The sequence below is a fragment of the Phyllobates terribilis genome, unplaced genomic scaffold (genome assembly GCF_046119375.1).
Source record: "Phyllobates terribilis strain yellow unplaced genomic scaffold, ASM4611937v1 Scaffold_11__3_contigs__length_659146591, whole genome shotgun sequence".
Classification (NCBI taxonomy): domain Eukaryota; kingdom Metazoa; phylum Chordata; class Amphibia; order Anura; family Dendrobatidae; genus Phyllobates; species Phyllobates terribilis.
In genome coordinates, this window is record NW_027362771.1 from 583211779 (window position 1) to 583283867 (window position 72089).

General features: G+C 46.6%; 1 protein-coding gene across 3 annotated transcripts; it reads right to left on the bottom strand.

The window, feature by feature from the left end:
• Positions 1–36533: 36533 nt before the first annotated feature.
• On the bottom strand, positions 36534–58496 carry LOC141166992 (TLC domain-containing protein 4-like). Of its 3 annotated transcripts, XM_073654262.1 has the most exons (8): positions 58333–58496; positions 55263–55348; positions 53243–53655; positions 52539–52628; positions 41772–41830; positions 40440–40534; positions 39957–40030; positions 36534–38069 (listed from the first exon to the last, which is right to left on the bottom strand). In XM_073654262.1, the coding sequence occupies exons 3-8, from the start codon at positions 53413–53415 to the stop codon at positions 37763–37765; spliced, it is 798 nt and encodes a 265-aa protein (XP_073510363.1). In that variant the 5' UTR covers positions 53416–53655; positions 55263–55348; positions 58333–58496; the 3' UTR covers positions 36534–37762. The 3 variants fall into 3 exon arrangements, with proteins under 3 accessions (XP_073510363.1, XP_073510362.1, XP_073510364.1); XM_073654261.1 differs by lacking the exon at positions 55263–55348 and having other exon boundaries at positions 58333–58493; XM_073654263.1 differs by lacking the exons at positions 55263–55348; positions 58333–58496 and adding an exon at positions 58182–58322.
• Positions 58497–72089: the final 13593 nt, after the last annotated feature.

Below are 72089 nucleotides of genomic sequence, written 5' to 3' on the forward strand. Positions count from 1 at the left end.
GCAGCCAGCTCCCGGGCCCGTCCTCAGGGTCACTCTTTAAAAGGGGGGTTTTGTTAACAGTTTGTCTCGTGATGCCACCTGTGGATTCTGGTAATGGTTACCAGCGCTGCTGCAGACCTCCGGGGGATGATGGGATGGCAGCTGGGATGTTTCTGCTCCCCACAGGCGGAGCGGAGCCCCAGGGCAGGGTTGATGGAAGGAATGCAGGGCATTGTGGCGTAGAAGGAATGATGGCGCAGTGGCAATAACCGACAGAGACAGTGGAGTGCAGTCATCCGATTTTACTCACAGTTCTTTTTAGGTTCCTCAGGTACACTGTACAGGTTACCACTTCCCGCGTCGCGCTGTGTTCACCAAGCAGGGGTTCAGAAGTCCCTCCGGCAATTCGAGAGTACTTATCGGGACCCCATTTCTATATGTTCCTTTCCTCAGCTGACTTTCCGCGCTGGGTCTCTCCCTCCTGCACTGCGCCTCACAAACAATGAGTCCCAAGATGGCGTCCTCGGATCCTTCAGAGTCACCTGGAGTTCCCTGCTCCTACACGGCTACCTTTCTTGGCTAGTCGGATGCGAGTATGGCAACTGCACCATAAAAGTCAGAAGCTTCTGATTTCCTAGCCGAGACTTGAAGTGACACGACTAGCCCAGGGACCGGTTCCCTTCTTGCGGCCTGGTCCCTCTGACACTTGACAGATTAGAGCGTACGGGTGGCTTCCTGCTTCTTCCGTACCCCTGGGACCCCTTCAGTTACCAGAGCCTTCCTCCTCTGCTCCCCTCCTCTTCTCTCATCTGCCGGGCCTCATTCACCAGGCCCACTCTGGAGCAGAACTCTTGCAGAGCACCTGCTCCTCTTACTCGACACAGACACTTCTCTCTCAGACTCACTACTTTTCACTCTCTCTAACTAAGATGGATCCCCTATTTATACTCCTAACAAATGCTCCCCTAAACTCCTTCCTCCACCCACACCCACTTCTTGGTTCCCCCTCACTCTGGTTCCCCCCACTCCAACCAGGGACAGGGCTCAGCAGAACACAGTGCATCTTGCCCTTCCAGCCTGGAGCAGTGTAGTGTTGGATGCAGGTGTTGGGGTCCCGGGCTGCACCCTTTCCTTACCAGAGAGTGAGGCACCACGGATGCAGTACCTCTGTGGCGACTGAACCCGCAGGGGCGCCACACTCCCCCTTGGCAAAACACAGCACGTCCGCGGGCTGGAACAGAGCAAAAACAGGGTGTTTTAGACATACAAACATTTTTGAATGCATTCTCATAGAAGACTATAAAACAAACTCGTCCCTTTAGGCTATGTGCCCACGATGCAGAAATGAAGCAGAAAATTTCTGCAGCATTTCTGCATCTCCCTGGCAGAAAAAACGCATGCAGATTGTGCATGCGTTTTTCCTGCAGAATACATGCGGAATACATGCGGATTCACATGCGTACCCACATGCGTTAACGCATGTGTTTCCGCATGCGGACTGACAAGCACTTTCCAGGCGATAGCATCACTTGGAAAGTGCTTGACAACTAGGTCACACTGTATAAATCCATGCAAAAGGCATGGATTTATACAGTGTGACCGTAAAAATAAAAAAATAAAGCTATACTTACCCCCGATCCCCCGCCGCATGTGCTGTCGCGCTCGTCCTGGCTTCTTCAGGGTTGCCGGCATCTCGCGAGACAGCCTGCGGTCACATGACCGCGACGTCATCTCAGGTCCTGGAAGGTAAGCGCTGCAGGGGCCGCCGGACAGGTGAATATAAACTTTATTTTTTATTTTATTCTTTTTTTCCACAGGTACAATGGTACCCAGGTCTGGATGAGAGTCTTCTCTCCTCCAGAACTGGGTACCATCCGCACATAGAGATGCATAGAATCCGCTTGTACAAATGTACAGACACGGATTCTATGCGTCTCAATGCAAGTCAATGGCGGCGCTTCCGCTGCGCTTCCGCAAAATTAATGAACATGCTGCGGATTTATGAGCGCTGCAGAAACGCTGCGGAAAAATCCGCAGCATGTGCATTGACATTGCGGAATGCCATTGGGGACCATGGGGTGCGGATTACCATGCGTTTTTGATGCGTTTCCGCTGCGGAAATTTCGCAGCATAAACGCATGAAAAACGCATCGTGTGCACGCAGCCTTATGGGAGGTACATTTTCTTAAACGTTACTGGTACTTTTATCAAACATTATAAAACTAAAACATTTCTTTTATAAAACATTTTCAGCCGGCTACAGCGTGATCTGTAACCAGGTGTCCATTCTTTTCCAACAAGGTGCAAAATCAGCAGCATGAGGGACCCGTCCGAAAACCCTCAACATAGGCCCTGGGCGTGGCTGCAGGGCATAGGCGATCCAGATCCTGGACCTCGGCTTCGGCCACGCCAAACGGGTTTTTGTTCTGAGGTCTGTGGTTGTATATATAAAACCGATAAAGAGCACTTTAAGAAGCGCAAACTATTTACAGATGTAAGTCTTTGGCTGTTCACAGTATCAAAAAGGAATAGTCGGCACTCCGTATTGCTAGAGTGGTGCACGTGGAAAACAATGTCTGTAGGAAAAGAAAATCCCGGCACTCACGTGTTGATAATCAGTTGATTTATTCCACAACTCACACAATCCACAACTCACACAAGACGTTTCAGCCTGTCCAAGGCTTTTTTCAATTGTGGTTAAATACATTCAGTCAAGATATTTATAAACAAATCCCCGGAAATGACATAATTCTCATTAACATAAAAAAAGAGTAGACCAATAAAAAAATTATATATAACAGAATTTACAACAACATACAAAAAATTAAGCAATAATAAATTCAAGTTGCATAATGAAAAAGAACAAGTGAATTCATATATTTAAATAATCCCCAATTACACATAAGACCATATACATCGCAGATTGTAAAATTTATTGCATGCATATACCACATTATATCTTTATTTCTCCATATTCTTTTAGCTAAAAATATGTAACATTTCATAGTTTTTCCAGAAAAAATCCTTAATGTTTTTAAGATTTTTTAATATTTCCCATGGAATCAAATATATCAATGACAAGTAAATTCATATATATAAATAATCTCCAACCAAATATGAGAATATAAATCCTAAAACATGGATTCCATTTCATAAATGTATCAAAGATATTCCTATCTAAATTTCTCAATGTTCTTTTTATTAAACACATTCAACATTATATCATTTTTCTGGGAAAAAAAAAAAAAAAAAAAAATTTCTTGATATGTTTAGATTTTTTCAAAAAGATTTTTTATTAGACCAATACTGTTTATTACATTTGTATATACAACTGATTCCTCATGAACAGCCTGCAACAAGTGACTAAATCTATCTTTTATTCTCTTGCCCTTTATAATTCTATTAGTAAATACCTTATAAAGAGATCAGTATACTGCCATATTCCCATAGATCCCAATTCACATAGTAGAAAAAATTCATCATATTATTTCTATATCACTTTATATCTCATTATACATTTACATTTACCTGTCCTAGGATGACTAAAATATTCCCCCTTAATTACATTACTACATTGAGCACAATTCAGACAGGGATACGTTCCTTTATTTTTTGTTGAAAGAAAAGTTTGTCTTGGAATTATTGCATCGCTCCCAACATCCGCCCGTATTAGTTTATCCTTCACATTGGGCAATCTCTTGTTACAGATAAGGGGAGGTATATTAAATTCCATCACACTCGGATATGCCTGTCCTAGAATATGCCAATATTTCTTTATAATCTGATCTACTTTTAAATTGACCGGATGATATTCCCTCACAAAGCATATACGTGATTCATCCCCTCTACATGTTTTTTCATCAGTAACCACCTCTCTTAATGCCCCATCTAGAATACGTTGGGGATAGTCTCTCAATCTAAAATTTTCACACATTTCCTCAATTCTTTTTGAACAGGTGGAGGGGTTGGTAACAATCCTAGTCACTCGCTGAAACTGTGATTTGGGGATAGCCTTTTTAACAGAATATGGGTGTGCACTCCTAAAATGTAAGATACTATTCCTGTCCGTATCTTTTTTATATAAATCTGTCTCAAAGTCCCCTTTCTCATTCCTAATTACCATAGTGTCCAAAAAATTTATCCTCTCAGTGCTATATGAAATGGTAAATTTTAGTTCACTCCATACACTATTCAAATCATCATAGAATGTCATTAGGGTTTCTTGTGGCCCCTCCCATACGCAAAAAATGTCATCTATGAACCTAAACCAGGCTCTTCCATGTATCTTGAATAGAGGATGTTCATAGACATAATGCTCCTCAAAAAATATTGTACTTGCCACATTTTGTCGGGTTAAATAAGATTGAATGCGGAGATAAGACATAATGTAAGCTGGACGGCTTCCCTATGTATTTCTAGGAATCACGGGTGGACAGTTAATTATACTGTCACCTTTAACGAAATAAATAAGGTCTAATTTAGGGAATAGAGGATTACAAAGGATAAATTTAAAAAGTCACTCTTATCTTAGACAACGATCTGGGGGAGGTGAGAATCACTTAGGACATAGATGTTCTCTATTCCCGTATGTCTGTGATTGTTCCTTCAGTAGTAGCTTTATATGTAGTTACAATTTATAATGAGATATAAAGTGATATAGAAATAATATGATGAATTTTTTCTACTATGTGAATTGGGATCTATGGGAATATGGCAGTATACTGATCTCTTTATAAGGTATTTACTAATAGAATTATAAAGGGCAAGAGAATAAAAGATAGATTTAGTCACTTGTTGCAGGCTGTTCATGAGGAATCAGTTATATATACAAATGTAATAAACAGTATTGTTCTAATAAAAAATCTTTTTGAAAAAATCTAAAAATATCAAGAATTTTTTTTATTTTTTTTTTTTTCCAGAAAAATGATATAATGTTGAATGTGTTTAATAAAAAGAACATTGAGAAATTTAGATGGGAATATCTTTGATACATTTATGAAATGGAATCCATGTTTTAGGATTTATATTCTCATATTTGGTTGGAGATTATTTATATATATGAATTTACTTGTCATTGATATATTTGATTCCATGGGAAATATTAAAAAATCTTAAAAACATTAAGGATTTTTTCTGGAAAAACTATGAAATGTTACATATTTTTAGCTAAAAGAATATGGAGAAATAAAGATATAATGTGGTATATGCATGCAATAAATTTTACAATCTGCGATGTATATGGTCTTATGTGTAATTGGGGATTATTTAAATATATGAATTCACTTGTTCTTTTTCATTATGCAACTTGAATTTATTATTGCTTAATTTTTTGTATGTTGTTGTAAATTCTGTTATATATAATTTTTTTATTGGTCTACTCTTTTTTTATGTTAATGAGAATTATGTCATTTCCGGGGATTTGTTTATAAATATCTTGACTGAATGTATTTAACCACAATTGAAAAAAGCCTTGGACAGGCTGAAACGTCTTGTGTGAGTTGTGGATTGTGTGAGTTGTGGAATAAATCAACTGATTATCAACACGTGAGTGCCGGGATTTTCTTTTGGCTGTTCACAGTCCTCAGCCTGTCAGTCTTTGTACCCTGACGGGTAACTAGGTAGCAAACATTAAGTCAACTGCACCCTTCCGGGCAACTTATGTACAGTCCAGTTCCATCTACTGCGCTCAGGAGTGGTGCTCCCTCCAGGGAAGTTCCTGTCCACCATAGGCTGGCCCAGCCGGTCGTCAGCACTATAGAGTGAAGGATTGCTCTGCTTCTCCACCCTGTGGACACCTAGGGGATACCAGCCCCTCTCTCCTCGATGCATGGTGTAGGATACGTAGTCACCAGGGTATAGGTCTTGATCCGGGTGTCCTTCTTTTAAGTGAGACTCCACGTCTCTCCTATTGACGAACAGGTCCGTCTCGGCCTGGGAATCCCGGATGAACCCCCATCCTGCATCCAGATTGAATTTTACCACAATACCTTCAACTCTGGGACCGTGGGTCTGTCTGTCCTTGCGGGCCCGGGACTTCTCCTCCATGTTCCGAGCCTTTAGCCGCTCCCAGCGCACCCGCCGGATGTGCCGCTCCTTCTCCAGCTGCGCCAGTTCTCTCCTGCAGTTGTGCCAGTTCTCTCCTGCAGTGTTCCACTCTGAATGCTTCTTCTGCTCTCGTCTCCTGAGAGAACCCCATGAGGTCTCCCCCAGGGTTTTTCCACACGATCTGGTCCTCATCACTTCGTGAGACGGCGGCGGGTTCAGGAACGGGTAATAGCGGGGGCCTTTGGTCCTCCACCTCTGCGGACCAGTCCCATGGCCGGCGACCGTACACCCACTCAGGTGTCGGGGGAGGCGGTTCCTTTATGGGGCCCAGGAGCGGGCCAGTGCTACTGACGCGCCCCTGGGCCTGAGTCGCGCAGCGTTGCGCACGCGGGAGCCTACCCGGAGCCGGATCTGATAGGGGTAGTAGTCTCACTTCTTCTCAGGTAGCTAAAAGAGATTAGCTATATAGATATCCTATAGGAATGACGCTTCAAATAAGACACTCACTACAGACTGTCTCAAGAGAAAATGATCTAGTTTATTTTAAGATGTAATGTAATTATATACCCCAATCAACGTGGGTTGTGCTTCGGTTCATGCGTATGAGATTATGTAAATAATATGTTGTCCTTGGCGTAAAATAATTAAATAACAGCTGCTTGTCAATACATCTGCAGGATATTCATGATGTATTATACTCCCAACATCCTTTCTCACTGATAATCCTGAATACAGTCCAGGTCATGGTGAACTTAGGGAGTTTCCTGGTGGTGATATATTGGGACTTTATTTTGTGTACAGACATAGGACAAGTATGATAATTATAAACCAATGAGCCAATTCTTATAAAGGTCATGAGGACACTACAAGAAAACAGAACAAACAAAAGTATTGCTACATAAGGATTATCTGAAAAACAAGTCTTCTTAAAGGCAATGATTTGAAGCTGAACCATTATTTTAACAGCGGTGACCCGGTCCGTGCCCAGGGAGTCAAGCTGAGTGGCAGAGTTTAGCAGAAGATGGTACAGTGTTCGACTACGCCACCCGTTGAATGCGGCTATGAGGCCGCCGCTGCAGGGCAGACCGCTGAGGCCGGTGGTACGATTGTGCAGCGTAGATGGTATAACCCCCAACGGGAGGGGTATGGCCTCAGGGCAGCCGACGTGTTTGAAGGGGGTAGCAGAATAGCATGCAGGTAGCAGGAACCACTCAGAGACGGTGCGGTGTAGTTCAGGGTCTTTACTGATGACAAAGGTAGACCCTCCCGGAGTACTGGCTAGCGATCGGGGCCTGGTCAGTCCGTGAGTAGATGGGATCTCCCCTGGCCAGGCGGAGTTGTAGGCCTCCCCAACTAATTGTACTCTTCTGGCTACCTTGCTAGAGGCGGGTAAAAGTAGCCCACGTCCCTGAGTGTACCGTGTGGTGCTCACCCGTATGGCCGGTGACTCGAGGCCTTCTGGTAGCTTCCGCTCCACGACGGCGGTGCTGGTCCCTTGCGTGTGACCGTGCCTTCGGGTTTCTTGGCCAGAGGACCTGAAATCCCCTGCCGGTCGGTTTCTGCTGCTGGGTAAGGATTAGTCCCCACAGCCTCGGACTCCGGGTCCGGTGAGAACTCTTCAATCAGGGCGAGCTCTACAGCTTCCAGCCCCTGACTTCTTTTAGCACTGCTCCCACTGAGCTCCTGATCTTTCTTTCCTATAGCTGCTCCTCTCCAGACCAGACTATGTCTCTGTCTGGGACCCTTCTTCTTCTCTTTTCTCTCCTCACCCTGCCTCAGCCCCAGTTTTATATAGGGGAAGTTCTTCCCCTCCCAGGACTGGGCAGGAGGTGTGGCATGCATAGGATTCCTGGCCAGGAGACCTCCCACCTGCTCTCAGACGTAATATTGCTATCACTGTGGAAACCAGATCCCTGGGGTGCCACATTCCCCCCTAGTGAAATTTAGTACTCCGGGACTAAACATACTTTTGTAAACATAACAAGTTATAAACAGAAACAGTATAATAAAGAAAAACACATTAGGATGGTCACGGCGTGTCCGCAACCGGGTGCAGTTTTTGAAGAAAACAAGGGTGTCCATTCCACCAAAGAACAGGGAGCCGTAACCAGGTAGGGGTCTGTCCTGCCCCGAGTCTTTAACAGTCTTTAGTCCGTTCCTGGGTTACGCTCCAAACATATGTACAAAGGATTCCGGATAATCCATAAACGACACCTATAAAATAACTAGAAATACACAATTATTCACAGGCAACAATAAACAAGTAAATACAAATAAAACAGTTTGAGCACTTTAAATCCTCCAACGTACGGGCAACTGGCCTCTAGTGACCCTAGTAGACCTACGGAGCTGACTGACTGGTCCTGAGTTACAGGGTGTAGGGGCTGTCAAAGGTAAACTGGGCAGCTGTCTACGAGCTCTTTGGCTCACTAGGGGCACGGCAGGCTCACTATAAGCAGAGGGTTGATCCTCCTGGTCTGCTTGTGTAGGGTCTTCAGCCTCCTGGACCGGCTGCTCTTCCAGCTCTACCTGTTTCTCCGTAGGTACTTGAGATGCTGGTTGGAGGAAGGTGAGGACGGGTACCACAACAGTGCCATTGACTTGAGTCCAAGACCGAGGGAAGTCTCCGAGCACAGTACTGACCATATCTTCCCTTTCCTCTGCGGGTCGAGGGTCTTCCTGTTCTTCTTCAGGGTTCCGTAGCTGTTCGGGACACTTCTTCAGGTGATCTCGGGATACAATGGCTGTGGTTTCTCCTCCATCCTTACTGATTGTGCAGACTTTCGGGTTCTCATGGCTTGAGGGCAGTACGGTGTACGGGTCCTTCTCCCACTGGTCGTCCAACTTGTGGAGCCGTCTCTTCCTCTTCAAGACCTGCTCTCCAGGTACCAGGGGAACAGCGGGAGCATACTGGTTGTAAGTCTTCTCCTGTCTTTCTCTTGCTTGACAGAGACTTCGCTCAACGCCCTCCTGTACTTTCCGGTACTGCTGCTGCCTCTCTGTGTCCCAGTCTGCTTCTGGTGAAGTGTCCTCGGGTGTCAGGACTCCCATATCCAGGTCAACAGGCAGCTTACCAGGTCTTGCTCTCATTAGGTAAGCCGGGGTACAGTTGGTAGAACCTACAGGGATGTGGTTGTATAGGTCCACCAGATCAGGCAGTTTCTCAGGCCACAGACTGCATTCTTCCAGGGGCAATGTTTTCAAAAGGTCTATCACCACCTGGTTCATTTTCTCACAGAGTCCATTGGTTTGTGGATGATAGGGTGTTGTTCTTATCTTCCGGCAGCCATACAGAGTGCAGAACTCCTGGAAGACCTCCGCTTCAAAGGCAGGTCCCTGGTCCGTCAGCACCTGCTCTGGGTATCCGTGTGGACGGCAGAAGTGCTGCTGAAAGGCTCTAGCTGCTGTTTGAGCCGTTAAGTCCTTGACGGGGACTACAACCAAGAACCGGGAGTAGTGATCCACGATGGTTAAAGCATAGACGTAGCCACTTCTGCTGGGGGTCAGTTTTACATGATCCAAGGCTACCAGTTCCAACGGCTGCCTGGTGACGATGGACTGCAGGGGAGTCTTCTGGCTAGCACGGTCCTTCCTTCTTAGGTTGCATGGGCCACAGTCTCTGCACCACCTCTCGATGGTTCCTCTCATGCCTACCCAATGGAACCGCCCGCGCAGCAGGAACTCCAGCTTCTTCCATCCGAAGTGCCCAGCTCCGTTGTGGTATGCCTCCAGTACCATAGCCGCGTCTCTTCTTGGCACCACTACTTGCCAGATCAGTTCATGCGTCCGGGAATTAACCATTCTGCGGCACAACTTCCCCTTGTAAAGGAACAGTCGACTCTTCTCAACCCACAGTTGCTTGGCCTCCTCCGGAGCGTCTGGGTCAAGGCGGGCATCTCCTTCACCAGTCGGACGGCGGGGTCACTGTCTTGCGTTTCCGCCCAGTTGTAATGAGGTAAGGGGTTGAACGTAGCAGATTGCTTACCCCTTACACGGTGGGAATACTGGATAGTCCCATGACGGTGGAACGCGGGGAGTTCAACTTCTTCCAGTTCCTCTGGATCTTCCCCTACGTCCGGTAGGTTTGGCATTCTGGACAAGGCATCCGCGTTGGTATTGGAGCGTCCTGCCCGGTATTTGATCGTGAACTCATAGTTGGACAGGCGGGCCATCCATCTCTGCTCCAGGGCACCGAGTCTTGCAGTGTCCAGATGTGTCAACGGGTTGTTATCCGTGTACACAGTGAACCGGGAAGAGGCGAGGTAGTGCCTAAAGCGTTCGGTGACTGCCCACACCACTGCCAGGAACTCTAGCTTGAATGAGCTGTAATTCTCAGGGTTTCTTTCGGTGGGTCGCAGTTTTCGGCTGGCGTAAGCAATTACCCGTTCTTTCCCCTGCTGGATCTGGGACAGTACGGCTCCTAGCCCACACGTTACTTGCGTCGGTGTAGAGGAGAAAGGGCTGGCTGTAATCAGGGTACGCCAGGATTTCATCCCCCGTGAGGGCCATCTTCAGCTGGCGGAAGGACTCTTCTTCCAGCTTCTCCCATCTGAAGGGTGGCTTCTGGTTCTTGGCCTTCCTGGACTGGCCTATCAGGAGGTCCTGCATAGGAGCTGCCTTTTTGGTGAAACCGGGAATGAATCTTCGGTAGTAGCCTACCAACCCGAGGAACTGCCGCACTTCCTTTACGCTGGAGGGGCTTGGCCATTCCTTAATTGCGGTGATCTTATCAGGGTCGGGAGCCACTCCGTCAGCACTCACCACGTGTCCCAGGTACTGCACCTTTGGTTTCAGGAGGTGACACTTGGAGGGTTTCACCTTTAGGCCGTAGTTTGCCAGGGCTTCGAACACTTCTGCCAGGTGTTTCAGGTGGTCCTCGTAGGTCTTGGAGTAGACGATGACATCGTCCAAGTATAACAGGACCGTCTCGAAGTTTCGGTGTCCCAGACAGCATTCCATCAATCGTTGGAAGGTTCCTGGTGCGTTGCAGAGTCCGAACGGCATGCAGGTAAACTCGCTAAGTCCCATCGGGGTGGTGAATGCGGTCTTCTCCCGGTCCGCCTCTGCTACAGGAACCTGCCAGTACCCGCTAGTGAGATCCAAAGTGGAGAAGAAGTTAGCAGATTTTAAAGCAGACAAAGAATCCTCTATCCTTGGTAAGGGGTACGCATCTTTGTGGGTGATACGGTTGATTTTCCGGTAATCTACACACATTCTCATGGTGTTGTCCTTCTTTTTAACTAAGACTAGTGGAGCTGCCCAGGGGCTACAGCTATCCCTGATTACTCCAGCCTCCTTCATGTCTCTAAGCACCCCTTGGCGTGTTGGTAGTGTGCAGGGGGTACGGGTCGGTATCTCTCCTTTATGGGAGGATGGTCTCCCGTGGGGATGTGGTGTTCTACCCCCTTTACTCGCCCGAAGTCTAACGGGTGTTTACTAAACACTCTCTCGTACTCTTGAACCACCCGATAGACTCCCTGTTTCTGGTGTGAGGGAGTGGAGTCAGTACCCAAATGTAGTTGCTGACACCAGTCCTCCATTGGTTTCTTAGAGCCGTTACCTTCCTCTAGGTGAGATGGAGGCAAGGGTTCCACTGACTGTACAGAATTTTGGTCGATGGTATACAATTTGGCCAGCGTGGCATACCGGGGCAGGTATACTTCCCTCTTCCCGATATTTATTATGCGAACGGGCACCCTCCCATGGCGTACATCAACCACCCCCCGTGCCGTCAAAATGGTGGGCCTACTGTCTGAGTAGACTGGTTCTACCATTGCCTGGTAATCTCTACCTCTCAGACCAATAGCTGCCCGGCACCAAATCATCATTTCACTTTTCGGGGGCATGGCAATAGGAAAAGGGTCACACATTCTCACGCTACCAATCTCACCACCGGAGAGTTCCACCTGTTGCCGCCGCATCAGTGCCCGGATCTCTTTTTGGAGCACTCGCTGCTGGCCGGAGCTGGCGTTCTTGGCAACCTGCTGTAAAATGAAAATCACCTCTGCAAGACAATTTTCAATCACATTAGTTCCTAGAGTTATCTTTGGGTGACTCTCGCGCTTGTCAATGTCTACAATGATCAGTCCCTGTGCTGCCAGTTCGACTCTACCGATTTTAATGGTCATCTCTTTAAATCCGATCTGTGGCACGGGCTGACCATTGCTGGCGATGATACTCAAGTCGTCGTCAGGGTAGCGGGTTATATCCGAGTCATTCCAGTACTGCTTGAAGAGCACGTACGGGATGGTGGTGACCTGTGACCCGGTGTCAAGTAGGGCACTCATAGGAATGCCATCCAGTACCACAGGCAAGACTGGACGTCCTCCCACATATTTGTCACGCCAGTTCGATGGGCCTGGTGATCTTATTCCTGGGGGTTGGCCCTCTACCCCAGATTGTGCCAGTTTAAAGGACAGTACCTTGCCATATGTCCGGGTTGATTGCAGCGGCGGCAGATGGGTTGTCCGTCCTCGTTGTATCGGTCGCTGGGTCTTCCTCTGGCCGGTGGGGTCCTCCTTGGTCGACGCCACGGGATGTCCTCCGGTCCGGATGCCAGCTGGATCTTCCCTGGAGCAGAAACCTGTAAAGACTGCACAGTTCGGGTTAGCGCAGCAACGCTTTTAGCTAGCTCTTGGACCTGATGGTGCAGGTCCGGAGCCGGGTCATTGTTCAAAGCCTGCGCGTCAGCTCCCACAGGCCCTGACGACAAGGGCGCCGCCTCCTGGTGGTAAGCGGTAGTAGGGCGCCTGTGGGTCACCACGCCACCCGGTGCCGGTTCTCGGAGCACCCGGATGGCTCTGTCCTTGAACTGTGCAAAGTCCAGATGAGGATCCTGTAAGGCCATTGCCCGCAACTGGGTTCGGTGGGCATTGCAATATAGTCCCTTTATAAATTGTTCGGTCAACAGCCTGTCCTCGTTTCCCACGCCGTCAGGGTCGGTCTGCTTAATGGCTCTCAGGGCCTCTTGTAGGTTTAGTGCATAGTCCCTTATATTCTCATGTGCTCGCTGTTTGCACCCGTAGAATCTAAGCTTAATCTCGGCTGAGGTGCGGGTATCAAAGGTGTCCTTCAGCCGGGTTAATATCCCTGCGACAGTCCTCCTCCCAGGTGGCCAGGACTTTACCTCCCTTTGGGCTGCCCCGGTTAGTTGGGCCACCAGGATGCTCACTTTTTGCTCTTCTGTGAGGGGGTACACCTGGAAGAGGCTATCCAGCTTTTCTCTAAAGTCATTCAGGGTATGTGACTCCCCTGAGTACTGGGGTAGCCAGGCTGCCCCCGGGATATAGGGCATGGTGAAAGGCATGACCGCAGCAGCGGCGGCGCTGGCGGTGGCTGTGGCAGTGAAGCTCTCCTCCGTATCCGACATCCTCCTCCCCCCTAGTGGACCGTGGCCTACCTTGCGATGATCCTCTTCCGTAGGCCGCGGCTCCGCAGTGGATCGTCAGGGTTGAGGACCTTCCGTCGCGCTCCTGTGACGTCGGCGTCTGCTGGGCTCCTTCCAGGACCTTACGCAACGTCCTGACGTGAGGCGGGGCTTCAGTTCTCGCGCGCTTTCAGAGTCCACGCCCCTCTTCTTCCCGCGCGGCGTCTTCAAGATGGCGTCCAACGGCGGGAAAACTCCACGGATGGCGGGAAGAAGGCAGAAGATGGCGCCGGATGGCGGGAAAACTTCACGGATGGCGGGAAGAAGGCAGAAGATGGCGCCGGATGGCGGGAATCTTCACCACAAGTAAGTTTAACAGTCTTCTTTCAGGCACGCAGTACCCGGTGGTTGCGGGCACGGAATCCTGCCGACTACGCCAAAGTTGACGCGCCCCTGGGCCTGAGTCGCGCAGCGTTGCGCACGCGGGAGCCTACCCGGAGCCGGATCTGATAGGGGTAGTAGTCTCGTGGCGGTGACCCGGTCCGTGCCCAGGGAGTCAAGCTGAGTGGCAGAGTTTAGCAGAAGATGGTACAGTGTTCGACTACGCCACCCGTTGAATGCGGCTATGAGGCCGCCGCTGCAGAGCAGACCGCTGAGGCCGGTGGTACGATTGTGCAGCGTAGATGGTATAACCCCCAACGGGAGGGGTATGGCCTCAGGGCAGCCGACGTGTTTGAAGGGGGTAGCAGAATAGCATGCAGGTAGCAGGAACCACTCAGAGACGGTGCGGTGTAGTTCAGGGTCTTTACTGATGACAAAGGTAGACCCTCCCGGAGTACTGGCTAGCGATCGGGGCCTGGTCAGTCCGTGAGCAGATGGGATCTCCCCTGGCCAGGCGGAGTTGTAGGCCTCCCCAACTAATTGTACTCTTCTGGCTACCTTGCTAGAGGCGGGTAAAAGTAGCCCACGTCCCTGAGTGTACCGTGTGGTGCTCACCCGTATGGCCGGTGACTCGGGGCCTTCTGGTAGCTTCCGCTCCACGACGGCGGTGCTGGTCCCTTGCGTGTGACCGTGCCTTCGGGTTTCTTGGCCAGAGGACCTGAAATCCCCTGCCGGTCGGTTTCTGCTGCTGGGTAAGGATTAGTCCCCACAGCCTCGGACTCCGGGTCCGGTGAGAACTCTTCAATCAGGGCGAGCTCTACAGCTTCCAGCCCCTGACTTCTTTTAGCACTGCTCCCACTGAGCTCCTGATCTTTCTTTCCTATAGCTGCTCCTCTCCAGACCAGACTATGTCTCTGTCTGGGACCCTTCTTCTTCTCTTTTCTCTCCTCACCCTGCCTCAGCCCCAGTTTTATATAGGGGAAGTTCTTCCCCTCCCAGGACTGGGCAGGAGGTGTGGCATGCATAGGATTCCTGGCCAGGAGACCTCCCACCTGCTCTCAGACGTAGTATTGCTATCACTGTGGAAACCAGACCCCTGGGGTGCCACACTACTGGCGCCCGGAGTTGACGGTTCGGGACTCTGAAGTACATCTAGGGCGTGCGCGCCCGGAGATGGGTAACTGGGAAGGAGGGCCCGGAACGGGTCCAGGTTTTCCACGCTCGTGGGCGGAGGGCCTTGCAGGGATGTCAGGAGCGGGCCTGCGTCAGTAGCGCCCGGGGTTGATGGTTCTGCCAGGGGGCCCAGGAGTAGGTCAGTGCTTTCAGTGCCCAGGACAGGGAGACTGCTCCTACCTGCTCCCGCGGCCGCTTCTGTGCTGCATCCTGCCTCCTGGCGCTGGTCCGGGTCCACCAAGGCTGGGGCGCTGCCTGACCCTTGCAGCGCTGGTTGCCACCTGACCGCTAGCCTCTCCATCATCTCCTTTTCCCAGGCAGCGATGGCGTCTTGCTGGGCTCTCTCCATTCTCCGGCTCAGGTCCTCCATCCCGGTGTAGAGGAACTCTGAATCCTCCCGGGACAGCTGGGAAACCATCTCCTCCAGGGTGAGGGATGCCTCATGTTGCAGCAGGCCACTGGCAGGGACTCCTGGTGCACTTCCCTCCATGTTGCCTGCCGGATGTGGTCTGTCTAGACTGGTTAAGACCACACCTTGTCTCCACTGTTTTTCTCCTCCTCCTCTCCCCTTTTTGGGGCGGTCCCATGTCTGCTTGCTGTCAGTCACACCTAGGGGCATCTTCCTCACCTTGATGGACACATCTATCTGTATGGCCACAGTTGCAGGGGGCGGGTTGCGCTTTTGGCGCCACTCTGGGACTCAGCCCACGATGGGAGGCTCTGTATTGTTGTCATTAATCACGCCCATAATGGCGCCCGTTCTTCTGGGGCGGGCGCCGCATTCAGTATTAAACACAGTTCAATTACGGCACACAGTACCCGGTGGCAACAGGCACGAAATCCTGTTTGTGACGCCAGGAAAGAGTGTGACTCGCCCAGGGGGATATATGGGGGAGACTCGGTACCCAGGCCTTTACCATCTTTGTAGGATATCATGGCTGTCGGCTCCCGGGCCCGTCCTCTGGGTCACTCTTTAAAAGGGGGGTTTTGTTAACAGTTTGTCTCGTGACGCCACTTGTGGATTCTGGTAATGGTTACCGGCGCTGCTGCAGACCTCCGAGGGATGATGGGATGGCAGCTGGGATGTTTCTGCTCCCCACAGGCGGAGCGGACTCCCGGGGCAGGGTTGATGGAAGGAATGCAGGGCGTTTTTGGCGTAGAAGGAATGATGGCGCAGTGGCAATAACCAACAGAGACAGTGGAGTGCAGTCATCCGATTTTACTCACAGTTCTTTTTAGGTTCCTCAGGTACACTGTACAGGTTACCACTTCCCGCCTCGCGCTGCGTTCACCAAACAGGGGTTCAGAAGTCCCTCCGGCAATTCAAGAGTACTTATCGGGACCCCCTTTCTATATGTTCCTTTCCTCAGCTGACTTTCCGCGCTGGGTCTCTCCCTCCTGCACTGCGCCTCACAAACTGAGTCCCAAGATGGCGTCCTCGGATCCTTCAGGGTCACCTGGAGTTCCCTGCTCCTACACGGCTACCTTTCTTGGCTACTCAGATGCGAGTATGGCAACTGCACCATAAAAGTCAGAAGCCTCCGGTTTCCTAGCCGAGACTTGAAGTGACACAACTAGCCCAGGGACCGGTTCCCTTCTTGCGGCCTGGTCCCTCTGACACTTGACAGATTAGAGCGTACGGGTGGCTTCCTGCTCCTTCCGTACTCCTGGGACCCCTTCAGTTACCAGAGCCTTCCTCCTCTGCTCCCCTCCTCTTCTCTCATCTGCCGGGCCTCATTCACCAGGCCCACTCTGGAGCAGAGCTCCTGCAGACCACCTGCGCCTCTTACTCGACACAGACACCTCTCTCTCAGACTCACTACTTTTCACTCTCTCTAACTAAGATGGATCCCCTATTTATACTCTTAACAAATGCTCCCCTAAACTCCTTCCTCCACCCACACCCACTACTTGGTTCCCCCTCACTCTGGTTCCCCCCACTCCAGCCAGGGACAGGGCTCAGCAGAACACAGTGCATCTTGCCCTTCCAGCCGGCCTGGAGCAGTGTAGTGTTGGATGCAGGTGTTGGGGTCCCAGGCTGCACCCTTTCCTTACCAGAGAGTGAGGCACCACGGATGCAGTACCTCTGTGGCGACTGAACCCGCAGGGGCGCCACACTGCCAGGCATGGCATCACCTCTTGTGAGGGAGGCAATGCCACTGTGGCAACCGGACCCCTGGGGTGCCACATTCCACCCTAGTTAACTTCAGTACTTCCAGACTGAGGATACCTTTTTAAAATTAAAAAATAACAATTCACATTATAAACAGGGTACAAAGTCAAAAATTACAAAAACCAAACTAGAATTGAAAACAGTCATTGCGGCGCTTAGTCTTTACGCCACAATCCGGGGATTGTCTTTTTCCGGATAACTGAAATTTGGCTGGTGGGAACCGCAACAACCCACTTTGTGAATCGTCCCTGGGCGTGGCTTCAGGGCATTCTTTCATGGGGCCTGGTCTTCAGCCACACCTGCGGTTTATTTTCTAGGCCGATTAGTAACTATTTTCAATATTGTCCTGACCACACCTAGTCCTGTGGCCCAATTGTCCATAAATTCAACAAATATACAGTACATATCCAAGATTATTTAACGGTTACAACTATTTATAACATACTCTTTAGTTCTCTTACACTTTAGTTCCTCCAGCGGGCAGGGAGCTGACCTTTAGTACTCCGGGTCGACCTACGTAGTACATTTGTTGTCACTGACCTACCCTGGTCCCTAGTGTCTACCCCTGGTGTGGTGGGTTCAGTGTGAACTACACTACGGGTAGACTGAGGTAACACTGGTAGGCTGGGTAATCTCCTACGAATTCTTTGACTCACCCTGGGTACGACAGGTTCACTGCTAGCAGAGGGTAGATTTTCCTGATCTGCTGCTGATGAAGCATCTGTCTCTGAGGTCAATTGTCTTCCGGATGTTCTGCCTGTGCAGCTTCCGGTGAGGCCGCTTGGAGAAAGGTTAGGACAGGCACCACAATGGCTTGTTCACCTGCGTCCAAGACCGTGGAAATTCTCCGAGGACCGTCTGGACCGTTTCCTCCACTTTTTCTGTGGGTTGAGGGCTGTCTTAGTCTTCTTCTCTGTGTTTCAACTGTTCAGGACATATCTTCAAGTGATCTCTTGAGACTGCCGCTGAAGTTTCTCCTCCATCCTTACTGATGAGGCACACTTTGGTGTTATCGTAATTCGAAGGTAGGACGGTGTATGGCTCAACCTCCCACTGGTCATCTAATTTGTGGACTCTTCTCTTCCTCTTAAGTACCTGTTCTCCAGGTGATAAGGGAACGGCAGGTGCATGCTGATTATAAGTTTTCTCTTGCTTCTGTCTTGCCTGGGACAAACTTCTCTCCACACATTCTTGCACCTTACGGTACTGTTGCTGCTGCTCCGTATCCCAATCTGCATCTGGTGATGTCGTCTCCGGTGTTAAGACTCCCATGTCTAAGTCGATGGGTAGCTTACCAGGTCTTGCTCTCATCAGGTACAAGGGTGTACAGTTGGTGGAGTTCACCGGGATGTGGTTATATAGGTCCACCAAATCTGGTAACTTCTCTGGCCACAGGCTACGTTCTTCCAGGGGCAACGTCTTCAACAGGTCTATTACCACCTGTTCATCTTCTCACACAACCCATTGGTCTGGGGATGATACGGCGTCGTCCTGATTTTCTTGCAGCCGTACAAGTTACAGAATACCTGGAACACCTCTGCTTCAAAGGCTGGACCTTGGTCGATAAGCACCCGTTCAGGGTAACCTTGCGGGCAACAAAAGTGCTGTTGGAATGCTTTGGCTGCCGTCTGAGCCGTCTGGTCTTTCACTGGCACTACTACCAAGAACCTGGAGTAGTGGTCTACTATGGTGAGAGCGTAGACATAGCCTGACCGGCTTGGGGTTAGTTTCACGTGGTCCAAGGCTACCAGTTCAAGTGGTTGCTTGGTGATTATGGGCTGCAGGGGAGCCCTCTGGCTATCACGGTCTTTCCTTCTCAGGTTGCATGGACCACATTCTCGACACCATCTCTCCATTGCTTTCCTCATGCCAACCCAGTAGAATCGCTCACGTAGCAGGACTTCCAACTTCTTCCACCCGAAGTGTCCTGCTCCATCGTGGTACGCTTCTAAGACCATTGGCGCATCCCGCCTCAGGACTACCACCTGCCAGACCAGTTCGTGTGTCCAAGAGTTGATACTTCTTCGACACAGCTTTCCCTCGTAGATGAACAGTTTGCCCTTCTCCTTCCACAACTGTTGGGTCTCCTGTGGAGCATCTGGATCAGGGTGCGAGTCAGCTTGTGTCAGCAACTCCTTTACCAGGCGGACAGCTGGGTCGCTATCCTGCGTTTCTGCCCATCCGTGGTGGGGCAATGGGTTGAACGTGGCCTCTCTGTTGGCGGAGCGCTTATCCCTCACACAGTGGGAGCACTGGGTTACCCCGTGACGATGGAAAGCGGGTAGCTCTATCTCCTCCAGCTCTTCCGGGTCTTCCCCCCCATCTGGCAAGTTGGGCATCCTGGACAACGCATCAGCATTTGTGTTTTTATGCCCCGCCCGATACTTGATGGTAAACTCATAGTTAGACAGTTGGGCCATCCATCGTTGTTCTAGGGCACCAAGCTTCGCAGTCTCCAGGTGCGTCAGCGGGTTATTATCTGTGAAGACTGTAAATCTGGAGGAGGCGAGATAGTGTTTGAAGCACTCTGTTACAGCCCAGACTATGGCGAGAAACTCCAACTTGAAGGAACTGTAGTTGTCGGGGTTCCTTTCCGTAGGACAGAGCCTCCTGCTGGCGTAGGCAATCACTTTCTCTCTGCCTTGCTGCACCTGGGACAGCACCGCTCCTAATCCCACGTTGCTGGCATCTGTATGAAGTATAAAGGGTTGGCCATAGTCGGGGTAGCCCAGGACTTCATCTCCGGTGAGAGCCATTTTCTGTCGGGTGAAGGATTTGTCTTCTGGTTTACCCCATTTGAACGGAGGTTTCTGGTTCTTGGCCTTCTTGGACTGACCCACTGCGAGGTCCTGCATTGGTGCCCCTATCTTGGTGAAACCCTTGATAAATCTCCTGTAGTAGCCTACCAGCCCGAGGAACTGCCGCACTTCCTTAATAGTGGAGGGTCTTGGCCAGTCTTTGATCACGGTGACTTTTTCTGGGTCTGGTGCTACACCTTCGGCGCTTACCACATGACCTAGGTACTGCACCTTGGGCTTCAGCAGGTGGCACTTGGACGGCTTTACCTTCAGGCCAAAACCAGATAGGGCTTCGAACACCTTGGCCAGGTGCTCCAGGTGGTCTTCATATGTCTTTGAGTAGGCAATTACATCATCTAGGTACAGCAGGATGGTTTCGAAGTTTTTGTGTCCTAGGCAACACTCCATTAACCGCTGGAAGGTTCCTGGGGCGTTGCAGAGCCCAAATGGCATGCAGTTGAACTCGCTAAGACCCATTGGTGTTGTAAACGCGGTCTTTTCTCTGTCCGCCTCTGCCACAGGAACCTGCCAGTACCCACTGGTGAGATCCAAAGGGGAGAAATAGTTAGCTGATCTTAATGCTGCTAATGATTCCTCAATTCTGGGTAATGGGTAGGCGTCCTTATGTATAATGCGGTTAATCTGCCTGTAATCAACACACATCCTCATTGTACCATCTTTCTTTCTAACGAGAACTAATGGAGCTGTCCAGGGGATACAACTATCTCTGATCACCCCAGCCTCCTTCTCCCGTAACATTCCTTTGGCACATTGATAGTGAGCTGGGGGTACAGGCCGGTACCTCTCTTTAATTGGCGGATGATCTCCTGTGGGGATATGATGTTGGACCCCTTTTACCTGCCCAAAGTCTAGTGGGTGTTTGCTGAAGACTCGCTCATATTCTTGGACCACCCGGTATACTCCATGCTTTTGGTGCAAAGGGGTGGAGTCAGTGCCTACTTGTAGCTTCTGACACCAATCCTCCACCTGCCCCTTGGAGCCATTTTCCTCTGCCGGTTTGGACGGAGGCAAGGGTTCCACTGCCTTTATTGCATTGTTACTGACAGTGAACAGCTTAGCAAGGGTGGCATACCGGGGTAAATGGACCTCTTTCTCCCCACAATTCAGGATGAGTATCGGTACTCTCCCTTTGCGGACATAGACTACCCCCCTGGCTGTCAAGATGGTGGGCCTACTGTCAGAGTACACGGGTTCTACCAGGGCCTGATAATCTTGACCCCTGAGACCTATTGCTGCCCGACACCATATTAACATTTCATTCCTAGGGGGCATTTCAATGGGGAATGGATCACTCATCCTGACACTGCCAATTTCCCATCCAGACAGCTCTACCTGTTGTCTTTTCATCAGGGCTCTGATTTCCTTCTGCAGAACTCGCTGCTGACTGGAAATGGCAGTCTCTGCAACCTGTTGCAACAAAACAATAATTTCTCCAAGACAATTTTCTATCACGTTGGTGCCTAAGGTTATCATGGGATGACTTTCTCGGCGATCAATATCAACAATAGTCATTCCTTGTGATGGCAATTCTACTTTGCCAACTTTTATGGTCACCTATTTATACCCCACCTGAGGCAAGGGCTGACCATTGCTGGCATAGATACTAAGATGTTCATCTGGACGGCGGATAATGTCTGAATCAGTCCAGTATTGTTTATAAAGGATATATGGCATCGTGGTCACCTGCGACCCAGTGTCCAGCAACGCGTTCATCGGGATGCCATCAAGCACGACAGGTAAGACCGGTTGTCCTCCCACATACTTGTCTCGCCAGCTTTGTGGGCCTGGTCGCCTTACTCCTGGGGGTTGGCCCTCTGCCCCAGGGGTTGCTCGTTTAAATTACAGAATCTTGCGTAGTGTCCCGCCTTTTGACAGCGGCGGCAGATGCGTTGTCCGTCCTGGTCGTAGCGATCTCTGTTCCTACCTCTAGTCAGTGGAATTCTTCTCTGTCGTCGCCACGGGACGTCATCTGGACTTGAAGCCAGCTGGATCTTTTCCTTTGGAGTCACTTGCATGGCCTGCATGGTTTTAGTTAGTGTAGCCACACTTTTGGTCAGCTCCTGGACCTGAAGGCGCAGGTCTGCAGATGGATCATTATGTAGGGTCTGCGCGTCAGCCTCCACAGGTGCTGGGGGAAAGGACGCCACCTCCTGGTGGTATGTGATAGCTGGACGCCGGAGGGATGCAGTGCCACTTGGGATTGATTCTCGCAGCACCCGGATGGCTCTGTCTTTAAATTGTGCAAAGTCCAGATCAGGGTTTTGCAGAGCCATAATGCGCAGCTGTGTCCTGTGAGCGCCAGACAGGAACCCCTCAATAAACTGCTCAGTCAGCAATCTGTCCTCATCTCGCACACTGTCGGGGTCTACCTGTTTGATGGCCCGCAGCGCCTCCTGCAGGTTTAGAGCATAGTCCCGTACACTGTCCTGCACCCTTTGTTTGCACCCGTAGAACTTCATCTTTATTTCTGCAGCGGTGCGGGTGTCAAAGGTATCCTTCAACCGGGCAAGTATTTCCTTGACAGTGCCTTTGTCCCTGCCTGGCCAGGACTTCACCTCTCTCTGGGCTGCACCGATTAACTGTCCAATGAGGATGTTGACTTTTTGTTCCTCAGACAGGTGGTATGCCTTAAACAAACTGTGCAGTCTCTCCTCAAAGTCGTTCAGGGTGTGCGACTCCCCTGAGTACTGGGGCAACCACGCTGCCCCCGGTATATATGTCATTGATAACGGCATTACAGTGGCGGCGGCCGCGCCTGCGGCAGAATCCTCTCCCATGCTGGGCGTCTTTCTCCCCCTAGTGAACCTCAGCCAGGGCCTGGGCGTCTGCTGACGTACCAGTATGCTGCTCTGCAGGCGGAAGGATCTCTTACCCGGCGGTTCCGGATCGGGGCCTCTTGCTTCCCCTCGGCGGGTGGCAAACCACGTGATAACACCGTTTAGTAAAGTCTATGGCACACAGGACCCGGTTATACTGGGCTTCGTGAATCCTGTTTGTGACGCCAAGTTGACGCGCCCCCTGGGCCGTGGGGTACTCGGTGCCGGGCCGGTCGTTGCTAGGGGAGATGTCACAGTGGCGGTGTGATGCCTCTACTCGAACAGCCCTTTTATTTTACCCTGGGAGAAGGGGGACTCGGAGTCGGGTCCTGTGATGTAGAGATGGGGTGCAGCCATGGCCCGGACCCGACCCGTGCTCAGGGCCGTCACATTAAAAGGAGATGGTGTGGGCTTATCCGGGTTGAGTGGCTGATTTACGACTACGCCACTTGTGGCACCTGGTGAGGGCCACCAGCGCCGCTTCCTTCCGCTGAGGCACGGTGTTATGGCGGCCAAAGTTCTTACTACTCCCCACAGGCGGAGCAAGGCCTCAGGGCAGAGGGACAGGATGGATAGGGGTAGTAGTGGAGGAATACGGGCGCCGCATCGCGCGGTGTGGCGTAGAATAAACCGTCCGGAGGCCATAGGGGTGAACTTCCAAGGCTTTACTCACTTTAGAGTTGGCAGAAGGAAGGCGACTCCCTGCTCCCCGCGGAGTCCTGCGGTCACCAGGGACGGGGGTCCGACAACCTCCGAGTAAGTCCAGCATTCAGTCGGGACCCTACACTAAAGTGTTCCTGAACTACAGACCGAATCCTTTCCTGTCCGTGTGTGTGCAAATAGGCCGGGTCTCCCTCTGAGCTCCTCTCAGAACAAGGGCACGGGTGGCAGCTCCGCTCCATCCAATACCCGGTGGGATCCTCTGGGCCTACCGGGCTTTCCCGACCAGGACATGGAGTAGCAAGGTCGGGTGTCGGGGGCCGGTACCCCTCTTGCAGCCGGACTCCCTCTGAATATATCAGCATGGCGAGGACAGGTGGCGTACACCGCTCCGTCTGCATCCTGCCTGGGATCCATTTGCTATGGAGCCACACTCTTAAGCTCCGGGCCTTCTTGGTCCTGGTCCTTGACCAGGTCGAGACATTCCTAGTCTACAACCTACCCCTCGTCCCAAGGCCGGGGTACGAGGGCTGTGTCTCCATCCGATGCGGGCCCACACAGGATCCACTTTAGGGTGGGAGATCACAGTCCACTCAGCAATTGACAGCATAGAGACAGTCAAAGAGCGATTGAAGGCAGTCAAAGAACCAAGACCCAAAATGGCTTTTTATTAAATATGAAATTTAAAGTGTAACTAACTTGTAAGTCCTCCACCCTCACCCACTAACTGGTTCCCCTAACTCTTGGTTCCCCAGCCTCCCTGTAACCAGGGGAGCAGCACCTAGTGCATACTAGCCCCCGCTGGTGGAGAAATGTGGTGTTGGATGCAAAGGTTGGGTCACGACTATCACACTGTTCTTACCTCAGAGGAGGAACACTACACTCCATTAAAGAAGTGCAGCATCCCTGTGGTGGTCGAACCCTCAGGGGCGCCACAGCGGTGACCCGGTCCGTGACCCAGGGCGGTCAATAAAAAGGGGAATTTTATAGTCTTTTATGTATGCAATTCGTGACGCCACCTGTGGTATGCGGCTATAGATAGTCACCGCTGCAGCGCAGGTCCTCTGAAGCTGGTGTTTAATGCAGCAGAGTTGGTTTGGCTCTCCACAGGTAGAGCTTAGCTCCAGGGCAGTGTAGATGTTGTAGTGAAGTAGATGATGCTGGGCGGTGTAATGCAGGGGGTGATGGCGCAGTTAATAATCAGTCCACAACTCAATGGCGGTTTCCTCTTATGTTTACTTGCGGTGATTAGGCAGACCGGGACACGGGTGCTGGCTAGAAGTGGAAATCCGGGAAGCCTGGAAGCAAGTAAGGAATCCACCTCGCCAGGTGGAGTTGTAGGCCTTCCCTTTTGCACTAATCTCTCTAGCCCTGCTGCTTGTAGCTGTGCTGTGGCCCTCGTCCCTGAGTACAACGTCCTTGTGCTCACCCGTATGGCAGGCAGCTCGGGCCTTGCTGATGCGTCGCTCCCACGTGGCGTTGCTGGGCCCTGCAGTGCTGCTGAGCCTCCGGGCGTCTGATGGGGCTAGGAGACCTGCCGTCTCCTGCCCTCCGGTTTCTGCTGCTGGGCCTTCAGTGCCCCACAACCTCGGACTCCGGTGTCCAGTTCTTCCGTGCTCCTATCCTCTGGGGTGAACTGCCGCGCAGCTTCACTCCCCAGGTCTTCCCTCTTCAACGTCCTGACTTCAACTCATCACACTAAGTCTCACTAACCCCGCCTCCAGATCCCAGTTGCCAAGGGGAGGAGCTCCCCTTGCTAATCTGGAGCCAGGAACATGTTGCATGTTAGCAAAACCTAATTAGGGGACCCCTGCTTGCTTCCAGGCATGGCATCACCTCTTGTGAGGGAGGCAATGCCACTGTGGCAACCGGACCCCTGGGGTGCCACAGTTCTGACCCAGACAATCTTACTGAACCCCACTTTTAAGTTGCGTCCAGGAGTCTATTTAGCATCCTGAGGTGCAGGAGCCATGGATGGAGCAGAACATTTGCCATTGGGCAGGACAGGTGTTCTACTGGAATCTTGCTCCTGAGTCTGAGGGATACAAATTGGCTCCTTACAAGCACTTTGATCCTCCAGAATGGTTTTGTTCTCAGGAGTGGGTTTTCTGATTGTTTCACCAGGTTCAGACTTTGCCCACTTGCTCAGGAGAACACTTAAGGCCAAATACTCTAGTATTGTCAGTAGTGTCATCATCGTAACACAGACTGCGCCACGGAAGAGCCAAAGAGGAAGCTTGATGTCATCATCATAGGTGCTTTTCCTGAGATCCACGGGTAGTGGGTCGTCCTGTAATAAAAGAAAAGCCCAAACCTTAATAAAGTCCTGTATATTTATAAAGCACAGAAATGATGATACTCATCATCTCCAGAGGTCTCTCAGCACCATGGTATGGCCAATTAGATACAAGCTACAGATGGGCGGAGGCTTTTAATATACCCAGGAGTGACCTCACTATGCCCTCTGTGACATCATTGCACAGTTCTATCCATCATGTCACTGTCTGTGTAACCAATAAGAAATGTCTAAAAGAAAACTATAGTGACCAATGACGGCTCAGCTTCAATTTATGAAGAGAATGTTAGAAAATATAATCTGCCATGTGACTGGCCGTAATGGCACAGAAAGCACAATAGCTTTAGATCTTTTAAAGGGAAACTGTCATCAAAAATTGTTTTTACAACAATTGAAAAAATGTAAAAGTATTTATATATATGTTTTCATATTTAAAAAAATGTGATTGTATAAAATATGAAAAACTATTTTAACAGCTTTGATATTTTCATCTTGTAAACACTAGGGGGGAGCTGCTACTGACATTTGCATGAAAACCTAGAATACAGCTAGCTCGCTTTACGACTGCAGTAAAAGTGGGCGGGATCTGCTCACATGGGTGTGATGTCACTCCTCCCCTCCCCTTCTGGGCGTTTGCAAAAAGGTAAATGAGACTGTAGTTTAGGATCACAGTGCGGAGCAATCACTGGTGACTGCAAAGTGATATATAAGGGACAACACCAACCCACCACGACCCCCTGAGGAAGTACGGAAACAGGTGTCGGGGTCTCCCCTGGCACTGCTGGTCACCTGTTTACTTTCACTAAGTATGTCCTACTTAACCCTTTCCATGTGATGCTTGTACTTTTTATGTGTTGCTGAAAAAACCTCTGATGGTTGTTTATACTGTGACTTGTTATAGGTCACTTCATCTATGTTATTTAACTTTTCCTGCACACATTGTCTGTGACTAATGGATTGTATGGGTTGGACTATGTGACCTATTATAGGTCCAATGTGAATTTGATACCAGCTGTGTCTTTATCTACCCCCTGCTGCCTCACATGCCCATGTTATCTCTTTTCTCACATGTTATTTGTACCTATGTAATAAAGCATTTATCTCTTTTAGTCTAACATATGGTGTTTTAATTATGTTATTTTGGGGTTTTGAAAATACCTATGGTCTCTCTGGTTTATATAATGTTTAGTGGTATGCCCCTTATTACATTCAAGGTCCTATCTGTCATTGTTATTTTGTTGCACCTTCTTGATAGTATTGGATCCTTCTCCTTTTCTTTGGTTGTATTATCTTTGTGGGGGGCGTTTGGGCTCTATTAGGTGACCAGACCCTGATGAAGAGGAACTGTGAGTCCTCAAAACTCGTAGGTCTTTTTGGCTTATACAGCACATCAAAGTAGCTGAAGTAGTCAAAGGAGAAGGAGAGAGTCAATCCACAGGGATAAGCCCTCCTGATATCCAAAAGATACATAGAACCATATCATTTTATTGATACAAAAAATAAACCCACATAGAGTCAGTAAAATCACTTAAAAACACCAAACCCTATCCTTACTTTGCAAGATGCCTGTTCACATGTATAGGTAGATATATTAGTCAAATGCAACAGCAATAAACAATAGGACTGTCAGAACCAGGCAAATACAGGCTACCCTCATATTGTGTAACAATCACTGGAAAAAGATAGAATATAAATATACGCTACCAATATTGTCCTATGTCAGGACAAGCTCACATAGCAGTTGGTGACCAGGTATGTATGATAGTGTGTGAGCACCAGCTTCAGGCGTTCCTGAAGAGGGGCAGGGAAAAAGAAAAGGGGGTAGCGGGAAGGGGGTTTATCTAAGGAGAGCTGAGGTCAGCAGAGTATGAGAGACAGACTCATCCTAGAACATATGACCCATCAGTTTGGAAACATACCCAGGTGGTTGCGGGCATATGTCTAACACAGGTTCCGGAATACAACGCACAGAGACCACGAGGCGGGAACAGTCAGGATTGGATATAACCACTTTATATGTATAACAATTATTTTCAAAGAGGTTAGTAACAAGAGAAATCAACAGTAACTTGAATTAACACAAGAAATATTTCAGAAAGTAACAGTAAAGTTCTTTTCTGTAGTGCAGTGCACCTAGTCGTGGGAGTCACCACGTAAGTTCTCTTTCTATCTATATGGCCCTAGCGGGGGTCACCAGTTCTTCTCACTAGGCTGCAAGTCTCTTCCAGATATAGTCAATCAGGTCCGTTGAGCCTCCCACGCACCAAACGGCCCCCTCCCACACTGATGTCCAAATCCCAACTGTCCAGCACAATGGGAAAGGGGAGAGGGGAGGTTAGGAGCTCACCACGTTGGCTGATTCCACAACTTCAGTTCTCTGGAGGACTCCATCGGGCGGGTGGCATATCCGCTGGTGATTTCAGCCAAGGTAGGAAGAAGAAGGAGAAACTTTCGGCATGTCCAGCCAGATGATAAAATTTGATCATTTTATTGGAAAAGTAGTTTTAAAACAGATAAAACATTGAAAACGGACGCGTTTCTGGTGCAGGAAACGCACCCTTACTCATAGGATATACAAGATTATACTGAGCACTGCCATATAAAGGAAACCTATGTTCGTTAATTGAGGTTATTAATTAATCAAAGTCAGCTGCACCCTTACCTAGCAAGGAATAAATAAACATATGTATGGACCTATAGTCAATTTATTTTAAAGCTTAAATACAATATAAACATGTCCCCGTTACTATAGTTGAAAGTTGGAAGTGACGGTCCTGCTCACTCACGCTTTTCCTCTGCTACTGCTGGCCCGCCTCTCCTGTCGAAGGGATAGGAGTCGCGCACAGTACATGCATTAAGCCTCCGGTAGTCCACGCAGAACCTCAGGGTACCATCCTTCTTCCGAACCAACATGATAGGGGCCGCCCAGGGACTCTGATTCTCGCAGATCATGCCATTCCGCAACATTCGGGCCAACAGTTTTTTCACCGCCTGATACATTTGAGGTGGGATCTCCCAATACCTCTCTCAAATGGGAGCAATAGTTCCTGTAGGTATTTCGTGCTGAATGGCCTGGGTGCACCCAAAGTCGTCTTCATGTTGTGCAAACACCCCCTGATATCGCTGGAGTAGTTGTTCAACATGTCTAACTTGTCTTGCGGAAAACCCAGTGAGGTTGGCTTCCATCTGTTATAAGAGGTGATGTCCAGCCAGTGGTTTTCTTTCATTCTCTGGGCTGTTGAGCGACACCTGTAGGGTCCAGGGTTCTCCTTTCACAGGTGTCAATCCTATAGCATCAGCTCTGGTGAGATCTTCCAGCATTATGCAAACTCAAGCCACATCTTGTCGGGGCAACAACTGTAGACTTGCTCCACTTAGATTGATGCAGCGCACAGGTACTCGCCCCTGCCGCACGGTGGCCAGGGTGCGGGCAACCAATAGTCCAGAGAGCACCTCTTCTCCCTCCATTGGCTCAATCTGGACGTCCACACCCTCTAAGGATACATGTGCCAGTACCGGTACAGTGAGCACAGTCTGTCCTACTGGCAGTGTCATTGTGGCTTTGGGCTGTATCGATACCTTGCCGAGATACTGGGAGGCAGCGGGTAACTTTTGGATTTGGCTGACTCGCACGAGATGCTGAAATACTCTCTTACTTGTCGGGTCAAGAGTGGCACGGGTCCAGTTTTTGTCGGAGCCCTTGGCAAAGAACTGTCCCTCTTCTTTTAGCACATTCATGCCCAGGGTTACAATGGGCCCTCCTCCTCCAGTCTCTCCAAGACTCTAGCTTCGGCCCCGACGTCCAGAAAGCGCAGATCGGGACTCAAGCACAGTCACTCCTTTAAGATCCATTTCAGGGAGGGATCCTTGAGGCCAGCAATTAATTGGTCACGCAGTACTTCGTCTAATGGTCCTAGTTCTCGGTTCTCATCTTGAGTCTTCTTGACAATATGGGCCGTCACTTCCTGCAACGCATTAACATACTCATTTATGGTCTCATTGCTCATTCACCCGCTGAAACAACCACAGGCGCAGGTGCCCTAGGTCCATGGTATCACCGTGCATGTCTTCCAAGATTTTTATCACTTTGTCCACAGTGTCACGGTCCCTAGGTGGGTGGTACATCACGGTCTGCCAGGCCTTTCATCAAGGGTTAGGAGGGCCGGCTTGGCCTGGGCGGAGGGGGTCAGGGGATACATGTGTGGCGCCCCTGAGGGTTTGACCGCCACAGGGATGCTGCACTTCTCTAATGGAGTGTAGTGTCCCTCCTCTGAGGTAAGAACAGTGTGATGGTCAGGACTCCACCTCCACATCCAACACCACACTTCTCCCACCAGACGGGGCTAGAATGCACTAGGTGCTGCCCTCCTGGTTACAGGGAGACTGGGGAACCAAGAGCTAGGGGAACCATTTAGTGGGCGAGGGTGGAGGACTCACATTTTAGTGACACTTAAAATTTCATATTTAATAAAAAGCCATTTTTGGCTGCGGGTCTTTGAACTGTGAAGTACTGTGATCTCCCACCCTGAACGTGGATCCTGTGTGGACCTGAAGCGGAAGGAGACACAGCCCTCGTACCTTGGCCTTGGGTTGAGGGGCAGGTTGTAGACAAGGAATGTCTCAACCCAATCAAGGACCACGACCAAGAAGGCCCGGAGCTTAGGAGTGTAGCTCCACAGCAAATGGATCCCAGGGAGGATGCAGACGGTGCGGTATACGCCACCTGTCCTCGCCAACCTGATCTATTCATTCAGAGGGAGTCCAGCTGCAAGAGGGGTACCGGCCCCCGCCACCCGACCTTGCTACTCCATGTCCTGGTTGGGGAAGCCCGGTAGGCCTTGAGGATCCCACCGGGTATCGGAAGGAGCGGAGCTGCCACCCGTGCCCTTTTTCTGAGAAGAGTTCAGAGGGAGACCCGGCCTATCTACACACACAGACAGGAAAGCACTCAGACTGTAGTTTAGGAACACTCTTGTGCGAGGTCCTGATTGAACACTGGACTTACTCGGAGGTTGTCGGACCCTCTCCGTCTCTGGTGACCGCAAAACTCCGCGAGGAGCTGGGAGTCGCCTTCCTTCTGCCATCTCTTATGTGAGTAAAGCCTTGGAAGTTCACCCCTATGGCCTCCGGACTCTTTATTCTGCGCTACACCGCACTACGCAGACTTTCTAGACTACTACCCCCGTCATCCTGTCCCTCTGCCCTGAGGCCCTGCTCCACCTGTGGGGAGTAGTAACAACGCCGGCTGCCCTAACACCAGGCCTCAGCGGACTGCAGCAGCGCTGGTGGCCTTCACCAGGTGCCACAGGTGGTGTAGTCGTAATCAGCCACTCAACCCGGATAAGCCCATACCATCCTTCTTTTAATGTGAAGGCCCTGGGCACGGAGCGGGTCCAGGCCACGGCTGCACCCCATCTCTCCATCACAGGACCCGACTCCGAGTCCCCCATCTCTCAGGGTAAAGAAAAGGGCTTTCGAGTAGAGGCGTCACAGATGCGTAGCATACTTCTCAGCCTCTCTAACCAGTCCCACATTGACATGCTGCTCCCCGTGAACTTCAGAAGATTCTTGAGCATAACCCTCAAGGGTATATGTCCCTTGCCGTGCTCGGTCATGGACTGGTTCGCCATCTCTGTGTCTGAATGTTGCATCCTGCCGACTACACCAAATGTACCACGGAATGCAACGCACAGAGACCACCATGGGTTGATATAACCACTTTACAGTGGTGGCCAAAAGTATTGGCACCCCTGCAATTCTGTCAAATAATACTCAGTTTCTTCCTGAAAATGATTGCAATCACAAATTCTTTGGTATTATTATCTTCATTTAATTTGTCTTCAATGAAAAAACACAAAAAGAATTGTCCTAAAGCCAAATTCGATATAATTCCACACCAAACCTAAAAAAGGGGGTGGACAAAAGTATTGGCACTGTTTGAAAAATCATGTGATGCTTCTCTAATTCGTGTAATTAACAGCACCTGTAACTTACCTGCGGCACCTAACAGGTGTTGGCAATAACTAAATCACACTTGCAGCCAGTTAACATGGATTAAAGTTGACTCAACCTCTGTCCTGTGTCCTTGTGTGTACCACATTGAGCATGGAGAAAAGAAAGAAGACCAAAGAACTGTCTGAGGACTTGAGAAACCAAATTGTGAGGAAGCATGAGCAATTTCAAGGCTACAAGTCCATCTCCAAAGACCTGAATGTTCCTGTGTCTTCCGTGCGCAGTGTCATCAAGAAGTTTAAAGCCCATGGCACTGTGGCTAACCTCCCTAGATGTGGACGGAAAAGAAAATTTGACGAGAGATTTCAACGCAAGATTGTGCGGATGGTGGATAAAGAACCTCGACTAACATCCAAACAAGTTCAAGCTGCCCTGCAGTCCGAGGGTACGACAGTGTCAACCCGTACTATCCGTCGGCGTCTGAATGAAAAGGGACTGTATGGTAGGATACCCAGGAAGACCCCACTTCTTACCCCGAGACATAAAAAAGCCAGGCTGGAGTTTGCCAAAACTTACCTGAGAAAGCCTAAAACATTTTGGAAAAATGTTCTCTGGTCAGATGAGACAAAAGTAGAGCTTTTTGGGAAAAAGCATCAACATAGAGTGTACAGGAAAAAAAAAAGAGGCATTCAAAGAAAAGAACACGGTCCCTACAGTCAAACATGGCGGAGGTTCCCTGATGTGTTGGGGTTGCTTTGCTGCCTCTGGCACTGGACTGCTTGACCGTGTGCATGGCATTATGAAGTCTGCAGACTACCAACAAATTTTGCAGCATAATGTAGGGCCCAGTGTGAGAAAGCTGGGTCTCCCTCAGAGGTCATGGGTCTTCCAGCAGGACAATGACCCAAAACACACTTCCAAAAGCACTATAAAATGGTTTGAGAGAAAGCACTGGAGACTTCTAAGGTGGCCAGCAATGAGTCCAGACCTGAATCCCATAGAACACCTGTGGAGAGATCTCAAAATGGCAGTTTTTAGAAGGCACCCTTCAAATATCAGGGACCTGGAGCAGTTTGCCAAAGAAGAATGGTCTACAATTCCAGCAGAGCATTGTAAGAAACTCATTGATGGTTACCGGAAGCGGTTGTTCGCAGTTATTTTGGCTAAAGGTTGTGCAACCAAGTATTAGGCTGAGGGTGCCAATACTTTTGTCTGGCCCATTTTTGGAGTTTTGTGTGAAATGATCAATGATTTGATTTTTGCTTCATTCTCTTTTGTGTTTTTTCCTTGCAAGCAAATTAAATGAAGATAATAATACCAAAGAATTTGTGATTGCAATCATTTTCAGGAAGAAACTGAGTATTATCTGACAGAATTGCAGGGGTGCCAATACTTTTGGCCACCACTGTATATGTATGACCGTTGGTATGTTCTCCCCGTGTTTGCGTGGGTTTCCTCTGGGTTCTCCGGTTTCCTCCCACATTCCAAAGACATACTGATAGGGAATTTAGATTGTGAGCCCCGATGGGGACAGTGCTAACATTGTTTGAGAAGCGCTGTGGAATTAATGGCGCTATATAAGTGAGTAAAATAAATAAATACATTTTAAAAGGGGTTATTAACAATGGAAATCAACAGTAACTTGAATTAACAAAATTAATCTCTCAGCAAGTAGCAGTAAAGTTCTTTTCTGTAGTGCGATACACCCAGTCGTGGGAGTCACCACGTAAGTTCTCTTTATATCTATATGGCCGTAGCGGGGGTCACCGGTTCTTCTTGCTAGGCCGTAAGTCTCTTCTGAATATAGTCAGTCAATCTGGTCCCGTTGAGCCTCCCACGCATGAAACGGCCCCATCCCAACCTGAAATCCTAATCCCAACTGTCCCCGGTACAGTAGGTGAAAGTTGGAAGTGACGGTCCTGCTCACTCATGCTGTTCCTCTGCTACTGCTGGCGTGTCTCTCCTATCGCAGTCTTCTCTCAGCACTTCTTAGCTTGACCGTCAATGGTGGTCTCTCAGACTTGGGGCAAGGGGGTCCAGACCTCGGCTCTTGACAGGCGACGTCGGATCCCGGGAACTTAATCAGTTCAGAGCGCGGGTTCTGGCTCAGGCCAACATGTGCAGAACTTGGGGCACTTCTGTGAGGGGTCCAGACCTTATCAGGCGGCATCCGTCACTTAGGGAACACAAGTCTCCGTCTAAGGCCTGTCACGCTGGGCTCTGCGTCACCTCTACAGCACGTCTTCTCTGTTCTGCAGCTTAGCACCAAATCTGCCTGCGGTTTGGCGCCAGGACTCTTATATCCAGGAAATACTTCCTGTGGGTCACCTGATCAGGTCCAGCATCTGAATTTACTCCCCCTTCAAATCTTCTAGCACAGCTTGGTTCCGCTTGATTTCACCTGACCAGCAGATGGCAGTCTTTCCTCAGTAATGGCACATCCTGCAAGAGTTCCTCTGATGTCTCACTGCCTTCTACTACATATGACTCTCTGTGTGTTTATTTTTTGTATCAATAAAATATTTTCTGGATATCAGGAGGGCTTATCCCTGTGCATTGACTATTTCCTTCTCTTTTAACTACTATATGCAATTTCAATGCGGGATGGAGCACCCGCACTCCATAGATTACAGCATTTATGTACGGATGCTAATTTTAGTGCAACCCACCCATTAATATTCTCATCAAAGTATCTGAAGTGACGTCACACGCTGCGCCACAATTCCTGTGTGTGGTTACCAGAGATGCTAATGGCCGGAGCGCCCTGAGTCCAATACCCACACTGAAGATTAGGATATCGGAGGAGCCGACCTCACCGCACACAGTGCACAGGACATTTTATACCCGCATCCATCGCACGGTGAACTGCGGCAGGACCCGTCATTATCTCCGGACTTAAGCCATCACTCTTTGGACTCTGGATAATCACATCGGGCTATAACGCACAGGATATCAGGTATCTCAGCCATTGGTGCTGCATCCAGCATTAAGATTACCTAGTACCATCTACCACAGGACATTTTTATTGTAAGTGGAACACTTTTTTCTATTTATGCACGCTGATGTTCAGACTCCATTATCTACACCTACATCTACATCTGACTGCTCTGTTATAGCCAACGTCACTTACCTTGGTTGCAGTTAGGCACTTTATTTCGACCTTGAACTGTTTTTTGCTATCATACATCTTCCTGGGGCTATTTATTTATTTAGTGTTTTACCTGTCTATTCATATATTAATTTATTGCAACATTTATCACATTCTTATCAGCCGTCATTGTAGCCACTATAGCCATTCCTGCCATCAGTGGTCTCCTCAGTGCGCCATTTACCTTATCTGCTTTGCCATTTTGGTACAGTGTGGTTCTTTAGCACGACATTACCTTTCTTTTCTGTCTCATTGTTTATCCTTATCAGGCCTACACGCACGGCCCGGCAGCTTTGAGTCCTACTTTGTTTAGTAGGCGCTGTTTTTACTTTTTATCACTTTTGTAATGGTGTTGCATTATTTTTTAGTAATGTTATAAGAAGAAAAAAAATATATCTCTTTTTCTTCACCCCTAGAATACAGGTACATAGAGATACATTGTATATGTCAGTGTATTTCTATGTGTCAGTACAATCTGTCTATGGGTTCACTGCCTGCAATGCAGCTTCATGTGTACAAAATTCTCCAGTTCCTATCAGTGCATATCTGTTGACCATAGACTTCATGGCTGGCCTTAGCTATGTGCGACTTTTGCAATTGCACAGGGCGCTGGCCGGCAGACTGCGGTGAGGGCGACTTTCTCCTCCCTCTGGCCTCCTGCACACTCTCCTGGACAGCTTCCCCCAGCTGACTGACTAAGGTGAACACCTAGCCTGGTTATATGCAGGGCTAGCCAGGTGATCTCATCAGAACCTGTAGAACTAGGATTTAACCCTAGCCTACCTGGCTTTACTACAGGGCCTATATGTCAAGAATGCTTCAATTAATTTTCCTTGGCTATAAAAACACACGCAGGTGTCCTGGGCATATTGAGTTAAAAAAAAAAAAAACATTGGAGTAGGGGGTCATTAAAGGCAGTTTTGCACAAGTTACCATTTAGCCAAAGGCCAGCCCTAACCATAGTTTAGGAGTCTGGAGCAAAATCTATGACATTTATCCCATAGAATTTATTTAAATTAGCTTCCAGAGAAATATCTCAGTGTCCCTGCTCTCAGAGGTCCCGACACATTTTAGTGATTTTATTTAGCCAGGGAGTAGCAGGTGATTTACACTAACCCATATTTGGTGATGGTTCTCTCCACGTGGACTGGCGGTGTTTGCAACTAGACCATGGACCCAGAATCCTTTTGACTACTCACCTGTATTACCTCCTACCTTGCCACATACCCGGCCCTGCTTTTCCTCTGGTACCAGACACTTGGCCTGTTAGACTGTACTTTCATCTCTCCCTGGTACCACACATCGGTATCATCTCATTCACACCTCTGACTTTTAGACGACTAATATTCCCCATTATACCCTTTTCTGTAGGATCTTAACTGTAGTTGTGGCACGTCACAGTTTTTTTTTTGACTTGAGCTGTAGAGATATCATTTCTTTACCATGTTGCCTGTGACCGGACCTGCAGATCCTGTATCCCGCTTCTTCGAGCCAGAGCTCCATTCACCAACTACAGAGATAATGAATCTTCAGTCTTATAGTCCCACTGTCCGTCTGTGAGTGAAGACATCCTGTTCATGTCACCCTTCATCTTCTACAGTCTTCAGACCGACAAGGGCCGACCTTCCCATATACTGAGAGATGCAGCTGCAGCTTCCAGCAAGAGCAGAAATCGAGAAGCAGCCAAATCCATTGGACTCGTTAATAGCAACATCAGACGGAAGAGTAATTCATGGGAACCGGGTTTATTTAAAGAATAATTTTTATACTCCATAATTCACCGGGTTTATTTAATTTTTATACTCCATAATTCATAGATTGGAAATCAACTATTAGAAAAAATATATATTTCTTTCTGTTTTCCACACAAATCTAGATTTTATCTGTAGAACATTAATGATAGGGCTACTCCAGTCCGGTTGGCAGTGATGTTTCTCCCTAACCCACTGCTATTGGAAAAATCATTCCCATGTATACTAATGGCCAATATTCATGGGACGACATGATCAATTAGACACTAAATCATGGTTATATGGGGAGAATTTATTACATCAGATTCTCTCCGGGGTAGGAACGTCGCTATAGGGGTGCAGAGGTAACACCCGGACGCCAATGTCTGTAGGGGTCCAAATGTCCCTGTGTGACAAAGACACCCGTATTATAAATGGTACATGGTTGCTTTGGGTCCTTGTACACATTTTGACTTTGGCCCTCAGAACAGTATTTTTTGGGAAGAAAGGACAAATCATAATTTTGTATTCACCAATTATCTATCCTCACTAACAACATTATGTATTGCTCTCCATTCTGTATCTCCCTACTCATATAGTGAAGCATGTAAGGGCAAGATGTAGACTAAATTTGACAAGTATCTCTCTCTGGAGGACTCAACATTGTAATACTTTACTTCTCCTGTGGTGGCACTGCAGGGGATCTACATTCTAGCTGCTGGGTTCCTCAAAGATCGTAGCTGATCACTGGCGGTCTAAGCAGCAGAACAACCTGTGATTAGTTTATTTTAAAGGGACCTCACAAACAAATTGAGTGGACATAAACAAAAGTGACTTCTCTTCTTGGCATACCCGAATAGATCACCTACCAAATATTTTTGGAGTCTACATTCTTCACCACAGCATTGTTTATTAACATAGAATTGGCCACATAGATCCTATTGGTCTCGATTTCTCAAGAAGAATTAAAAAAAAATTTTTTAATTTACTAAAAAAAAAAAAATTAGTATTTTTTTTTTTACCAACATTTAAAACATTTTTGGAGATACAAAATTAGGTGGTGTAGTCAATAACCTCCTTTGTTTGGTATGATCCATAATAAAAAGGGCTGCAACATGAAAACGTCCTTTCTTGGTATGGTCCACAGTTGCCATGCATCCATGTTCTCCTTGGATGTGGTCCTGACAAAAAATACGACTGTACGTTATGTTAGTTCACAGGGTATCATTCGGCATGGTTTCTTGTAGGTTTTCCTCCAGGTTTTGATTTCACAACCCGGTAAAATCCAAACATAATTTTATACATCCAGAATACGTTGAGGATATCCAAGATCACACAGGACACTATCCATGCTACCTGTGGCCCGATACCCAGACGGATATAACCCTCCGTGCCAAATGTGGCAAAAACCTGAGAGTAGTAGCTTGGTATCACAGCAATTCGGACAAGGAAGAAGACAACAGCCATCGCTAATGCATTCACCAAGAAAGGCTTAGAGGATCGTGGCATATTAACAGCATCAAAAAACCACCTGGAGAACAGAAAAAAGACACGATAAGATACCATATGACTGTGGTATAAAATGCACTCACTGCAGATATAGTAATATTAGTGTAATTCGTTCTCCAGAATATAACTACTATAATACTGCCCCCTATGTACAAGAATATAACTACTATAATACTGCCCCCTATGTACAAGAATATAACTACTATAATACTGCCCCCTATGTACAAGAATATAACTACTATAATACTGCCCCCTATGTACAAGAATATAACTACTATAATACTGCCCCCTATGTACAAGAATATAACTACTATAATACTGCCCCCTATGTACAAGAATATAACTACTATAATACTGCCCCCTATGTACAAGAATATAACTACTATAATACTGCCCCCTATGTACAAGAATATAACTACTATAATACTGCCCCCTATGTACAAGAATATAACTACTATAATACTGCCCCCTATGTACAAGAATATAACTACTATAATACTGCCCCCTATGTACAAGAATATAACTACTATAATACTGCCCCCTATGTACAAGAATATAACTACTATAATACTGCCCCCTATGTACAAGAATATAACTACTATAATACTGCCCCCTATGTACAAGAATATAACTACTATAATACTGCCCCCTATGTACAAGAATATAACTACTATAATACTGCCCCCTATGTACAAGAATATAACTACTATAATACTGCCCCCTATGTACAAGAATATAACTACTATAATACTGCTCCTATGTACAAGAATATAACTACTATAATACTGCCCCCTATGTACAAGAATATAACTACTATAATACTGCTCCTATGTACAAGAATATAACTACTATAATACTGCCTCCTATGTACAAGAATATAACTACTATAATACTGCCTCCTATGTACAAGAATATAACTACTATAATACTGCTACCTATGTACAAGAATATAACTACTATAATACTGCCTCCTATGTACAAGAATATAACTACTATAATACTGCCCCCTATGTACAAGAATATAACTACTATAATACTGCCCCCTATGTACAAGAATATAACTACTATAATACTGCCCCTATGTACAAGAATATAACTACTATAATACTGCTACCTATGTACAAGAATATAACTACTATAATACTGCCCCTATGTACAAGAATATAACTACTATAATACTGCTCCTATGTACAAGAATATAACTACTATAATACTGCTCCTATGTACAAGAATATAACTACTATAATACTGCTACCTATGTACAAGAATATAACTACTATAATACTGCTACCTATGTACAAGAATATAACTACTATAATACTGCTACCTATGTACAAGAATATAACTACTATAATACTGCCCCCTATGTACAAGAATATAACTACTATAATACTGCTCCTATGTACAAGAATATAACTACTATAATACTGCTCCTATGTACAAGAATATAACTACTATAATACTGCCCCTATGTACAAGAATATAACTACTATAATACTGCCCCCTATGTACAAGAATATAACTACTATAATACTGCCCCCTATGTACAAGAATATAACTACTATAATACTGCTCCTATGTACAAGAATATAACTACTATAATACTGCCCCTATGTACAAGAATATAACTACTATAATACTGCCCCCTATATACAAGAATATAACTACTATAATACTGCTCCTATGTACAAGAATATAACTACTATAATACTGCTCCTATGTACAAGAATATAACTACTATAATACTGCCCCTATGTAAAAGAATATAACTACTATAATACTGCCCCTATGTACAAGAATATAACTACTATAATACTGTCCCCTGTGTACAAGAATATAACTACTGTAATATCTTTATTGTACTATTGTACAGTATTATATATGAAGGGTGTAGCAGGGTTCTTCTTACCTTTGATTCACAAATGGAGTTGACAGTTCGGATATCAACCGAAAATTAGCAAAATATGGCAGCACACCGCGATTCTGTGAAAAAAAAAAAATGAATTGTTGGCTGCATCAGATATGTGATAGACAATGTGCTGTATTCATCATTATGATAAAGGACCTCATGTAACAAAATGTCTGATTCACCCCCAAAGATAAAGCGGAATATCTAGGAGAGTTCTGCAAAACAATTGGACTTGAGAAGCCCTATATAGTAATGTCACAGTTCCCTCTAGTGTACATAGCTGTAAATGCGCTTCATCATCATCATCATAATTTTTTTTTGGAGGGGGGGTACAATACTTACGTATTTAGTTGATATAATTTCTTTAATTTGGGAAAAATTCCCTTTCAGATTCCAAGTAACTTTGAATTCTATACAATTTGTTAAATGTCATTTCTGGGACGAGTGCTTGAAGCCCTATGGTGATGGGTAATCTGTACATACCAGCACGTATCCATATGCGTAGATCACTGCAAAATGGTGGCAGACCATGTAAGGGTCTCTCATCTCCTTCCAGAAACGAGCAAAAAGCAGCAAGTCTGTAAAATTAAAAAAATAAATAAATAAAAATGTAGTAAATTACTAAAAATTCGTCCTTGGATGCAGAGTGAGAACAGAATTGGGGTAATTCTATGGAAACCTGGTGCCAGCCTCTGTGCCCTCTGTTACAGGGTCCTCCGTAGGAGTGTATTATTAGGGGGTCATCGCATCCCTCAATACTGCCATCATCCCCCCTGTATATCATGTGGAGAGGGCATGGCAAGCTGCTCTCGGTCCCTGTGTGCCGACCTCGATGATAACAGGGAGCAGCAGCAACAACATAACAGTGAGTTTTAGACTTTGGCAATAGGTTTTTTTATTGCTCAGAAATATTTAAGAAAAAAAAAAAAAATGAAGCAAGTTATTAAAAACCTCAATGAAAAATCTCCTACCGTTTTAGGTCTACAGCTCCTATGCGGAGTTATGCGTCTCCATGGTTTCTCTAATCGTTACTGGAAAATCAAACTGACTCCAGCATTTCTTTTTCATATCTCCTAATCACATTAATGTAGAGCATGTGTGGTAATAGAATCCAGGCTCCCATGATGGTTAGGACCCCTACTGATTTATAAAATTAGGGGCACACGATACAACACATTGTTCAGAAAATTCCCCCCTTAAACTTGATACCATGAATTTGAGGCTAAAAATCATTTTTCGCAATTGGATTGCATTAGAAGGTTTGCACCGTTCGCCTTCTATAGCCTCTGCCCTGCACTCTCTAAGTGACTGCAGAAGGAGTTAACTGAGAATCCATCAGTGAACTCCTTCTCAGAAGAGAATTTGGAGCTCTATCTGTCTTTTTTTGAGCTCCTCTCAGCTGATTAATGACTACAGAACACATCAAAGTTGAATGTATAGAGTAATGAAGAGCCTATAGAAACTGAATTTTTAATGAAACACAATTCCAAGAAATTATTTTTAGCCCCCCCCCCAAAAAAAGTTAGAAAAAAAATGCTCTATAAAAATAGTCCCTTTTAAACATAGAGAAATTGGCTTGAGGATCTGCAGAAATGGGGACCTCCCTCGGCTGAAAGCAGAAGGGGCATGATGCTTCTCACATAGTCAGTGCCCGTATATTTTAGTAGGGGGTCCCATCTCATAGAAACCAAACAAGCTGATTTACAAGCAGACCAATTAGGATCATGCCCCAAAATCTCTCCCAATGGGCCTTTTATTTGGGTTACGCTCATAAATTTTCAACGTTTTGATATATTACAATTGTATGATTTTTACCATAGACAAGGTAGCCACAGGTGATGGCAACATTCATTTTCACCTGAAATGGGTCCCCCCTAGAATGAGAACATGGAAATTAGATTTTTTTTTCTCTTGATTTAGGCTATGTTCACACTTTGCTGCTTCTGCAAAAATGGAACATTTCTAGCAAAAATCCTAAAATTGCATTTCCTGCTGTTCTCTTTACTCATTGAGGTCAATGAGGATAGAGCTCTCTACTTGGCATGCAATCGTTTAAAAAATGCAGCAAATATTTTAAAAAAATGGAAAAAAAGATGCAACAAAACCTAAAGTGTGAACATGGCCTCATACAATATTTATTTTTTATTTTTTTTTAGAAAATTTGGAAAAATGGTTAGGGAAGACAGAATTGGAGGCTGTATGTATCATAGACACAAATGAAAGTTATGGATAGCATGGAGGAAGAGTATGGACACAGGACAGAGAAGACACACTAGTGCGACAGCAGGGATGAAGTATTCTAACTTCTATATAAACAAGAGAGCATTTCCCCTCTAAAGCATCCAAGCCGTACTCTTGTATTAGAGGGGATTTCCAATTTTGGCCATTTATGTCATATCCATTTAATTCTGCTTTCTGTGACAGGTATGCTTGTGGAGCTACAAGTTCAGAGCATAGTCAGTGGTCCACAGGTAAGACCCACTGAACAATGAACCTGCACCTCCATGATAAGAGCTCAAGGGCGTGTTCCCCGCGGAGATGAGGGTATAGAACTCAGGGGCGTGTTCCCCGTGGAGATGAGGGTATAGGACTCAGGGGCGTGTTCCCCGCGGAGATGAGGGTATAGGACTCAGGGGCGTGTTCCCCGCGGAGATGAGGGTATAGGACTCAGGGGCGTGTTCCCCGCGGAGATGAGGGTATAGGACTCAGGGGCGTGTTCCCCGCGGAGATGAGGGTATAGGACTCAGGGGCGTGTTCCCCGTGGAGATGAGAGTATAGAACTCAGGGGCGTGTTCCCCGTGGAGATGAGGGTATAGGACTCAGGGGCGTGTTCCCCGTGGAGATGAGGGTATAGGACTCAGGGGCGTGTTCCCCGTGGAGATGAGGGTATAGGACTCAGGGGCGTGTTCCCCGTGGAGATGAGGGTATAGGACTCAGGGGCGTGTTCCCCGTGGAGATGAGGGTATAGAACTCAGGGGCGTGTTCCCCGTGGAGATGAGGGTATAGGACTCAGGGGCGTGTTCCCCGTGGAGATGAGGGTATAGAACTCATAACAGAAAAAAAAAAATGATAATTGTAGAAAGTTGTCATTGCTGCTCCTGTAGAGCTGTCACTCTCTGATTAGTCTGATAAGCGATGAAGCGAAAAAGGTGCAACAAAGAATCCACAATGCGAAACCCATACACAGAGACATGTGTATAGTAAAGCAGTAGGTAGAGGTCACACCCAAGCCCTGGAGCCAAAAAGATATAAGTGAGGAGATGAGTACTATAAATGACAGGTGACCGTGGAGGACTAGGTTGCAGGCACATGCCACTGGATCCGAGGACCTTGAAGCAACCTCTCTGCTCTTCTAAGACTCAGATATCATAGCTGACAACATTTATAGGTGTATAAGTTTATGGACAATCTACAAAAAAAATATTATAGAATTTTTTAAGAAAACGTCCTCCAGGCCAAACTGGCTTGATTTGGAAAGCAAAATGTGCCAGTAGTGGAGGAGGACAGGACTATATCATTGCCAAACTTCTTTGGCATTGCAGCTGAGGCTCAGGCCTTAGAGCCAATGCCCAATGGTGGCCCAATTGATGGTACACATAAGAAGAGTCAACTTTCCTCAAATGTCTTCCTCTTTCCACTGCACTACTTTTCATTTATGGGTATTAGGATGGGGGCACAGCCTATATAATTGAAGGTGGGGGGGGGGGGGGTAAGCCTATTATGTGTATATTTTGGACAGGTGAGCCAAAAACTTACAAAAAGGAGATTGGCTATCCAGAGTTCCTATTATCGCTTCAGGAAAAAAAATAACTCTAGCTAAGAAATGGCAACAAAATGTAAAGAGAATCTTGCAACACTTTGAGGACTTCTCTTTACTAAGGAATTTTGGACTCTAGGTGGAAGTGCCCTTTAAATATTAGAGGGCTGGTATATATTATCTGGGATAAGTGCCCCTTAGCACTGGCCCCATGCGATAGCACAGGGAGAAGCAGAGCTAATGGCCACTCTACGGACTGTAGTGTTTGCCAACAGATAAGACTTCCAGTAACGTGAAGCTCGGCAACGTCCCAGACTGTGAATTGTGCATTACTGCGGAGATCAATGCGTGACGGAGAACAGGGGGCAAGAAGGAGGAATATGAAGTTAGACAAAAATAATAATATGAAGAATTATGTTCCCCCTGTGGCGGATGCATATGCTGACCATTCATATATTGACAGGCCAGGTCAGCCAATGCAAGAGCAACTCTATGTGGGGAGCTCACGACTCTGATTAAAAGACAGAGACAGTTATAAGGGGTGGGAAAGTAAGGAATTACCTAGATCCCGTTTCTTTGGGCCGTCCAGACCACAGCTACAAAAGAGCAGCCAAAAAGAGAGTGTTAGGGATGAAGCTCGTGATGTGTGCGGTAGGAACTTGGCCACTAGGACTGGAGGTGAGGAGAGTCAGGCCAGTAGGGTCTCCTAATACGGTGCCATTATGATTTTTTGTGGGACATAATTGGGAATACTGCTTGTACTGTATATTAGTTTGTCAGGGGTCCTTTACTTCTATACATGTCTGGAGTATTTTAGAGAGAAGTTGGCATTTTTTAACTTGTGCAGTCATGTTAAGGGCATGGTATATACAAACAAGTTGGGCATATGTCCTTAAAATGTTGGGTATAATGACCAGCCTTTGCAAAGTTATGCATTTTTGTAATACACATCCATTACCTTATTTTGCTTCCTTATCTCCCAAAATGTATGCTGCAATGCTGTTGAAATGCCCTGTTCAGGTTCCTATAAAAGCTTCTTTTAACTGCTGCCAAGCAAAAATCATACCCTGAATTCAAGCAATTTGTTTTATATGGGGACTTTCCTTTCTCAGTACAGGATATGGGCATAAGGAATTACCATATGCGGATAATAAGTTTAAATGCAATGTGCAAATCTTGCTCAGCAGCAGTTAAAAGCAGCATCTAAAGGAGCTTGAACGAAGCAATGAAGGAGCACTAAAGCATAGTGTTTGAGAGAAAAGGAAGCAAAACAAAAGTAAATTACAAAAAAAAAAAAAAAAAAAAAAATCATATTTGCAAAGGCTGATTAATAATTATATAATGAAAAGAAAAGTTTATAGCAACAACACACAGAAGAGAAACTCGTACAACACTTTGCGTCACTTGATCCCTGGGTGTTATCCACATCATTGTTCCTCTACAGAAGCAAAGTTACTACAGACTCTGGTATCATTACAGCGTCCCACAGCGGCGGCCACCTGGAGTTGCTTCCTCTTCTTCAGCACACAGTACACTGGTTGCCCAAAGGTTAGTATATCTAGCCTTTGGGCAACCAGTCCTTAGTACTATGCTGAACTTCTGAGGGCTTTTGTAGAACGTAAACTGTCAGACTCCAAAACCTGTGTGTCCATCTCTCATGAGTGACCCCTCTGAGTGTTTCTAGGTCCCATCTGAAGTCTCCTTTTCCGTACATATTGATGTCTTGGCCTCCACCCATCCTGAGTTTTCCATCACTCCCCAGTCTCTCTTACAGCCTCTTGGTGTCCCACTCAGTGGTTGTCTAGGCCCATACCACTGCTTAGAGTTTCAACAGATCATCCACGAAAGGCGCCAAACCCTCTCATTTATACGGACTCATCTCAGCATCAACTATAGATGCTATAGCGCAACGGTTGGGTAACGCAATGCTTGGGTAATGCAAAAATTGCCATCAAGACCCCTTTAATCTTCTGGCTCCCTGTGCACCAAGTTCTGAAGTCTACGCCGCCTATGAGCTGAGGTAGAGTTCTGATATATTAGTGAACCATGGCTCGTCTTTATTGACTACACACCCCCCCCCCCATTAATCCTCATCCACTTTTTTAGGACAGTGGTAGCAATGCCAAAAACTTTAAACTTTTTTTTTTTTTTTAACTCTAGTTTTCTGGCCTGAAAAATGTAATAAATTCCCTCCGAAATGAAATGTTTTTACATAATATTTTCTGTAAAAGGTTTTTTATAAGAGATGGTAATAGACAAATGATCTGCCTAATGCCAGGAAGGAGCTTTAAAGCCGTGATGCGTCCTATGCATATTAGATTGCACAACTCAGCATAGCAAAAAAAAAAAAACAAAGAGAAAAACTTCCACGGCCCATGGAGCTTCCAGCCAGGCATGATGGCTGCTGACAGAAGAGGGGTTAAGTGGTAGATCTGAGAGCTGTGACCACATCAGGAGGGGCCAGATTAACCCACTTCACATAACAAAGGGTTTTATTATCTCCCACATAAGAGAACCTTTGTGTGCCATCTGATGGGGAACACTGTTTGGGTTTAGTAGAGGAAAGGAGTCCTAAAAAGGCTCACAAGGAACAGGGCTGTGTTTGGCAATAGTGATGGGTCACAGCCAGGTACATAGCCTAGGGAGGAAGACTCCACGCCAGTGGTCACTACAACGCCCAGCAAGCTACGTGTGCTTGGAGTGGTAGGGAGAATAGCAGAGTATCACCTCGATGCTTGCAGTCTGTCTATGCAGTAAATATACATTTTATCTTCCCCATCATAAGAAATTCCTTTCTTTATATCCCATTATAAAATATTGTGACTCAAAGTTCCAATACCCCAAAAGTAAAACCTGAGATAAAAAACCAACAAGTAAATACCCTGCAGTAGGAACATAATTAAATAGTACGTGTAAATAACATAGGGTACTTAGTTAACACGATTTTGATTAAAAAAGAGCAAAAGCCATCCCACCGCGACAAGGTGTACCCAACTACAATACAAGCGTTAGAGACTATTTCACCTCATTATGTGACAGAAGACCTCAAACCAGACAGCGTCATATTGGTGGAGATTCCTCCTCACCTTTGGGCTGTGCATCTTGTCTACTGGACGACTGGTTGCAATTGAAGGAAACATGAATGCAGCCAAGTACAGAGATATCCTGGATGAAAACCTCTTCCAGAGTGCTCTGGACCTCAGACTTGGCTGAAGGTTCACCTTCCAACAAGACAATGACCCTAAGCACACAACTAAAATAACACAGGAGTGGCTTCAGAACAACTCTGTGACCATTCTTGACCCAGCCAGAGCCCTGACCTACACCCAATTGAGCATCTCTGGAGAGACCTGAAAATGGCTGTCCACCAACGTTCACCATCCAACCTGACGGAACTGGAGAGGATCTGCAAGGAAGAATGGCCGAGGATCCCCAAATCCAGGTGTGAAAAACTTGTTGCATCATTCCCAAGAAGACTCATGGCTGTACTAGCTCAAAAGGGGGCTTCTACTCAATACGGAGGAAAGGGTCTGAATACTTATGACCATGTGAGATTTCAGTTTTTCTTTTTTAAGAAATTTGCAAAAATTTCTACATTTCTGTTTTTTTTTCAGTCCAGATGGGGTGCAAAGTGTACATTAATGAGAAAAAAAAAAGAACTTTTTAGAATTTACCAAATAGCTGCAATGAAACAAAGAGTGAAAAATTTAAAGGGGTCTGAATACTTTCCGCACCCACTGTAGCTTTCCATGTGAAGGTGTAAAATGGTCAGGTCTAGGTCTTCCTCTGCCCCCCGTCTATTTTGAGGCATGTTTGCACATAGCGAGGTGAGATACTAGAGTTGGGATCCATCCTGATTGGGTACACCTTGTCGCGGTGGGATGGCTTTTAAACTTTTTTGTTCAAAATATTGTCAGTTAAGTACCCCATGTGTTTATGTGTACTATTAATTTACTTACTGCCAGGTATTTACTCATTTTCTGTCTATCCTAGGTTTTGTTTGCTAGTGGCCACAGTGTGATGTGCACCTACACATTAGACTTATACCAAGAGGTGTGCCAGGCCATTTTTTTCGGTTTTGCCCCAAAAGTAAGCCAAACAGAAGCACCCACAGTAGACATCATGGAAGGAAGAGGGGGAATATGACTTTTTTTTTTTTTGCAACAAATCAAGCCAGACATGTCACTCAAAGCAAGGATCACCAAGCTACTTTGGACACATGATACGAAGAGAGAATTCACTGGAGAAGGACATCATGGTCAGAAGAATAGAAGGCCAAGAGGAAGACCAGCAACCGGATGGCTTCACACTAATACTATCAAGATAACGGCAGAGAAAACCCTGGTGAACCTATCTTCCTACAGATCGTTCACCCATTAAGTCGCCATGGCTCGAGGTTGAGCCAAAAGACGTTAAAAAAAAATTATTATTAATGACTTTCTATTCTCGGAGGCAAAGTGACCACAAGACCGATTCTGGCATTTCAAATCTCTTGTTTGCATGTTTCATCATTTACCACACTTTGGGGTATTCATATGGACACTGGTGTGAGGTGAGCACCATAGGTACTGTTATGAGGTTTGTATTATGTATACTGTGGTGTTTTCTTGTGAACGCTGGTTTGAGGCAAGTACTATGGGTACTGTTATGAGGTTTTCATTATGTATACTGTAGGCAGTATTGTGAGGCAAGTACTATGGGTACTGTTGTGAGGTTTTCATTATGTATACTGTAGGCAGTATTGTGAGGCAAGTACTATGGGTACTGTTGTGAGGTTTGCATTAAAAGCAATCCTGTGAGGTGACCATATAGACACTGTTGTCAGGCTAGAAGTGTGCACACAGTTGTCAGGCAGACATAATGAACACTGCTGTGAGGATATGTGATGCTCTCTCCGGTGGAAGCCCTTTTAGTTTACCCTGGGTGATGGGGGACTCGGAGTCGGGTCCTGTGATGGAGAGATGGGATGCAGCCGTGGCCCGGACCCGCTCCGTGCTCAGGGTCGTCACATTAAAAGGAGATGGTGTGGGCTTGTCCGGGTTGAGTGGCTAATTAACGACTACGCCACCTATGGTGCCTGGTGAGGGGCCACCAGCGCCGCTGCAGTCCGCTGAGGCATGGTGTTACTGCGGCCAAAGTTATTACTACTCCCCACAGGCGAAGCAAGGCCTCAGGGCAGAGGGACAAGATGGAGGGGGTAGTAGTAGAGGAGAAGGGATGCCGCGTCCCTCGGTGTGGCGCAGAAATAACAGTCCAGAGGCCATAGGGGTGAACTTCCAAGGCTTTACTCACTTAGATGGCAAAGGAAGGCGACTCCCTGCTCCCCGCGGAGTCCTGCGCTCACCAGAGACGGGGGTCCGACAACCTCCGAGCAAGTCCAGCATTCAGTCGTGACCCCACAGCAGAATGTTCCTGAACTACAGACCGAATCCTTTCCTGTCCGTGTGTGTGTGCAAATAGGCCGGGTCTCCCTCTGAACTCCTCTCAGAACAAGGGCACGGGGGCAGCTCCGCTCCGTCCGATGCCCCGTGGGATCCTCTGGGCCTAACCGGACTTTCCCGTCCAGGACGTAGAGTAGCAAGGTCGGGTGTCTGGGGCCGGTACCCTTCTTGCAGCCGGAGTCCCTCTGAATATATCAGGTTGGCGAGGACAGGTGGCGTATACCGCTCCGTCTGCATCCTCCCCGGGATCCATTTGCTGTGGAGCCACACTCTAAAGCTCCCGGGCGTTCTTGATCCTGGTCATTGGCCGGGTTGAGATATTCCCCGTCTACAACCTACCTCTCGTCCCAAGGCCAGGGTACGAGGGCTGTGTCCCTTGCTGGTGCAGGCCCACACAGGATCTGCGCTCCCCCCAGGGAGGTCACATTACACACAGTAGTTGACAGCACAGCTAACAGCCAAAGAACTAGCAAAAAGGACCAAGATCAAAGATGGCTTTCTATTAAATATGAAATTTAAAGTGTAACTAACTCGTAAGTCCTCCACCCTCACCAACTAACTGGTTCCCCTCACTCTTGGTTCCCCAGTCTCCCTGTAACCAGGGGAGCAGCACCTAGTGCATACTAGCTCCCTCTGGTGGAGAAGTGTGGTGTTGGATGCAAAGGTTAGGTCACTACCATTACACCGGCCTTACCTCAGAGGAGGAACACTACACTCCATTAGAGAAGTGCAGCATCCCTGTGGCGGTCGAACCCTCAGGGGCGCCACAGATACAGATGGCACTACTGTCAGGGCGCAGCACGGCCTCCATTACTACATGGTGTTATCACAGTGCTTATGCCTCCGCTGGGCCGGAACAAGTCCCAGACCTTCACTTTGAAAATGCTTGACAACTAGGTCACACTATATAAATCCATGCAAACAGCATGGATTTATATAGTGTGACCGAAAGAATGGTAAAAAATAAAAAAATAAACCTTGATACTTACCTTCTGATGGCCCGGGGTGTGCTGCTGCGCTCGTTCCTGGCTGCCGGGATATCGCGATGCCCTGTACTGAAGGACCTACCGTCACATGACTGTGACGTCACCGCAGGTCCTACAGTCCAACGCGATGTGCCGGCAAAGGAGAAGGAGTGCAGCGCGGGCCGCCAGAAGGTGAATATAATCTTTATTTTTTATTTTATTCCTTTTTTTACAGATTCTATGGTACCTGGGTCCGGAGGAGAGTCTTCTACAGATGCAGTCTTGTGGAATTGGCGCGTTCTAATGCAAGTCAGTGGCGGCGAAAACGCAGCATTTCCGCAAAATTAATGGACATGCTGCGGATTTTTGAGCGCAGCATAAACGCTACGGAAAAATCCGCAGCATGGGCATTGAAAGTGCGGAATTGCATAGGGGACCATGGCAGAAGGCTTACCATGCGTTTACGCTGAGGAAATTTCCGCACCAAAACCGCATGAAATACGCATCGTGGGCACACAGCCTCAAGGGTCACTACTGAAGTTTAGGATTGCTACTTCCTGTAGGTGGCACTACAGTTCTAGTCCTCTTCCTCTCTGAAGAGACAATTTGCATATTTCCCACCTACAAAGAATGGAGAGGGCTGTAATTTTTATCGTAGGTCACTTCACCTGTGAGAGACAGAATCTAAAAAAAAAATATCCAGAAAATCACATTGTATGATTTTTACATAATTAATTTGCATTTTATTGCATGAAATAAGTATTTGATCACCTACCAACCAGCAAGAATTCTGTCTCTCACAGACCTGGTAGTTTTTTTTTGTAGAAGTGAAGTATTGACACCGTCACTCAGCACCATATATAGTTATATACAGGTAAGTGCTGTCACTTTTATAGCCCCACTGCCAGAGTTTTTATCTAATTTTTAACTGATAAGTACAAAGCACCAAACCAAATCAACGCCATAACGGACCCTCAACTAAACATAGTGTAAATGTATTTCAACATCAAGACTATAGAAACTGAACCTAAAGGCTCGTGCAGACAAATGTAAAAATCAGACAAGTGCTATCAGTCGTTTAGACTGCTAACAATCGCCCGCCCCCCCCCATGTGATTCTATGGGACCGTGCACATAAATAAATCAGACTGCACTCGGATGACAGACTGAATGGAGAAATCTTCATATCGGATCACACTCAACTGATGTTCTCGGATGAGAGAAAAACAGTCGCGTGACCCTAGAATAATACTGAGGGTCCGATTCATCAAGGCTGGCGTTTTGTACTCTAGTCTACAAGTGCAACTTGTGCCAAATTCATTAAGAGGTTTGCGTCAGCGTCAGCAATGTTCTCTATTCGTAGATCACATGGCATTTCTGATGTGGCCTAAATCATAATAAATTTGCGACCACGCACCCTCCCTGCTAAGATCCAAACAATTTCAAAAAGCGGGCAGAACTGACATAAAAACGCCAAAAGGCCACAAGATTGTTCCGCAACTATGGATTGTGCAGAAGTTTCAAACAGTTTTAACAAAGATCTCTGAATTGACTCATTGGTGTAAATTTCCAAAGAGAAAGGTATCTTAAATAAATACATATAATTTACGTATATATATATATATATATATATATATATATATATATATATATATATATATATATATATATCTCTCAACAACAACATATATATATTTAATTTTTTATTATTATGCATTTTTTTGTATTTTATTTTATTTTTCCCTATTGCCCAGGAAAAATAAATCTTAGTTTGTAAAGGACCAGATGTGTCAAACTGTTAAAACGTGTTTGGTCTTTTACGACCTGAATATTCTGTTTGTTAAGGGATTAATGACTGGGTATTTCAATAGTAATTGCCATGTATTTCTTAATTACAGCTGACCTACATTCTGTACAGTCACAGTATAATCTCCATACCATTATGATCTATATTTTCCGCATTACATGCCTTCTATACGTCTCATACGTGTCAGCGCCTCCTATACTTATCTATGGAATGTTTTATCAGTCAATATCATTAACCATTACTGACCTGAGACTGGATCAAAGCAGGAGAATAACCTTTGCTTTGCACTATGACTCTTGTGATAAGTATTCACAATAAGTGACCATTTACTGATTCAAGTGTATTATCTGGACTGTAAGCTCTAAACAGGAGCAGTGCCCCATATATGACACTTTGATGTCCTAGGCTGCTGGCCTTTATTCATACCTGTAAGGGGATTTTACTAGTCGCATGCTGCCAAAACATAGCCCACTTTTATGAACACAAAGACAAAAAGTAAGAAGTGGAATGATTGTGGGAGAGAATGTAACAAGAAAAGAAAAAGGACAAAAACATAATAAAAGGTGGTACAAGGGAATAGTAATTGGACATATAGAAGAAATACGATATTTACCAAATGGGGTCTGCATTCACTGCATCATCATAAACCAAAATATAGAGGCAGAAAGAACCTACAATCAATGCGTGAACTGTAGAGACAATCCTGTAAGAAAGAAGCAATTAGTAACACTTTACTGGAAAACTGTAATAAGGAGGTTACAGGGGTAATAAAAGGATCAGGAGCCGGGTTACAGTAATAAGAGGTTACAGGGGTAATAAGAGGATCAGGAGCCGGGTTACTGTAATAAGAGGTTACAGGGTAATAAGAGGATCAGGAGCCGGGTTACTGTAATAAGAGGTTACAGGGTAATAAGAGGATCAGGAGCCGGGTTACTGTAATAAGAGGATACAGGGGTAATAAGAGGATCAGGAGCCAGGTTACTGTAATAAGAGGTTACAGGGGTAATAAGAGGATCAGGAGTTGGGTTACTGTAATAAGAGGATCAGGAGCCGGGTTACAGTAATAAGAGGTTACAGGGGTAATAAGAGGATCAGGAGCTGGGTTACTGTAATAAGAGGTTACAGGGGTAATAAGAGGATCAGGAGTCGGGTTACTGTAATAAGAGGTTACAGGGGTAATAAGAGGCTCAGGAGCCGGGTTACTGTAATAAGAGGTTACAAGGTAATAAGAGGATCAGGAGCCGGGTTACTGTAATAAGAGGTTACAGGGGTAATAAGAGGATCAGGATCTGGGTGAGACTAATATGATGATGTTACCTGGAGTCCCATTCACATTGCTTGGCATAGCTGAGTTTTTTGTAGCTGTAGCACAGTTTCGGTGAGATTCTTGGACTAATGAGAGAAAAGATAAACTGGAAGACAAGGAAAGTACCAGCAACCACACAGTAACTAATAAACACACTGTCCTCCATCTTTGCTCCAGTCTCCATAGGGACAAAACAGGGGAGTTCCAGCGTTTAGTGGAGGTTGTTCCAATTCTTCTGTGCCATCCTGTGCTGGGAAAAACCAGGAAATCGCGATTTGGAGGTGGTAAGAAGCTGCTGAGAATAACTTGGGACGGTTCCTCCACAGGACTGAAGTGGTTACTGCAGACAAATATTCAGATTCTTGAAGTTCTCAGGACGTGTATAGCGATGGGGTGTGAATCCCTGAGTAGATGAGCTGCAAGTCTATGAGACAGAAGACAATGGGTTAAATGTCACCTAAAGAACAATGGGAATGAAAAATCATAGTCACAAAACCGACCACCACAATAATGAGGAGAATCTCTGCTGAATGGAAATCAAAGTAACGGAGCAGATGTTTGATGTCCCTGCAGCTGTGACATTAATCTACATGTATACGTGTCCTTCTAGAGCACATTGTTACTGATATTTCAGCTCATTTGATCCATCTCCCTCCTGACCTATGTACACACTGACTGATAACAGATGAAGCCTGGATTTAATAAACCTCCACAGAAAACGGTAGCCCGGCTCCTGATCCTCTTATTACCCCTGTAACCTCTTATTACAGTATCTCAGCTCCTGATCCTTTTATTACCTCTGTATCCTCTTATTACAGTAACCCGGCTCCTGATCCTCTTATTACCCCTGTAACCTCTTATTACAGTAACCCGGCTTCTGATCCTCTTATTACCCCTGTAACCTCTTATTACAGTAACCCGGCTCCTGATCCTCTTATTACCTCTGTAACCTATTATTACAGTATCTCAGCTCCTGATCCTCTTATTACTCCTGTAACCTCTTATTACAGTAACTCGGCTCTTGATCCTCTTATTACAGTAACCCGGCTCCTGATCCTCTTATTACCCCTGTAACCTCTTATTACAGTAACCCGGCTCCTGATCCTCTTATTACCCCTGTGACCTCTTATTACAGTAACCCGGCTCCTGATCCTCTTATTACCCCTGTGACCTCTTATTACAGTAACCCGGCTCCTGATCCTCTTATTACCCCTGTAACCTCTTATTACAGTAACCAGACTCCTGATCCTCTTATTACCCCTGTAACCTCTTATTACAGTAACCAGACTCCTGATCCTCTTATCTTTTTATAACCTAACCAAATCTGTTGTACATATTTTTTTTTATTGATTCATTATTACTAAACTGTCCCCGTGTTTCGATATCTGTAATGATTTTCGTGACTTAGCATTTTTTTCTATTAATTACATGGTTCTATAAACACATTTTTATCTGTAATATTTATTGATCAGAACTGGCAGTGTCATTCAGAAGAATATTTCTGTACATTTTTACAACCCTTATCATTTGGCACTTACTTTATGATTGTAGGAGCCGATTATAACTTTATATTGCACATACTTGCATGTCTAGTTATGTTGAGGTATGAAAACTTTATGCAGTCCTATGCAAATCTGTTGCTTGAAAGATGTTTTCCACTTTGAACCATTCCGGTTGATCATTGGTTTACCCAATAATGATCTGATAGAAGGTTGTTCTTCCGGACAACACTGGTTATCAACTGTGATCTGAGATCAAATCTTGTGTCCAATTTCCCTGCAGCGCCACCACTGGTGGAATGAAGTATTGCAGGGCGCCCACTGAAATTAATGATCTATCCATGCTAAGCTTGAATATGCCAGGTCCTCCAGAGAGAGAGAGGGGCCTTCTTTGTATCTGCTCTCATTGAGGCACGTAACTATATGGCGGCACTATTTGCCTGAACCCCTCATTTACAAGCCTCAGATTTCCATAACTCCGTTTTTCCCACACATTGTTCCTTCAGACTTTCTGGTTTCTATGGCTTCTTACCACACATCAGAGCAAGCACCGCTGAAAGTCGTAGTAGTCATGACAAAGGATTCTCCAGCCCAGACTCTCGTCAGCCAATTTTGAAGCTGTATCCAAATTAAAAGGGATCCAGTCAGCACTTTTTTCTTACACATGGAAGTAGGGGTATGGCTGTATAGCCGCTCGTCCCCTAATAAAAATGTAATCTTGTAAGAATCTTGTAAGGATTCGATGCACCAGTCATGAGAAATCTAACATCGAAGCCATATGCAAATTAGGCAGGAAGTGCACTGGGGGCGTGTCAATGCATTTGAAGCACACTGACACACCCCAGTGCACTTTAGGCCTGATTTGCATATGTTTTTTCTCTAGATTTCTCATGAATGGCACATCGAATCTCTACAAAATTAAAGTATAATTTTTATTGGGGGACAAGCACCTATACAGCCAGACCACTATATTGTATGTAAACAAGTGCTGATAGGATCCCTTTAAATAGACTCATTTCTAAACTGATACATTGTAACAAACTATTTAAAAGGATCCTGTCAGCCCTTGTTTACATATGAAGCATTGGTTGGGTTGTAGTATATATTTGGCCAAAAGAGCACTGGGAGGTGTGTGACAGTGATCCAAGTGAATTGACACACCCTCAGGGCACTTCCAGCCTAATTTGAATATGGCTTCCATGTTAGATTTTTCATGACTGGCACATGGGATCTCTACAAAAAAGGTATCGTTTTTATTAAGGGACAAGCGCCTATACAGCCATAACACTAACTCCATATGTAAAAAAAATCCCTTTAAGGATCCCTTAAAACAGTCAGATCACTAAACTGATACATTGCAACCAACTATCAGGACAGAATATATTTAATTTATCTCTTAGAGGATTATCTGGGACGGATACAAATGTAGCAAACCTAAGTCAGTGAGAAGTATCAGGTTTGCGCAGATTTTACTCCATAGCTTCAATGCCTTCATCTTGCAGGAACTGCTGACACACTCCAGCCACATGAGGTCTGGCATTGTCCTGCATTAGGAGGAACCCAGGGCCAACCTCACCAGCATATGGTCTCACAAGGGGTCTCAGGATCTCATCTCGGTATCTAATGGCAGTCAGGCTACCTCTGGCAAGCACATGGAGGGCTGTGCGGCCCTCCAAAGAAATGCCACAGAACACCAGGATTGGCAAAGTTGCCACTGGCGCCCTGTGCTCTTCACAGATGAAAGCAGGTTCACACTGAGCACATGTGACAGACGTGACAGAGTCTGGAGACGCCGTGGAGAGCGATCTGCTGCCAGCAACATCCTTCAGCATGACCGGTTTGGCAATGGGTCAGTAATGGTGTGGGGTGGCATTTCTTTGGAGGGCCGCACAGCCCTCCATGTGCTCGCCAGAGGTAGCCTGACTGCCATTAGGAACCGAGATGAGATCCTCAGACGCTTTGTGAGACCATATGCTGGTGCGGTTGGCCCTGGGTTCCTCCTAATGCAGGACAATGCCAGACCTCATGTGGCTGGAGTGTGTCAGCAGTTCCTGCAAGATGAAGGCATTGAAGCTATGGACTGGCCCGCCCGTTCCCCAGACCTCAATCCGACTGAGCACATCTGGGACATCATGTCTCGCTCCATCCACCAACGTCACGTTGCACCACAGACTGTCCAGGAGTTGGCGGATGCTTTAGTCCAGGTCTGGGAGGAGATCCCACAGGAGATATATATCTGTTCTATTTAAAGGATTTTTTCAAGTTAGGAAGTTATGCCCTATCCATGAATTAAGTGATAACTTCTTGATCGCTGTGGATCTGACCCCTGGGATCCACACCGATCCCGAAAACAGGAGCTTTGAAGACCCCCGTGTGAATGGAGCAGAGGTTGATCATGCACACCTCCGCCCCAATTCATTCTTAAAGGGAGTGTCATAGATAGCCCAGCGCTGCAGTCAGCTGATCTTTGGCATTTCCATAAGAATGAATGGAGCAGCACTGCACATGATCAACCTCTGCTCCATTCACACGGGGGTCTGAAAAGCCTCTGTTCTCGGGATAGGTGGGAGATCACAGCGGTTGGATGGACCCCAGCAATCATGAAGTTATCCCTCATCAAATGGATAGGTAATAACTTCCAAAACATCTTTAGGAAACAGCGCCACCTCTATCCTCAGGTTATGTGTGTTATTACAGCTCAGTACCATTCACTTCAATAGACAACGTCTTCTGTTCATAACATCATATGAAAGCACCTGACAGACCCCATGTCCTTCTTGAGGTCAAAATAGACAAGACTCTCTCTGTGGAGGCTCATGCTAGAGGCCGGAGACTTCTCACAGCTGAGAATTTGCTACAATTGAAGACAATCCTCTGTAAACAAAGCAGATCAGCAGCACAAATCTCTTCTGATAGTTGGTCACAATGTATCAGTAGAATAAAGAAACAATTGTATTCATTATTGCATTTAGTTTTTGATGTTTCTTGCCTATTTTTCAGTTGCTCATGATTCTTTTTATAAAGTCTATAATCGACGCGTTTGCTTGGTTTTTTATTATTACGGCCCCCATTGTGTTTGTGGTTTCCAGATGTTATTCAGCAGATCCATCGATGGCGACTTTTTATGCTCCAGTCCCCCCCTCCCTGGTGTGATTTTATATCCGCCTGAATTTTCTTTTGGCAAATTTTTAGCAGAACATGTGACTTTTTTTTGCTCTAAAAAGTTGCATTAAAAAAAAAAAAAAAAAAAGGCAAAAATAAATTTAAAAAAAATTGATTTTGCGCAAAAGCCAAAAACCACCTGCAGCAAATTAGGTGCGCAAAAAAAGAATGACTTAAAAAACCCGCAAAGGACCTGACCCTTTGATTGTATACGGGGTATACGGCAGCGTTTCGACTCACTGACAGCAAGCAGAGATCTTGAAAATAGTGGATCACAAAGCGTACGCACCTTTAGGAGGTTGCATCTCCCAGATCCGGGCGTACGGCTGCCTGTCTGTCCGTGCAGATGTTTACGTATGCGGCTCACACACGCGCCTGCCTGGATGACAGTGACCTGGGGGGGGGGCACAGAGTGGGGTACAGAGCTGAGGGGGTCTTACCAGTAGCAGAGCTGTGACTCCAGAGCCTCCAGGCTGGACACTGACCCATGATCTCCTGCACTGGGGTGAGAACTTGTCTGTGATCCCTGCTGCACTTTCTACTGGAGCAACACGTCAACAGATGCCTACACCACACCCCCAGCTCCAGCCATGGCCACGCCCACTTCTGGGTGCAATTTGCATGATCTCGCCCATTAATGTGAAGAATACACCCAGACTGGGAGTAAACTCCTCCTGTTGTGTCCCAACACGCTTGATCCTATAGATTAACCCTCCGCTCTCCGAGAACTCGCACTTAAATCGCTGAAAGTTGCGTTTTGCTTTAAGGACTTCAGAGCGAGACTTTTTTTCTTCTTTTTTTTCTTTTTACTTTACAATAATTTAGGATCCTTTAGTGGGATTTATTTTTATTTCTGACATTTACGTTATATTGGTGGGATGAGGCAATGGGATCAGTAACGGGTTTGTACGCTTTTTTGTGTGCTTGTGTTTATAGATTTTTTTAGTAACTTTTTCAAACTTTAAACTTTTTCAAACCTTATTTGTTTACTTTTCAAACTTTTTTTTTTACTTTTTCAAACTTTTTTTTTTTACTTTTTCAAACTTTTTTTTTTACTTTTTCAAACTTTTTCTTTGTACTATTAATTTAATGTTTTAAAAAAATCAGTGCATTGGAATAGCGGTGGATCATCTGTCAGTATATAAGGGCTCATGCAGACCACCGTAGTTTCGGTCCCAGTGCGATCCATCAAAACGTTGGATCGCACTCAGATCAATGTTATTCTATGGGGCCGAGTCTGTCCGGGGAAAGAGATCGCATCACACGTGATTTGCCTCCGATATTCGGATCGCACTCTGCCATTCACGTCTATGAGTCTGTGGAAAACATCGGACCGCACTCTGATGACATCACGGACAGACTGAATAGTTGTTTTTTTTTATTCTCCACATTAAAGAAAATCGGATCAAACTCTGATCAGAATATGATTAGCATAATCGGACCGATTTTCTCGGATGTAGAACATACAGTCATCTGCACCTGCCCTACGGCCTCATTCACTTTCGCGTACGAGTGTCATACGTGGTTTTCACGGATAGCCCTCATACCTCTGATCATCCATGAGGCCATTCACATGTCTGTGATTTTCCGTAGGCTGAGCGGAGAATCGGGGGGTGTCCGATTTTGATCCGAGGGTCGACAATGCAAGTCTATAGGTCCGTGAAAAAAACAGACCGCTCTTGGATGCCATCAGAAACTGGACTGTCAGAAAGAAGAAAGTGAAGACATTTTTAGTTAGTTTTTTTTTCTGATGATGGTCGGAACACACTGATCAAAGTCTGATCGAAATAATCGGATCCGTTTTTCTCGTACGTGAGAATTACGAACATCTGAATGAGGCCTAAGGCCACTTTTACTTTTGGACATTTTTTACATTCTTTTTGGTGGCATTTTTCACATCTTGACATGGCTTAAAACTACAAATGCCATAATCAGTGCATACCAAATTCTGATAAAAATTATCAACCCCAATCTTGACACTAAAACGCCGCAAACTTAAAATCTGAGTTTGTCGATTTTCTCATTTTTATATTGGACCTTTATTTTATATCTGACTATAATGTTTAAAGCTCAAAAATACAACAAAAAAAACCAACAACATCAAAAGACAGTTATTAAACCCTTCCTAGGGACCAGCTGATGGCAGCCCTGGGGCCACTGATAGCAGCCTGGGCATCTCAAGGGGCCCATACACATTAGAGGAAAGTCTGCTGAAGTCTCCATTTTTGGTAGGATCAGCGGTTCCAGCTCTCCCCTGACGGCAGATGTCCAGGGAACGAAGGAAGGATCCTGTATATTGGATTTCAAAATGCCTGATCCTTTGTTCTGGCCGATAATCTGCTGCCGGTGGGGTCTGGAGGAGGCCTGCTCCCCTCTCCTTTTTTGAAAACACTTGCTCTCTTAGCCAAGTCCAGTGTGTATATGTGCGGGGAAGTATAAAGGGGTAGCTTCAAAGGGTTTGTGCAGTTTAAAAAAAAAAAATTTTCAAACACGCTGTTAGCAAATTCTGATTTAATAAATGGGGGTCATCTGCTCCTCATCCTCATCTCTTGATAAGAATGGAAAGTGATCCTCTCTTTCTCTGGAGGACCTATCCTGATCTGATCCTCTCTCGCTCTGGAGGACATGTCCTGTCCTGATCCTCTCTTGCTCTGGAGGACCTGTCCTGTCCTGATCCTCTCTTGCTCTGGAGGACCTGTCCTGTCCTGATCCTCTCTTGCTCTGGAGGATCTGCCCTGTCCTGATCCTCTCTTTCTCTGGAGGATCTGCCCTGTCCTGATCATCTCTTTCTCTGGAGGACCTGTCCTGTCCTCATCTTCTCTCACTCTGGAGGATCTGTCCTATCCTGATCATCTCTTGCTCTGGAGGACCTATCCTTTTTCTGATCCTCTATCGCTCTGGAGGACCTGTCCTGCCTGATCCTCTCTTGCTCTGGAGGACCTGTCCTGTCCTCATCTTCTCTTGCTCTGGAGGACCTGTCCTGTCCTGATCATCTCTTGTTCTGGAGGACCTGGCCTTTTTCTGATCTCTTATTGCTCTGGAGGACCTGTCCTGTCCTGATCATCTCTTGTTCTGGAGGACCTGTCCTTTTTCTGATCTCTTATTGCTCTGGAGGACCTGTCCTGCCTGATCCTCTCTTGCTCTGGAGGACCTGTCCTCTCCTGATCCTCTCTCTTTCTGGAGGAAGTGTCCATATAGTGATTGTCCAAAATGTAGAACCCTTAAGGGTATGTGCACACGGTGCGTTTTTTATGTGTTTTTGCTGCGGTAAATCCACGCGGATTTGGCCCTAAAAACGCACTGCAAACCTTATCCCAGCATTTTCTATGGGATTTTGGAAGGAATTTTCCTGACAGGATTTCATGTTCGGAAAAAGAAGCAGCATGTCCATTCTTTGTGCATATTTGCCTGCGTTATTCCTATACAATGCATTGGAAAAAACGCATGGCAAATCCGCAGGCAAAAACGCAAAAAAAAAAACGCATGTAAATTTAAAAAAAGCGCAGAATTTCCGCAGCGTTTATGATGCCAAGAGGAGCAGAAACGCTGCAGAAATTTCTGCAAGCAAATACTGATCACATAGCCACTGGTGATCGCACAGGCACAACTCCTGATCCTGCTCCATACATCTACGGTTTAGTGCCGAATTACAGCGCAAAGGTCCTAAGCTGAACTGTGCACATCTATCTTTCATCTTTCTGTCTTCTACCTGCTGATTTTTTATCTAAATTATATAGCACTGTAGCGAACCCTCAGCTGAGAAATACTAATACACAGGGTTTCCCATTCTCTAACAGTGAGTAGAGATCTTAAAAAATTATGAAGAACTGAAATAAAAGCACTTCCGGTCCTGTCTGCGAAGAATAGGTGGATGGAGGGCAGGAGGACAAGCTGGGCTACTGAGAGATAGGCAAGAGATCGGTGGTTCTGGGGGTCTATGAAGAGCGTTGTCCTTTGTCCCCAGTATTAATAAGTATAAAGCAAGAATGGACTCTTGTCCCTGGGGCTGTCCCTCCTCCTCTACCTCTTGTGCTCCTTGTGATGTACACACTGCCAGACCGGGCACGTGATCAAACAGCAGGAGGAGTCCTCAGATAAGGTCAAACATTACATTTCTCAGGTATTTCTTCTGCTGGTTACATATTAATAGACTTGCACAAGACTAGAAATAAATATTTTCTTCCTGAAACAGCGCCCCACTTGTTCACTGGTCACGTAGGGTATTGCAGCTGAGACCTTATTTACTTCTTCAGTGGAGAAGAGCAAAGGACAAAGGGGTGGGACATGTATGACGGCTTTTTAATGTTCTGGCGTCTAAGTCACAAAGTAAAATTGTGTGACTTTTTGCCTTTTTACGCCCCTCTTGCGACTCTTTGAAAGTGGGTGTTTTTAGCTGGGGAAATGAGGCTTTCGCCAAATTTTTTTTTAAAAAGTTTGCAAAAGAAAAGTTGCACATTTCTAGACAGAAGTGTAAGATTTTAAGATGCCTCAATCATGGTAACGCAGCTCCAAGGAAAAGCGACTTTAAAAAGTCACCCCATAAAAACTTCACCATTTTCCCCCAATAAACCACGCAACATATGTTAGCAGCAGAGCCCAAAGGTGTATATGACAAAGTGAGCTCTGCTGCATCCGTTTGTCTGTTCTGTTGTTGTGAATGTTTTATTTTCTCCAATGAAAAACGGATGGTGAACATGGCATCTCCTATGTACATGCCCCATCGTCTCCCTCATCATGGGTATGGTTTGTGCAGCGCTGGGACTGGTTCAGGCAGGTCCGGCTCCCATACTAATACTAATAACCTTCTTTTGGGTAGTGTTGTTCATCCAGATTTTCCGGTAATAAATGTAAGCAATATGCAGCTATGTACATGGGGGATCAAGGTATATACCTCATGCCCAAGAATCGCACTCATATACATAGGTGGGAAAGGAGACCTCCACAGCACAGGTCCAAAATGAGGGTGACGGGTCACAATATGTAGCTACAGTATGTATACTGCTTCCTATGTAATGCTAGCTTTAGAGAAACGTTATGGGTGGCAGTGTGCTGACACTGTATGTGGGACACTGTGCTGACAGTGATTAACTGGGCAATTGGAGCACTGTGCTGCCACTTTATGGAGGGCACTGTGCTGCCACTTTATGGAGGGCACTTTATGGAGGGCAGTGTGCTGACACTTTACGGAGGGCACTGTGCTGACACTTTACGGAGGGCACTGTGCTGCCACTTTATGGAGGGCACTGTGCTGCCACTTTATGGAGGGCACTTTATGGAGGGCACTGTGCTGCCACTTTATGGAGGGCACTGTGCTGACACTTTACGGAGGGCACTGTGCAGACACTTTACGGAGGGCACTGTGCAGACATTTTACGGAGGGCACTGTGCTGACACTTTACGGAGGGCACTGTGCGGACACTTTACGGAGGGCACTGTGCGGACACTTTACGGAGGGCACTGTGCGGACACTTTACGGAGGGCACTGTGCTGACAATTTATGGAGGGCACTGTGCTGACACTTTACGGAGGGCACTGTGCTGACACTTTACGGAGGGCACTGTGCTGACACTTTACGGAGGGCACTGTGCTGACACTTTTGCAGTGGGACACTTTGCTATTATCATTGCTTATGGAGGACACTGTGCTGACACTAAGTGGGTAATTTTGCTGACCATGTCATTTATAGAGGGCATTGTTCTGATACAGTTTATGGCAGGTACAGTACTGACACTCTTCATGTGGGGCACTACATAAGGACTATTGTTTTGGAGAGTACTGTTCTGATTGTTTATACGAGGTACCGTTTAAGTGGGTCATTTTGCTGGCAGTGCCATTTATTGAGGCCACTGTTCTGACACAGTTCATTGTAGGCACTGTACTGACACTGAATATGTGGGGCACTATATAAGGACTGTAATTTTTATGGAGGGTACTGTTCTGATACTGTTTATAGAAGGTACTGTGCCGACACTGTTTAAATGGGTCATTTTTCTTACACTGTAACTTACAGAGGACACTGTTCTCACACTGTTTATTGGAGGCACTGTACTGACACTGTTTATGTACGGTACTATACAAGCACAATTGTTTATTGAGGGTACTGATCTGATACCGTTTATGTGGAGCACTGTGCTAGCAGTAATGTTTATGGAGGGTACTGTGTGACGCTGTGTACTCTTCTCACTGTTTATTTGCTGCATTGTGTGAAATTGCTGCCACTATGGTTTATGGAGGGTACTGTTTTCAAACTTTTTATCAGAGGCACTACGCTGACACTGTTTAAGAGGGTCTAGAGATGAGCAAATCGATTCCCAGAGCCCTGGATGAGCAGTAATGTCAGCGCTCCGTGGCCGCCAGATGGGAGCCCTGTCTACTGCTTCCTTCATCTGCGACTCCTCTTTTGATTAGCCAATGCAGCTCAGCATCATCACTGCGGCATAACGCACACATAATATCGTGCCAGGCGGTTCACAAGGCTCCTATCCAGTGGTTACCTGGCCACTAAACCAGGGTCCTGCAAATTTATTTGCTAATCTTGAAGTGGGTCATTTTGCTGACTCAGGAGTAATCATGCTGGCACTGGGTCACTTTTCTTGCACTGTGGTTTATGAAGGGCACTGTGCTGGTACTGTTTATTGGGCTCACTGTGCTGACACTGTTTATGTGCAGCACTCTGCAGATATCTGGAGTTCACTGTCATTACGCTCTTTGTCACGCTATGCAAAGTTCTTAAGATACCATTCCATTAAACCTCTTGGGTGATGTGACAGCTGAATAAGGTACAACAAATATGCCACATGTGTAATGTGAGTAATTAGCACATGGGAGATATGTCCTGGGTGACAGAATGCCATTTGTAGCTCTTAAAGGGAACCTAACAGTTGATGAATGCTGCCTGATCCACAGGCAGCATGTCACGATGACTGTAGTTTGATATCCTGGGTCTAGGGGTTCCTTCCCTATTCCTAAAGCTAGGGGCGCCGTAGCTATCCCTGCTCCCCGGATTACTTCTGATGGTGAAGTCGCTGGGGCCACGTACCTTGCTGAGCTCATGAATCAGCCCTTATCTGTCCACTCCCCCACCCAGGGAAGTGGGGAGTAATTGTATATAAGAATACACAAACCAGACTAACAAGGGAGACACACAGGAATAAATGAAAATAGCTATCATACAAATATGCTCTCACTAACAACAGAGTGGAACACCGGGATGTCAAAGGAAGGGAAAAAACAAATAGGATAGGATGAGCATATGCACACAGATAAATAACCAAACAACAGTCTTAAGAGCAACACTCCAAAAACCTATACAGCAAATACCGCCAACTCCACGCCAAGCAGTATAAAACTAACACTGGCAATCCTGATTGCCAGAGGCCAGTATAAATAGCAGAGGGGAGTGGCCAACACTGAACAGCTGAGATCATCAAAGCAGGAAAGCTCCAGGAGCTCTCAACTGAAAAGATTTAACCCCTGCTCTGCTAGCAGAAACCTGCACCACTTAATATGATGGTGAAGTGCTTCTAATCAGGGCAGGAGTACGTAACCACTGTCTCTGTCGTGGTAAATCCGTGACGCAGCATGTACCAGACCGTGGCTGTAGGATCTCAGCCAGGTATATTTAACAATGCGACTGATCATAGATAATAATACTTTAAAAGCCACCAAGGACCGAGCCGCATGGAGACTAGCTGGACATGCGGGTTCCTGGTGGATTTTTTCACACCCGCTGCCAGTGACTGATAGGTCTCTCCCTGTGTATAAGAGAGACATCCGTTTCTCTGAAATGCCACAGAGTTTAAAAGTCAAATATGGTGGTTTGAGCAGCATGTATCCACGGTCAGATTCCCTTTAAGAGGTCCAAGGTGCTGCTCATTAGAATCATAGTTGATGGTGACATAGCGATGTGAGAGGGTGGCATGGGGTCAGCCATCTAGTCCTGTATTCCAGCCAGTATGGGCCAGACACATGGAGCCAGAGTGCAGCCTGCCATAAAGACAACCTTTGGAGGCAACAAGTAGCGTCTGTACCATAGATAGCTAGCAATTAGGGAGAAGCAATGACTAAATGTACATGCTATGTACACAAGTGGTCAAAATTGTTCGTACCCCTCGTTTAATGAAAGAAAAACCCACAATGGTCACAGAAATAACTTGAATCTGACAAACGTAATAATAAATTAAAAATCTATGAAAATGAACAAATGAAAGTCAGACATTGCTTTTCTGCTTCCATAGAATTTAAAAAAAAATTAAACTCATGAAATCGGCCTGGACAGAAATGATGGTTCTTCTTAGCTTAATATTTTGTTGAAGAACCTTTTGAAGCAATCACTGCAATCAAACGATTCCTGTAACTGTCAATGAGACTTCTGCTCCTCTCGACAGGTATTTTGGCCCACTCCTCATGAGCAATCTGCTCCAGTTGTCTCGTGTTTGAAGGTTGCCTTTTCCAGACGGCAGGTTTCAGCTCTTCCCAAAGATGCTCAATAGGATTTAGGTCAGGGCTCATAGAAGGCCACTTCAGAATAGTCCAATGTTTTGCTCTCAGTCATTCTTGGGTGTTTTTACCTGTGTGTTTTGGGTCACTGTCCTGTTTAAAGACCTATGACCTGCAACTGAGACCAAGCTTTCTGACACTGGGCAGCACATTTCTCTCTAGAATCCCTTGATAGTCTTGAGATTTCATTGTACCCTGCACCGATTCAAGACACCCTGTGCCAGATTCAGCAAAGCCGCCCCAGAGCATAACAGAGCCTCCTCCATGTTTCACAGTAGGGACAGTGTTCTTTTCTTTATATGCTTCATTTTTCCATCTGTGAACATAAAGCTGATGTGCCTTGCCAAAAACTTCCATTTTTGTCTCATTTGTCCAAAGGACATTCTCCCAGAAGCTTTGTGGCTTGTCAACATGTAGTTTGGCAAATTCCAGTCTGGCTTTTTTATGATTTTTTTTCAACAATGGTATTCTCCTTGGTTGTCTCCCATGAAGTCCCCTTTGGATCAAACAACGACGGATGGTACGATCTGGCACTGATGTTCCTGGAGCTTGAAGTTCACCTTTAATCTCTTTAGAAATTATCACAGAATTGAAATCGTCAAGATTGGGCCAAGAAATGGCTAGCCAAGCAGTGGAGAATTCCATGCTGCGATGGAGCATCACCCTGCATAACAATCCTGGTTTTCTTGAAAGATGCTGACTTTTTCCTGTACCACTGCTTGAAGAAAGTGTCTTCTAAACACTGGCAGTATATTTTGGAGTTGATTTTGAGTCCATCTTTAACCTGAAAGGGTCTAACTAGCTCATCTTTAATAATGCCAGCCCATAGCAGTACCCCACCTCCACCTCTGTTACTGATCCATCCACGAGTCCATCCATCTGGTCCATCAAAAGTCACTCTCATCTCATCAGTCCGTAAAACCTTTGAAACATCTGTCTTCAGATATTTCTTGGCAGAGTCTTGATGTTTCCCCTTTTGTGTCTTGTTCAGTAGTGATCGGGTTCAGCCTCCTCACCTCGGCCATGTCTTCGTCCGCTGAACACTTTGTACTTCTGGGCCTCCAGGGAGGTTGCAGTTCTGGAATATGACAGCACTGGAGGAAAATGGATTCCTGGTCACTTCACATTTTATTCTTCTCACATCTTTGGCAGTTAACTACATACATATTCATGTATAAAGTGTGTTGCCTGAGGAGCTATAGTGAAGGCTACAAAGGAGTAAGTAGGAAATTCCAGTTAGCATTGGTGTAACCTTCAAGCTTGTTGCCTCTTGTTAGACACTCTGTACCCATCAAGTTTGTTTCCTCTTGTTAGACACTCTGTAGCCATCAAGCTAGTTGCCTCTTGTTAGACACTCTGTAACCATAAAACTTGTTACCTCTTGTTACATACTCTGTAACCGTCAAGCTCGTTGCTTCTCGTTAGATATTCTGTAACCATAAAGCTTGTTGCCTCTTGTTAGACACTCTGTAACCATCAAACTCGTTGCTTCTTGTTAGATACTCTGTAGCCATCAAGCTCGTTGCCTTTTGTTAGACACTGTGTAACGATCAAGCTCGTTTCCTCTTGCTAGACACTCTCTAACCATAAAGCTTGTTGCCTTTTGTTAGACACTATGTAACCATCAAACTCGTTGCTTCATGTGAGACACTGTTAACTATCAAGCTTCTTTCCGCTTGTTAGATACTCTGTAACCATCAAGCTCGTTACCTCTTGCTAGACACTCTGTAACCATCCCGAACAATTTTCCTGGCAGTTGTGGCCAAAATTGTTGTTGGTCTACCTGACTGTGGTTTGGTTTTTACAGAGCCCCTGATTTTCCATTTGTTAATCACAGTTTGAACGCTGCTGACTGGCATGATCAATTCCTTGTATATTTTTTTGTATCCATTTCCTGTGTTATACAGTTCAACTACCTTTTCCCATAGATCCGTTGACAATTCTTTTGCTTTTCCCATGACTCACAATCCAGAAACGTCAGTGGCTGGATGAAAGATGCAAGAGCCTGTCTGGATCCCAGAAACTCACAGCTTTTATGCACACACACTGATTACAAGCAAACCGGTGTAACGGGTCTGGGAGGTGGAACCTCTGAGCTACTATACAAAGGGGCAGTCCTTGTAAGGAAGCGAGTGGCTCCCAGGGAAAGCAGGCAGGCAGTCACGTCAAGTGACAGGGACAGTCTCTGGGTAGAAAGGCAGGAGGTCACGGAAAGTGACGGGGACAGTCTCTTGACAGGCGGGGGGTCACGGCAAGTGACAGCAGGATAAGAGTCTCTAGACAGGCGGGTGGTCACGGCAAGTGACAGCAGGGTAAGAGTCTCTCGACAGGCAGGTGGTCTCGTCAAGTGACAGCAGGATAAGAGTCTCTGGACAGGCAGGTGGTCACAGCAAGTGACAGCAGGGTAAGAGTCTCTGGACAGGCAGGTGGTCACAGCAAGTGACGGCTAAGCCTCCAGGTAGGCTAGCAGGCGGGTAGCAGGTGAGCGCTCCCAGGTGAGTGGGTAAGAGTCTCTGGACAGGCTGGCAGGCAGGCAGGTATCAGGCAGGCATCTGGCAGGTGCTTCCTGGTCCGCGGGCGGACTGATCCATAGACAGACTGGCAGATGCTGGTAGGCAGACTGTCGGACCGCAGGATTGCAAGCAGGTAGACAGCACTGGAAAACAAGCTGGCAACGGGACCTGAGGGCTGAAGCAGAGTTGAAAGGCTTTGCAACAAAATTGCTCGGGCACCTCCATTTTGGAGGAGGTGCCTTATATATGGTGAGATCCTCCGGCCATTAGCCGGGGACTCCTTAGGACGACGTGCGCGGCCCCTTTAAGAGAGAGGGAGCGCGCGCACGCGCCCTAAGCACAGTGACCGGGAAGCAGCGCTCGCTGCCAGCAGAACGGGAGGAGGACGCCGGGCACGGAGAGGTGAGGGGAACGGCGTCCCTGCCTAGCAGGAGGCAGGGACGCCGACGCTACAGTACCCCCCCCCCCTTTTAGGCCCCCCCTTTTTTAGGCCAGAGAGAAATTTATCAAGGATGAGCGGGGCATGGATGTTCTCCCAGGGCTCCCACATTCTCTCCTCAGGACCAAACCCCTTCCAATCCACTAGAAAAAAGGTCTTTCCTCTTACCCTTTTGGTGGCCAGAATGTTCTCTACCTCAAACTCGTTTTCAGCGGAAACTGGAGCAGGAGGCGTACCTGTAGACTTGGAAAAAGAGTTAAGTACCACGGGTTTGAGGAGAGATACATGGAAGGAGTTAGGGATCCGCAAGTTGGCCGGGAGTTTCAATTTATAGGCCACCGGGTTGATTTGTTTGATAACTTCCAGTGGGCCGATGAACCGAGGCCCTAACTTGTAGGAAGGAATCTTGAGCCGGACATATTTGGACGAGAGACAGACTTTATCTCCAGGACGGAATTGTGGCGGATCCAGACGTCTTTTGTCAGCCTGTTTTTTCATCCGCTCGGATGACTGAAGAAGTGCGGATCTGGTACTTTCCCAAATGGAGGAAAATTCGCTAACAAGAGATTCCGCAGCCGGATTGTCCACCGAGGTGGAGACGGGAAACGGGATCCGAGGATTATGACCGTAGACTATAAAAAAAGGGGATTTGGAGGAAGATTCGCTCTCGCGATTATTGTAGGAAAATTCGGCCCACGGTAAAAGATCCACCCAGTCGGAATGGTGAGCATTAACAAAGTGCAGGAGGTAACTGGTTAAAATTTGGTTGATCCGCTCTACTTGACCATTGGACTGTGGGTGATAAGCAGAAGAGAAGTCCAAGGTGACCCCCAGCAATTTACACATGGCTCGCCAGAAGCGAGAGGTGAACTGAACTCCTTGATCGGATACGATGTGGAGAGGAAGACCATGAAGACGGAAAATATGATGGATAAAGTCTTTAGCCAACTCAGATGCAGACGGGAGGCCCGGCAGGGGAATGAAGTGAGCCATCTTAGAAAAGCGGTCAGCGACCACCCAAATGACCGTACAACCGGCAGAGACAGGGAGGTCCGTTATAAAGTCCATGGCTCTATGCTGCCACAGGGCAGCAGGTACAGGAAGAGGCAGGAGGCGGCCGGCTGGCAGGTGTCTAGGAACCTTGTTGCGGGGGCAGGACGCACAGGCTGAAACAAAGTCTATTACGTCCTTGTGCAGGGTAGGCCACCAGTAATGCCGGGTAATAAGCTGGAGGGTCTTTTTCTGACCAGCATGGCCAGCTAGCTTAGACGAATGTCCCCAGTGTAGGACCTTCTCACGATCAGGTACTGTTACGAACGTCTTACCGGGTGGAAGACGATTTAGATTCACGGGGGCCACCTGCATTACTTTGGCGGGGTCGATGATGTGCTTAGGCTCCTCCTCTAGATCAGAGACCAAAAAGGATCGGGACAAGGCATCAGCTTTGATGTTTTTTTCTGCCGGGCGAAAATGAAGAATGAAATCAAAGCGGGCGAAGAACAAGGACCACCGGGCTTGGTGCGGGTTAAGTCTCTGGGCACTCTGGAGGTAAGCCAAGTTCTTGTGGTCCGTGTAAATTATTACCGGGTGAAGAGCCCCCTCGAGCAGGTAACGCCACTCCTCCAGTGCCAGCTTAATGGCTAATAATTCTCGGTCTCCTATAGAATAATTGCGCTCATAAGAGGAGAAGAGTTTGGAGAAGAAGCCGCAGGTTACCATTCTTCCGGAAGACGACTTTTGGGTGAGTACCGCTCCGGCTCCGGAGGAGGAAGCGTCTCCTTCTAGGAAGAATTGTTTGTTGCCGTCCGGACGATGCAGCACAGGGGCGGAGGAGAAAGCTTGTTTCAAGGAAAAGAAGGCCTCCTCTGCTTCGGGCGGCCATTCTTTGGGATTAGCGCCCTTACGGGTGAGCGCAGAGATAGGGGCAGTCCGGGAAGAGAAGTGCGGAATGAAGAGGCGGTAGTAGTTGGCGAAGCCCAGGAACTGCTGAATAGCCTTCAACCCCTCCGGTCGAGGCCACTTCTGGATGGCAGACAGTTTCTCAGGATCCATTCGTAGGCCGGTCTGAGAGATTATGTAGCCCAGAAACGGAAGCGAGGTCTGCTCAAAAAGGCACTTCTCATATTTTGCGTAGAGGTGGTTCTGCATGAGCCTGAGCAGGACCTGATGAACGTCCCTCCGGTGTGTGGGAAGATCCGGAGAGAAGACCAAGATGTCGTCCAGGTACACCACCACGCAGGAGTAGAGAAGGTCACGGAAGATGTCATTGACCAACTCTTGAAAGACGGCGGGAGCATTACAGAGACCGAACGGCATTACGAGGTATTCATAGTGGCCGTCCCGGGTGTTGAATGCCGTCTTCCATTCATCCCCCTGACGGATACGGACCAGGTTATACGCCCCACGGAGATCCAGCTTGGTGAAGATTCCAGCACCCCTCACACGGTCAAATAATTCAGGAATGAGCGGAAGGGGGTATTTATTTTTCACCGTGATCTGGTTAAGGCCTCTATAGTCTATACAGGGACGGAGTGAGCCGTCTTTCTTTTTGACGAAGAAGAAGCCTGCTCCCGCCCGGGGAGGTAGATTTCCGGATAAATCTCCGGGCCAGATTCTCCTCGATATATTCAGACATGGACCGGGTTTCAGCAAAAAGGGTAAATACGCCCACGGGGAGGAGTAGCGCCGGGTATCAGGTCGATTGGGCAATCGTATGGTCTATGAGGGGGTAATGTCTCTGCTTCTC

What these genes read in the sequence shown, in the direction of transcription:
- LOC141166992 (XM_073654262.1), bottom strand. Translation starts at nt 53,415, where the DNA reads ATGGAGACTGGAGCAAAGATGGAGGACAGTGTGTTTATTAGTTACTGT. An exon ending in ACGCATATGGATACGTGCTG is followed by an intron (nt 40,031 to 40,439) that starts GTATGTACAGAT and finishes TTTTTTTCACAG; the next exon opens with AATCGCGGTGTGCTGCCATA. An exon ending in ACTCCATTTGTGAATCAAAG is followed by an intron (nt 38,070 to 39,956) that starts GTAAGAAGAACC and finishes TCTGTTCTCCAG; the next exon opens with GTGGTTTTTTGATGCTGTTA.